The 72,089-nt window shown below is 34.4% G+C and overlaps 1 pseudogene; it reads right to left on the bottom strand.

Annotated features, from left to right (window-relative positions):
• Positions 1-34,157: 34,157 nt before the first annotated feature.
• LOC101129503 (peroxisome assembly protein 12-like) lies at positions 34,158-37,920 on the bottom strand (annotated as a pseudogene).
• Positions 37,921-72,089: the final 34,169 nt, after the last annotated feature.

Genomic DNA, 72,089 nt, shown 5'->3' with positions numbered 1-72,089 from the left:
CCAACAAGTTCCTCATCTCCATCTGAGACCACCTCAACCTAGACTTCATTGTCTATATTCCTATCAGCATTTTGATAAGAGCCATTCAACAAGTCTCTAGGAAGTTCCAAACTTTCCCATATTTTCCTGTCTTCTTCTGAGTCCTCCAAACTGTTCGAACCTCTGCCTGTTACTCAGTTCCAAAGTCACTTTCAAATTTTTGGTTATCTTTAGAGCAGCACCCGACTACCTGATACCAATTTATTGTATTAGTCAATCCTCAGGCTGCTATAAAGAACTGCCTGTGTCTGGGCAATTTATAAAGGAAAGTGGTTTAATTGACTCACAGTTCCACATGACTTGGGAGGCCTCAGGAAACTTACAATCATGGCAGAAGGAGAAGCAAACATGTCCTTCTTTACATGATGGCAGGAAAGAGAAGTGCCGAGCAAAGGGGGAAATGCCCATTATAAAACTATCAGATCTTGTGAGAACTCACTCACTATCATGAGAATAGCAGCATGGGAGTAACTGCCCCTGTGATTCGATTACCTCCCACTGGATCCTTCCCATGACAAGTAGGAATTATGGGAACTGCAATCAAGACATGATTTGGGTGGGGACACAGCCAATCCATATCGCTGCTGCTTCAGAGGACCCACATTACAGCAGACAGAAAGCCCGCAGGATCAAGAAAAGCTGAAATATACAAACTACTCATTAGGATTATAGAGCTATAGTAATGAAGATCTATAGTGTGGCACTGGCACTAAAGACTTCTTGATTTAAGCAAGAGTGTAAGGAACATAGAACTAAACCAAACCAATATAGACAAGTGATATTAGGCAATGGTACTAAAACAATTCAATAGAGAAAAAAAATCATTCAAATCCATGATGATAAACAAATTAACCCCAAATTTAAAATAATTTTTTATCCCTATTTAACAAGTTTATTGTGAGAGTTAACAAGGGGATGGATTTTTTTTTTTTTTTTACTTTTGATTTGAATTTTAGGTTTGGGGGTGCATGTGCAGGTTTGTTACAAGACTATATTGTATGATACTGAAACTAGAGGTACCTGAACCCATCTGCCAGGTAGTGAGCACAGTATTCAATAGGTAGGTTTTCAACACTTGCCCTATCAGTTCCCTCTCCTCTCTGTTAGTCCCCTGTGTCTATTGTTTCCATCCATATGTCCATGTATACCCAACGTTTTATTGCATCTCACCTATACAGAAATAAAAAATAGATGTCTTAAGTGTAAAATAAAAACAGTAAAACAGCACAACTTATAAAAGAAAAAAGTAAAATCTAGAATTATTAAAATCAAAAAATGTTTTTTGGTACACACAGACACAAAGATGGGCAAAATAAGGATTCCAGAAGGAGAGAGGAAAGATAGAGAACAAGTTTGAAAATTACCTTTCATGTACTATTTTTTACTACTTGGAAACAACATAGTTAAAAAACCATATCTGCATCATTCAATACACCCATGTAACAACCTGCACATGTAGTCGTTGAATCTAAAATAAAATAAAAGAAAAAATTGTGTTTGCTCTGTAAAGATATTATTTAAAAAACTCCCAGACTAACAAAAAATATTTATAAATCAAAATTTTAAAAAACTCTGAAAACTGAAAAATGTGAAAAAAAAGAAAAACATTGGTAAAAAGTCTGAACAGACACCTTACCAAAACAGAAATTCAGATGGAAAGAAAACATTTGAAATATGCTCAAAAATGCAAATATAAAACCAAATGAGCTAAGTTGTTACCACTGCCTATCTTAAATGCATACCAAAAAAATCTAGCAATAGGAAGTACTGATGAGGATGATAAGTAATTGAAACTCTCATACACTGCTGGTGGACATTATTTTGAAGAGCTAGAAATTTTTAACAAAATTACACATTCACTTACTGTATGACCCAGAAATCTCACTCCCATGTGTCTACTCAAGATAAATGAAAACTTATGGTGACACAAAAACCTCTAGGTGAATGTTTCTGGCAGCTTTATTCAGGATTACCAGAAATCATTAATAATATATACTTCATTGGTGAATGAATAAATTGTGGTATCCATACAGTGTGGTACTACTCAACAGTAAAAAGGGAAAAACTTGATTCACGCAACAACATGAATGAAGCTGAAATTCATTTTGCTAAGTGAAAATGCAAACCAAAAAGCTATTTATTATCCATTTTATTCACACAACACTCTGTAAAAGGCAAAATTTTATTGTGGAAAATAGATCAATGTTTACAAGAGTTCAGAGTGGGAGAGGAGTTGCCTCTAAAGATGTAGTACCGTGTAGCATAATACCTGTTTTCTATTGCTCCTATAACAAGTTATCACAAAATTAGTTTCTTAAGAAAGAATAAATTTATTATCTTATTATCTTACCATTTTGTATGTCAGAAGTAGAAGAAGTTTGTATGTTAGAAGTAGAAGATAATATTATCTTACTATCTTACCATTTTGTATGTTAGAAGTCTGAAACGGATGTCATTGTGCTACCTATCCACTGAGAGAAGCTGGATAGAGAGAAACCCAGTACCTATAAGCACACCTAATGCCTAGCCACTGGTTTCTAAAATCTTCTTCACTGAAAGAACACAAGGATTCTTGGAGAACCTGTTGATTCCAGTGTACTATAAGATGAGTCTAAAGCATCTGATGTTGCCAGAAATAAATGATAAATAAAATAATAAACTGTGGAAGCATATTAAAAAAGGCACAGGCAACAAACTGAAAGGAATTCCAATGGCCAAAGTTGGAATAATTTGGTCACACCATAAGTAAGTGTAGTATTGTGTTATAACCCCCCAAAATTAAATAAGTATTCACAATTTTATAGTGATATATGTGAATAACCAACTAAGTGAAGGAATATCTCTTTCTTACACAGAACAGAGCCCTCAGAAATAATACCACACATCTACAGCCATCTGATCTTTGACAAACCTGACAAAAACAAGAAATGGGGAAAGGATTCCCTATTTAATGAATGGTGCTGAGAAAACTGGCTAGCCATATGTAGAAAGCTGAAACTGGATCCCTTCCTTACACCTTATACAAAAATTAATTCAAGATGGATTAAAGACTTAAATGTTAGACCTAAAACCATAAAAACCCTAGAAGAAAACCTAGGCAATACCATTCAGGACATAGGCATGGGCAAGGACTTCATGTCTAAAACACCAAAAGCAATGGCAACAAAAGCCAAAATCGACAAATCGGATCTAATTAAATTAAAGAGCTTCTGCACAGCAAAAGAAACTACCATCAGAGTGAACAGGCAACCTACAAAACGGGAGTAAATTTTTGCAATGGGAGAAAATTTTTGCAATCTACTCATCTGACAAAGGGCTAATATACAGAATCTACAAAGAACTCAAACAAATTTACAAGAAAAAAAAAACAACCCCATCAAAAAGTGGGTGAAGGGTATGAACAGACACTTCTCAAAAGAAGACATTTATGCAGCCAATGGACACATGAAAAAAATGCTCATCATCACTGGCCATCAGAGAAATGCAAATCAAAGCCACGCTGAGATACCATCTCATACCAGTTAGAATGACGATCATTAAAAAGTCAGGAAACAACAGGTGCTGGAGAGGATGTGGAGAAATAGGAACATTTTTACACTGTTGGTGGGACTGTAAACTAGTTCAACCATTGTGGAAGTCTAGTTCAAGGATCTAGAACTAGAAATACCATTAGACCCAGCCATCCCATTACTGGGTATATACCCAAAGGATTATAAATCATGCTGCTATAAAGACACATGCACACGTATGTTTATTGTGGCACTATTCACAATAGCAAAGACTTGAAACCAACTCAAATGTCCATCAATGATAGACTGGATTAAGAAAATGTGGCACATATACACCATGGAATACTATGCAGCCATAACAAAGGATGACTTCATGTCCTTTGTAGGGACATGGATGAAGCTGGAAACCATCATTCTCAGAAAACTACTGCAGGGACGAAAAACCAGACACCACATGTTCTCACTCATAGGTGGGAATTGAACAATGAGAACACTTGTACACAGGGTGGGGAACATCACAGACCAGGGCCTGTCATGGGGTGGGGGGAGGGAGGAGGGAGAGCATTAAGAGATATACCTAATGTAAATGACGAGTTAATAGGTGCAGCACACCAACATGGCACATGTATACATATGTAACAAACCTGTATGTTGTGCACATGTACCCTAGAACTTAAAGTATAATAATAAAAAAAAAAAAGATTTTTAACTAACAAATGTAGGTGGAACGAGGGAAATAGAAAATCACCATTAGAAAACTACAGTAATAATTGCTGCCTGCAGGAAAGACTGATGGATGCTAAAATTAGCAGGAAAAAGTTGAACAAAATCCCAACATATGCATACACTCTAGATTTATTTTCCAAACATTTAGCAAATACAAAGAGAAAAATAGTGAGCCTACAGTGACAAATTCTGGCAAACATCACTTTACTGAGTGATCAATGTTAGTATCACCAGTTTTTATATTATGCACCCCATGATATGCAGCGATTGAAAAGGGCGTATCACCTTTGGGGCATTCTTCTCAATAATGTCACTTCAATATAACCGTAAGAAAATACCAGGCAAATTCAAATACAGCAACAATCTGTAAAATAACTGACTACTTCTCTTCAAAAGTGTTAATGCAATTTTAAAAAAACAGAGAAATGATAAATAACTATCACAGTTACAGAATTCTATGAAGAAGTGAACACTAAATGTAATGTAGCATCCCAAAGCAAAGAAATGACAGTCACAAAAAATCTGGTGAAACCTCCCAAAATTCTGTACTTTTATCAATAGTATTGATCCATGGTTAATCTAGTTTTGACAAATGTTCTACAATTCCATAAGATGATAGGAAATAGATAGTTTTGTGAAGGACATATACAAATTCATTATACTATTCTTGTGAAACTCTTTTGTCAGCCTAAAATTACCTTTTAAAAAAGGAACTACTAAATTAAAGCTGCTAATATTGAGGAATAAAACAAACAAATTCCAAACACTTTAGCTATATGTTTAAACTTTACTTTTTGAAGAGAGATTAATATTACATTTTACAAAATCTAATAGTAAAAATAAGACTAGAAATATATATACATATATATATATATATATATATTTTTTTTTTTTTTTTTTTTGAGACGGAATCTTGCTCTGTCACCCAGGCTGGAGTGGAGTGGCGTGATCTCAGCTCACTGCAAGCTCCGTCTCCCGGGTTCACGCCATTCTCCTGCCTCAGCCTCCCGAGCAGCTGGGACTACAGGCGCCCGCCACTGTGCCCGGCTAATTTTTTTTTTTTTTTTTTGTATTTTTAGTAGAGACGGGGTTTCACCGTGGTCTCGATCTCCTGACCTCGTGATCCACCTGCCTCGGCCTCCCAAAGTGCTGGGATTACAGGCGTGAGCCACCGTGCCCAGCTAAGAGTAGAAATATTTTAAATTTTTAGTAATTATATTGTATTTGTACAGTGTCTTAGGAGGGTAGCTGATCTCTTCAGAAACAGATAAAAAACTGATGAGTTAATGAAACTAATTCTTTTTCTTCTGATTGCTGTCTAGCTTTCTGAAACCTATAAATCTATAAGAGCTGATACAATCCTACAGGAAACAAAAAGATAGATACTAGTATTAATAACAAATGCTAAAATGAAAGGATAAGACCTATAGCCAACTGTATTAGTGATTTTTCTGTCACATCATTTATATAAAATAATGAATTTGCTGACCAACCTTATAATGTCTTTCAGCTCATCTTATAGCATGCGTGGTAGCCTTCATAAACACCAGCACTAGACAGCTCACATTAGATTCTCACAAACAATTAACAAAGGTTATTGGAAAAATAATATTTGGTGGGCATTTTTCCTGTGGTGCCATTAGTTTTCAACTTAATCGTAGTGTTTGTATCTAATCTAAGCGTGACACCCATGAAATAACACAGGTAGCATTAGGATGATGGGGGCCGTTAGGTCCTTTTAGTTAGAACAGTTTATTTCTTGCACTTCAGCTTCTTTTGTCACTCTGGCATTTTCAACTGCAGAAGATTTGTCTGTGAGAGAGGAAAGTTTGAATCTGATCTGGCTCTGCCTTTCTTAACAGTGTGCTTGAAAGTGACATAAAACTTTTCAAGTTCGAAGAAATACCCATTAAAAAAAAAAACAGCAAAATAGCTTTTCTCTCACAATGAATGCTTTAAACTTCCTCCCTGTGGGGAGAAAAGGCAGCTTTAAAGAAAAAAAACGTAATAATCTCTGCATTACTGAAAATGCATCAGTCTCCCTCGGCTTCATTGTCAGTTTCCACCATTGTGTGTTGAGAGACAGCTCTGTCAGATTTGAGTCTTGTGGTTATCTGGTGGAGTTGATATGACAATTGAAAATGTCATCCTGATGGGAACTAGACAGATATAATCTCATTTTATTTGAAGGAAATCAAGCTATGCCATAAAGGAGTTTATCAGTGAGTCTTAATTAAGGCTCAGATAAATTATTAGTGTTATAAATATAAAATTATTTTTTTCCAAAGAAAATGTATAGTTAATTGGGTCACTTTACAGTGAAATGCTTAACTGGAAATTAAATTTGTGGAATTGCTTTTCTTTTCTCTAGTGAAGAAGGTGTCAAAGTATATCATAAATGACAAGGCACTGGAATGGTAGAGATGTGTAGTAAACTATTGGAGAACTGTTCTCCATTTTCCTTAGCCTACCCCACTTTCATGTTGTTCCTTACCACATTGATACAGGGCTAGACCATATGACAGGTCTTGGTCAATAGGATAATAGCAACCATGATGCAAGGTGAAAAGTAAATAATGTTTGTACAATGCAACTTTGCTTCTCTTGCTGCTGTTGAAACCCCTTCAACTGCCACTACGTGAAGAAGACCAAACTGTACATATAGTAAGAGAAACACATGGTTCATTTTTTATCATTCTAGCTAATGGTCAGCCAAACTCAAAAAGCAAAGGTGCTCAGATGAATGGAGTAATACCAGTGATCCTAGACAAAACCAACAGAAGAGATGTTGCAACACAAGATGCCCAGGTGAGTCCTCTTAATTATGAGCTAAATAAATGCTTATTATTTTAAGTCAATAAATATTTTCATGTTGCTAAATCTACCACAGTACAAGATACTTTGGAATCACTTGCAAAGTCTTTCTTAGAGTAATGTAATACCCTGAAGCACGCAGAAAGAAAAATATAGAGTGAATAGCACATTGCATTGAGACAAGATTATATAATCAGGCAATTTGTGCCTGGCCAATTCAAAAGGAAAATTGTGAGAGCCCTAGGAATTATGTCCAAGAGAGCAAAAGGGCCATGTTTACTGCCCTATGTGTTAGTAGATGATCCATGAATTTCACAGATTGTGATGCCATCTCACATAATGACAGTTAGTTGTATAACTCTGCTAGACCATTTGTATTTTTAGTGGAGAGGGAGTTTCGCCATATTGGTCAGACTGGTCTCGAACTCCTGACCTCAGGTGATGAGGTGATCAGTCTCCAGTATTTTTATATGTAACAAAATAAACCATAAAGTTAATATGCAAATCTCATTTGCATCTTGATTAAAACAAACTAGTTGCAAAGAAACTTTTTTTAATCTGAAAAATATTGAAACTGAGCAGGCAATAGTGATATTAAATTAAATTTTCTTAAGTGTGATACCAGGATTGTGATATCATTAAAAAGTCATTATCTATTAAAGATGTGTAATAAGGCATTTATTTAGTGAAATGATTTGTTGTCTTGGATTTCCTTTAAAATACTCTAGACTCCCACCTCCTTTAAAAAAGGGGAAAGAGATGAAAAAACAATGGCTGTTACTGATTATCAATGCAGAATTAAGGATACTCATGCTCATTATGTTATTATCTACTTTTATATATGCTTTTTAAAAGTTTACATTTTAAAAATTAAGAATTATGATTCTATCGTTACATTTCATAAGTTATGGCATTATCAGCCTGATGAAATTTATTTTTTCTCCTCATTGGAGATGAAAAAGAGACAGTTCTCTGAACAAAGAAGTCCTAGCATTCTTCAGATACTTTGAAGACTCTAGCCCAAGAGGGAGATGCCATATTTCCTGTTAATGGGGTAGATAGAAGCCAAAACAATTAATTGGGAAATAAATGATACTACAATATTTTCCTTAATATGCCGAGCAGTTCAGACTGGTTATATTTCTTGCCATTTTTTTCTTATCTCTCTGAAAGATTTCTTCTAAGAATGCTTGATGTCATTTTATAATATAAAATTAGGGTTGATATTTTGCCTTACTGCATTTCTCTACATCACACAATTCTTCTAATATCTTACATGACAAGAATGCAATGTAGGGTAAAAGATAAACTAGTAAACTGAAAACAATTTTAAGGAGAAAATATGTAAATCACAAAATACTTAAATAAGGTAATGTCAAGTTAGCCATTTTTCAACTACTAGGACTAAGCACCTACTACATGGCAGGAATATTTTGGGTTCCAAAAGTTTGGGAATGTTTAAATCAGGTGAAGCCTCAACGATCGTGCTTGTTATGGTCTAGTATAGAACACAGATATTAAACCATAAATATGGCACGAAAAATGCAAATAATAGAGGAGCTGGGAGTTCTTAATGTAATGATATTTTATAAAATGACTGAAATAGCAGGGTTGTGAAAGTCCTTGTAAACCACGTTGTGCGAATTCAAAAACTGATAGTGAAAATTAGGAGGGAAATGATGTGGCTGTTTTTACATTTTAAAATTGTACTTTGGCTGCAGCTAATGTCTTGAGACAATATGACATGACATGTAATAGTAAGGTAATACTTTCAGTGAAAGGATATACTATGGTCAAAAAATATAAACTTGTAATTATATATTGTTTTTATATTGATGGTACATAATTAAATTAAACATGTAACAGAAACTTAAAATACCACAGTTATAAGAATCCTAAAGTGATATAAAAGATATGAGTATTTGATCCATTCAAATTAAAGAAACATATCCTAATTATGTGTTAAAAATCTTAAACTTTTGCAATTACATCAAGAGATTATAATACCTGGGCCGGGCTCGGTGGCTCACGCCTGTAAGCCCAGCACTTTGGGAGGCCAAGGCGGGCAGATCACGGGGTCAGGAGATCGAGACCATCCTGGCTAACATGGTGAAACCCCATCTCTACTAAAAAAAAAAAAAAAAAAAAAAAAATTAGCCGGGCGTAGTGGCGGGCGCCTGTAGTCCCAGCTACTCGGGAGGCTGAGGCAGGAGAATAGCGTGAACCCGGGAGGCATAGCTTGCAGTGAGCCGAGATCGCACCACAGCACTCCAGCCTGGGCGACTGAGCGAGACTCCTTCTCCAAAAACAAAAAAAAAAATTATAATATCTGAAATAATTTGTTAAAATTTTCAAATATACAGATATTTTGATATGCTTCTTCAAAAGTATATAGTATCTTTAACAAATTTAAAATATAAAAAAATTTGAATCTCATAATTAGTAATTAGTGCATAGTAAAATTTCATAACTGATGGTAGAGAGCATAGCAAATGTAATCAGCCTTTATCTGAAAAATTTATTGTTAGAAGGTGTGTGAGCAGTATGCTAGTTTTCAAATACTCAGAGTTGAGAAGAACGTTTGAAATATTTAAAATTCAGATTGAGGTTGGGTGTGGTGGCTCACACCTGTCATCTCAGCACTGTGGGAGGCTGAAGCGCATGGGTCACCTGAGATCAGGAGTTCGAGACTAGCCTGACCAACATGGCAAAACCCCGTCTCCACTAAAACACAAAAATTAGCTGGGCATGGTGGCGTGTGTTGTAGTCCCAGCTACTCGGGAGGCTGAGACAGGAGAATTGCTTGAACCCGGAAGGCAGATGTTGCAGTGAGCCGAGATTGTGCCATTGCACTCCAGCCTGGGCGACAGAGTGAGACTCTTGTCTCAAAAAAAAAAAAAAAAAAAAAAAATTCCAGATCGATTCAATTTTGTAATTTTCCAAATATTTTTTATAAACCTATTCAAAAATGACATTTTAAAAGCCACTACATTTCAAAGATATTAAGTAATAACAAATAATAATAATGAAAAACATTATTATCAGAAAATCTAATAGGAGGTTATTATGCAGCATTCTAAAATCACACAGACCCATATATGTTTGCATGGGCATTAGATTCTTCAGTGACTGTAGCTCACAGACTTTAGGCTTTATCAATAAAACAGGTGGGACATTTGCCAAATAACACAAAAAGAGGAATATTCGCAGTATTTGAGTAATATAATAGTAGTAGTAGTAGATAGGAGCTAAGAAAATTATTGTCATATCAGATATCAAATTTAGCTGACAGTCAGGACAAAGAAGAAATATGTTATTTAAAATTCATGGCAAGGGAAACATTTCCAGACTGGCAGGGTAAGGGCCTCTGTAAATATGCTCTTTCATAAAAGCCATATAGAACACTGGCAACATTTGAAAAAAACAGCAATATTTTCATAATTTGGGAAATTAGCTAAAAACTTTCAACATGCAACAAGCATTCACTCAGGAAAAATGGCTAATCTATTTAAGAACAGCAAGCTTTGTGACATTTTACCTTGCTCTATTCCTCTCGCCTATCATCCCAACTCCAACATAGCATTAATGCACACACATTCAAACCATGATACTGTGAAAACCAGCTACTGAAGGGGCAGACTGGGTGCAGAGTTTTCCAAAAGCCCCATACCTAGAGAATTTCATCTACTTGGCCAGTCTGAAAACTTTCTGGGAAACCCCCATTTACAGGGATTATTTTTATTTGACATGACTCAGAATTCTTTCAATGGGGAAAGTCCAATCCCCTCAATATGTGGCAAAATAATCAGAGGGAATTATTTAACCTTGCAGCTGCCTGAGGCTGTGATACCATTAGATCAGAAAAATAAACTGGCCAAAAAGTTAAAAGGAAGGTCTGGGAATTAGATGTCCATAGAGAGCTTTGAAAAGCTCCAATATATTCCTGCGTATTTAGAAGGTCACACATAGGTGCAGAGATATGAATATGGCAAATAAATAAATGAGTCGTTCTAATCTTCTACTTCTGGCTAATTAACTTTGTAAACAGGGAGTGTAGCACCAGACAGAGTTATAAACTACCAGATAATTAAGCCATGCCTCAAAATATATATGGAGCCACTCATAAAAAGGTGAGAGACAAATTGGTTCAAGGCATCTAAAGATACTTCTATGCAAGAAGCAGCTAACTAATAAGCTAACTCAGCACAATTTCAGTGTCCACACATAACAAATAATACAGACTTTACATATTTATTTCAGAAAAATTCATTAAGGAAAAAAACAACAACAACATTAGCAGCACCAGCAATAACAAGAGCAACAACACAACAAAATCAAACAGCAAATACAATAAACCTTAGAAAGGGCATTTTATTTCCAGAGTTGCCCATTCTGTTATTTGAAATGTCCAATTTCAAGAAAATGTTATGAAAAATGAAAAGAAACATGAAAGCATGATGCATAAACAGAGAGAAAGGAAGCAGTCAAACAACTGTACCTGAGAAAGCGCAGATGCTGGTCTTACTGAAGAAGCACTTTTAATTAAATATAATTAACATATTAAAAGTAAAAAAAAACATAAACCTTGTCTAATGAATTAAAGAAAAATATGACAATAATATATTACCAGATAAAGAATTTCATTAAAAAGAAAACATTTTAAAAATCTAATTGAAATTCTGGAGTTTTCAAACACAATAGTTGAAAATTAAAATTTACTACATAGGCTCAAAAGCATATCTGAGATAGCAGAAGAAAAAATTAACTCACTTGAAAATAAGTCAATGGAAATTCTCAAGGCTGAGAAATACAAAGAAATATATATAAAGAAAAATTAGTGGAGTCTCAGTGACCAAACAGGACACCATAACATGTAATATACATATATTTTGGGAGTCCCAGAGAAGCAGAGAGAAATAGTCAAAAATAATATTTGAAAAAATATTGGCTGAAATCTTTCCACATTAAAAAAAAATTTACACATATAAGAAGTTAATGAACTTTAAATAGCAAAAACTCAGAGACTGACACCAATGCACAGCATCCTCAAATTGTAGAAAGCCACATTAAGGGGAGGACTTTGAAAGAAACAAGAGATAAATGCTTCCTCATTTATCAGTAATTCTATATATATTAACAGTGAACTTCTCATCAAAAGCGATAGAGGCCAGAATACTATTTTGGATCCGTATGAAGAATTAAAGGCAACCGAGAAAGCCAACTACATAGGGAAATGTAAAAGAAAATATAAACTTATTTATGTTTGTGACTCTTTGTCCCTCTTTCAAAAGACAACTCTATAAACCAATAATTATATGACTCTGTTTATGGGTTTATAGTGTATAAAGATGCAATTTCTCTGCCAATAATAGCACCAAAAAGGGTGGGGGATGGTAAACAAGCTATACTGGAGCAAGAAGATGACTACTAGTATAGATTACTACAGAAAGCAAGTTGCTATTAATCCAGGCCAATTTTTAAAAGATGTTAATTATAATACCCAGACTGATCATTAAGAAAATATGTCAAACATATGTATATAAGAAACAAGATGTGTAAAATGGTACACTAGAATATAGATATTTAAGACAAGAAACAGAGTAATGGAGGACTAGAGGAACAAAACAGTCATAAAACTTATAGAAAACAAATAAAATGGCACATGTTAACTGACCTTGTCAATAATTACAATAAATGTAAATGATTTAAATTCTCCAATCAAGTGATGTAAAGTAGTAATTAAAATAATAATTTAATAAATTAAAATAATAAGGCTTTTTCCAGAAAAAAAGCATTTATATTCAGACATAATAGGTTGAAAGTAAAGTGTGAAAAAATATATATAATACTAACAAGTACGAAGCAAAAGCTGAAATGGCTATAGTGATATTAATTTAAATTGACTTTAAGAGAAAAAAATGTTAACTACAGTCAAGAAAGGACATTTTATATTAATCAAAGGGCCAATCCCTTAAAAATAGAAATTATAAACGTACTTGCACCCAACAAAACATCCCCAAATACATGAAGCAAAAACTGCCAGAATTGTAGGGAAAAAATTAAAAACAGTAATTAGAGGCTCAGTAATCCCCTCATAATAATGTATAGAACAATTAGGCACAGAACAAAATGGAAATAGGAGACTTGAAGAACACAGTAAACCTAAAATACTACAGAGCTAACTAACATCTATAGAATACTCCACCCTACAAGAACAGAATACACACAGTTTTTTCAAGAATCATATGGAACTTTTTTCAATTATCATACGGAACTTTTTTCAGAATGGAATATGTTAGGCCATAAAACCGGCCTCAATCAATGTAAATTTATTGAAGTCATATAAATAATATAAAATATTTAAAAGGATTAAATTGTGCAGTTATTTGTCAACCACAATTTGATTATATTAAAAATCAATACAATATGAGACATTAAATTATTTGTTTTGAGATGAATAAAAATCACAGTATAACTTACAAAACATATGGGATGCAGCTGAAAAATTAGTACTGAGAAAGAAGTTTAAATCAGGTCTAAAAATAGATGTCGAGGCAACAACTTTATTAAACAAACTATGACAACTCCCTAGTACTTTATACAACAGGATTTTTTGGTAGATAATGATAAATTCTACCAAATTTAGAGAAGGACTTGCTGGCTAACAGCAGGAAGTGTGGACATCAGAAAACTTACAGGTGTCAACTTCTTCAGGCTGCCCTCCCAAGGAATCTTGGATTTAGTTATTTTATAAGCCTTGGAAGCAAAGGCCCATCAATTCTTGGCACAAGCAAGACACATCAGACATACAATACAGTATTTACTCCAGAGCTTCCCATCAGGCTTTGTTGGGAAGGCTTTTAGGTTTCAGCTTTTTTCTCTGTCCAACTTGCTTCTTCTCCCTTCCTTTCATGGGTGTTATTCCCTAATAACAATAATTTTTAAAACCCTCAAACTCTGTTTCAGCACCTGCTTCCAGAAACATATCCTGCAACACTGCATGTCAAGAGAGGTACAGTGATTCAGGCAATAACCTGAAGCTTCATGCTGGATCACTCATTATCTGATTGACATTGAGTCACATTGGTAGTAGGCAGGGTACAGACAGTTCCTGGGACAAGTTGATAGTTTAATTGAGAAACATTTTACATAAGGTGAATTCGGATAATGTGAATGAATGCACAGCAGGCATCTAAGAAGTAATGGGAAAGTAGCAGTTATGTTATCTATCCACTGCCATTGGGATATAAAAGAGGAGAACTATTAAAACAGCAATGGATGACAGTGGGCCCTGGAATATATAATAATGAAGCTTGAATTGACTCTCTGATTCTATTTGTCCTCCACTCAGATGTAACAATTCTAGCTCATGAATTCTTTTTGATCCTGCCACACATGCCATCCTTTATATAAAAGGCAAGCCCAGTTTTTCAAAACCCGTATACTGCTGGGTTGCAGGTGTCATAGCTTTGTTCTAAAACCCGATGTCTTGTATTGTAGTTTTCTCATGAGGAAGTGCTACAGACTTTACATTTCTCCCTCTAATATCTCCAAAACCATAGCATCTGCCAGATCATGACTATTGTTTTTCACTTCCTTTCTTCATAAAATCTTGTGTAAAGATATGATGTGATGCCTGGAGCAACAATAGACACCATGTAAGCAAATAAAAAAGAATATTAAAGTTGTCTACAGCCAGTGCCCCACTATTATTGACTTTTTGAACGAAGTTTCTAGACTTTATTTTTGACAAATTTTAAATATCATTATTGTTTTAGCCATTGTATTTGTTTTTACATTTTTCATTTACTTCATTTGAAAGTTTTTCTGTGTCACTGGTTAGTTTAGAAAATGGGGAAATATTTTCATTTACAAGTTCCAAATGTAAGTTTGGAATCCTTAAAGTATATCTTGGAAATGAATATATCTCATAAAGGAACTCAGACACCGCAATGGAAGTACTATCATTTTTTTTTTCTTGTCATGTAAAGCCTATTATCCTTGACAGAGTCATGTTGCCTCAACTGGGCACTTTTCCTTCTTATTTTCGGTACTACAAATTACTTAAGATACCTCAGCCTGTATTGGACATCTCTGCTGATTCCTGCAATAAAACAGCATCTGCTAGACCTAACTTCAATTTATCTATCTTATTATTATTTTTCACTAAGAATGTATTATTTTTCAAGAATTGCCTCAATTACTTATAAAACTAAATCTTCTGTGGCCAGAAAACATAGTTGGTGAGATATATTGGGATGCATCTAAATAACATCTGTGGCCACAACTTATGCTTACAGCAGCAATCTGCTACACGTGATAGTCTAGGGTTTTGAACCTGACTTTGTAATAAGTGGATGGCACTAGCAGAAAATATTCAAGTGCCAGGAGTTAGATGATTTATTTTTTATAAGAATTGTGAATAGAAACATAAGATAACAAGTGTTGGTGAGGATATGGAGAAACTGGAACACTTACATACTGTTGATGGGAACATGAACTGTTGCAGTCATGGAAAACAATGTGGAAGTTCCCAGAAAAATTAAAAATAGAACTCTCGTATAATCCAGCAATCCCGCTCCTCAGTATATTTGAAAAGAATTGAAATCAGGCTCTTGAAGAGATATCTGAACTGCCATGTTTATTGCACCATTATTCGTAATATCAAAGATACAGAAATAACCACTCCTTACCATACTAAATATTTATTGGTTTACTTTTTTGTTCTTTCATCCAACAAAATATAAGCTATATGTGGCTGTTAAGTTTTTTAGTCATGATCATTGGTCATTTGAATAAATGCATAAATAAACTCCTTGACACTTCGAGTAATTTTTGTAAGTATAATTATTTTCCTTCTTATTTACTCTTCAAAAGAAGTGTGGATAAGAAAGGACAAGATTTAATTTATCTAAAGGGAAGTCTTCTTCAGGGCAAAAGTTTCTCTTAAATTAGTTTCTAAAAGTGATTCAAATGATCAATAGGCAGTGTAATCCTCCTCACCACCTTACCAAGGGATTCAACACACCTACCCAAATTCTCATGTCCTCTGCTAAATCTTCGTCTTTCCACAGCCATTTGTGCTTCCCTAGCTTCAGAGTCAGTGAAAAACCCTCCTGTACTCACCTTTAGAAAACGAATTGACAAGGTTAAATTTTATCTTACCTAAGATAGAAGTCTTAATTTATTTACTGAATCTTTTTATCAAGAAGTTAGAAAAAAGAGGCAGTTCCTATATTTTTCAGCCTCTCTTGTTGCTGCTTTATAGATCACTATATTTTATTAGACAATTCTTAAAAACATTTAAGAGTACTTTCTATACTCCCTATTCCGTTTGTTTATTCAAAGAAATATCACCAACAATCAATAGTTTACATTTTATTTTGATAAAATTGTGAATATTGCTCCAGGAAAGTTTTAAAAAGACATCCAATGCAATATTCTTATTATAATATATAGATGAAGAAACCAAGACTGGAAGAGGTTAAGGGACTATTGTTAGTGCAGGACAGCTATGAAATTATAGAACAGGATATATTATTCCCAGGCTTATACTCTATTCAATACACTGAGCTGAACAATAGCAAAACAATTTTAGTATAGATGAATAATGTGGAGGTATTTCTTCTCTTAGAATTTTATCTCAATATTTTAGAAGGTAAAATTTAATATATGAATAATTACATGAAAATGTATTTTTGATATTTTTGAGGCTTGAATGTCTTTTATATTAAAACTTTACCAAAGGAAATATAGCCATTATTTCAGAAACACTGTGTGTGTGTGTGTGTGTGTGTGTGTGTGTGTGTGTGTGTGTAAAATGACACTGCAAGCTCTTTGGCATTATATCGTCCATATTTTTCAAGATAGATAACTTAGCTCATCCTACTTTGTCATGGTTGAGCTAGAGTGTACATATTTCATTCTTTTAATCTCTCATTTTAACTTCTCAGCTCCTTCTGCATTTTCTTCAAAGGTCTTTCCATTCGTCAGCATCTTTATGACATTGAAGTGTTTCAAACTGGAAACAACATTACAGGTATTTGACCTTATCAGCTTTTCTTGTTTATTGCTTACTTTTCACCTGTCACAAAAAATAGAATGGAAACCTGAAATGACAAGACACTTTCAGTGTGTGATATAGCATTGCTTTATTTAAGTGGAGGAGCTCTATTTCTCAATAAAATATGTAATTATAGCACACACTTTTTTAAAGTTATCATCACATTTACCATTATATAAACCTATGATGTTTTATATATTATTTAGATGTCTTGTTTGAGTCCACAGAAGCTGGGTGCTTTCAGTTAAGAGTTTGTGCCTAAATGTAAATTTCAGTGCTGTAAGGTTACTCAAAAGGTTTCCAAAAGTAAAACTACAATTTACCCTTTGGGGTTTGAAAATAATTGATTCTTGAAAAGCTGGAGCTTTTGTACAAATAATAACTATTAACACCACAAAATAAGTCTTTAAATGGTAACTGGAACTAAATTATTAGCTGCTTTTAGACACTTTCGTGTTTAATAAAAGTAAAAAGCAAAATGAAATGGCTTTGGGTAAGTCCTCCCAGAGGATGAAATCTGAAAGTAAGCCGGTAGATAACTTCAGACATTTTGCTGAAAAAATAAAGGGAAAGAGAGAGAGAGAATGAATAAAGATGAGAATTAAGAAAAATTATGAAAGCCAGTTTTCCTCTCTGATCTAGAGATCTGAGAGATCTAGAGAACTGAAGGAAAAGGAACTTCCCCCATGAGGTAGAAGGTCGCTGAAGATACTGGTATGTTTCAGGAAGCAACTACTTTTTCTTTTCAACCGGATATGAAACAAGCAGAGAGTGGCATCTTTTGTTAAAAGGAATGTTCTTGGAAACTCCTGCTAAGCACATAAGAAGACTAAAGATATGCAAACGATGACAAATGCAGGAATAGAAAGTGTGTTGACAAGCAATCCTAGAAATAGCCTGCGTATGGTGGGGGATTTGCAAACAAAAAGGAGAGGGATGTCTATGATTGGTGGGGAAATAGGGGTCCCCTGGAGGACCGTCTATCACTTAGTAATAGATTAGAGTCCTGGGTTCCTTGTCAGGTGCTACTGCTCCAAACAGGCTACTAGGCTCCCTCCCACCAATCCATGCTCCTCTCCCATTTCCCCCTAACACCTGCTTCAGTGGGGCCTTAATGGGGTCACAGGCCAGCTTTCAGCGTCAGGCTTTTCCTTGCTAGCAGGCCTGTCTACCTCGAGGGTAGTCACACTAGTCAGTACCCTGTTTAGCATGGTAGCCTGGCAAATGTGCCTAACTTCCTAGGGCAACTCAAGATCAGTGGCACTTTACAGGAAAATTTACAAACATTTGGCATCAGCAAAAAATAAAGACTTATTTTAAAGCCACAGAGACTTGAAGGATGTCTACAGAATCTGACCTTGATTATCCAAAATGACATTAATTTTTTGTTTGTTTGCTTTAGTTTCCAACTTGAAAGCCATTACAGTTTATTAATGTTTTGCCTCATGAACTTTTGGTCAGTACTGTATTATTTCTATTGTTTGAAATATAGTGTCAGATATCTATATGGTCCAATAAAATACTTTTTACAAATGTTCTATCTTCACTTTAAGATAAAACATACATCATTTGATTTTCAGAAGATCTCTTTTTCTCTCACCCTCTCCTTTCACTGTTTCTCTTGCTTTTTTATCTACTTATCTATCAATTTATATATCTAATCTACCTATATATTAATAGTGATCATAGTATATAAATCTTATTTATTTGCATCCACTTGATTCATCTAGTTTTGAGAGCTGTGTTAAAATCTACTTTGCATGTGTCATTTTCTATGAAAGTCTCTGTTTTTCTTTTAAATTTCTGCTTAATGACAGTTGTTGCTTTATTATATGTTTTATAGGTATAAATAAATGTTACATCTTCATTGTGAATTATAGTTACAGCTCACAAATTTTCCCTCTTTAACTTTTTTAACAACTATTTTGGGGGCTAATTACTACTTTCTCTGGTATCAAAATCAGGTCACTTAATTTTTATTTTAGTCTCCCTATAATATTTTGGCTCTTTTTTCAATGTTTAGCCTTCAGGAATCATTATGTTTTAGATGTGTTTCTTGCATACAACATAAAGACAGATATGCTTTTCTGGTCAAGTTGGAACTATTTTAGTGAATGAGTTAAACTCACCCGGATTTATTTAAATGTAAATTTGTTCGGTCTTATTTCTAGGACACTTTTGTGATCCCTTCCTTCCTTCCATCCTTTGTTTGTTTGCTTTATTGTTTCCTTTTCTTTTTAGTATGCTTGTTTGCTTTCATTTGATATCCAGTAGCACATGTATTATTAAATGTATTTGTCCATCAGGTAAATTAAAATCTAGTAATAATAATCACATAATAAGAGGTTTCAAAAACAGGAGAAAATTTGCTTAGAGGACTGAAATTTTATAATATGCCACAGAAGGTGTTATATAAATCCCACATCATGATAATTATCTATCCATTTTCTAGTCACAGTTTAAAAGTATATTTCTAATATACCTCCCGTACTTTTTAGAAGTGTAATTAATATTTCAGATAATTTACCTTAAAATCAAATGTGATTTGACCTCCTTGTCCTCATTTTCTACCTCTCCAATACCTATGTGAAGATAAGCCCAGCAGCATTATGCCAGGTATACAGACAAGGATCTCATTATGTTTCCTAGTAAGTAGCATCATGGCTTCCAAGGAGAGTAATGCTTCAGTACAGTTTCTATCACATAATAAAAGTAAATCTTGGATCTAATTTTTCCCATTACATTATGTCTAGAAGAATAGCTTGAAGTATCTATGAAAAACAAAAGCCAGTATAATTTTATATAAATGAGGAAAATGTTTATCCTTTTAATTCCTCACCCCAATACCTTCAATGACGCAGCCAGGAAATTATTCTTCCAACTGTCAGAGACAGAACATTATTTACAATTTGACAGCTCTGTCTCCCTACATTTGGATCAGAAATAATAGTTTTGAACTGGAATTTTTAAAAATCCTTGTTTATTTTATACCAAGAAAAATTTTGTATACTATAACCATAAGATATAAAGTATTTTGTTTTATCGTCTTTAATGCCGTGGTTTATCTGTCAAAATTATATGCAATCCCTATACCATGAGGAAATTTGGTTGGGAATTGGAGTGGACATGGCAATTGTAAAGACTTGGTAGATCTTAGAGATTTTTCAGTTAGCAAAAGAGATGGAATCAATGAAATTTAGCCATCCCGATACGAAGTGATGTATTCCCAAAAGTTATTAACAAACAGAGGATTAATACTTTAAAAAAGTTCCTGTGCTGAAATGAGACTCCACAACTTTAAAGGAGATAACTGAATTATGAACAGTAATAATAAATATAGAACTAATCTAGATAGTGGTGAAAATTTTCATTGTGGTCATTAAAAGGGAAAAAGTATAACAAATTATGAAATAAAAAGGAAAAAGGAAAAAGTCATTATCAATTGATTCTTTTGGTTTCAAGCCATAATAACAACTCTGGTCACTTAAAGAATATACAACATTTCTTGTAAGCTATAGGGAATCAGCTTCAATAGTAAGGCAAGAAACAGGAAATAACCTATTCTATGATGAAGGCACAGCACTAAAATGAGTAAATCCCAAGATACTCACCTTGGGAAAATTCCCCCTCCCCGCAACACACACATATATTTTAAAGTCATCAGCAACATAAAAATTACTAGCAAAGGCTTATAAACTCAAGCTATTCACTTAAAAATCAATAATTCAGAGTTGATGTTAGTAATTTCTCTGGTATACCACCCATTCCAGATCTCAGATTGGTCAAGGAATCTTGCTTCTTCTAGGGATCGAAATTTCCCCCTAGAGACCGGAGCCCTTCATTAATGAGCCTCCATGAGACCCTGTCCAATAGCCTTCTGCTTACCTTTACTATTGGGAATGTATGACCAGGATATACTTCGCTATTATTTATAATTTGTTAATTTTTATTTTTTATTTTTTGAGGCAGAGTCTTGCTCTGTCGCCCAGGCTGGAGTACAGTGGTGCAATCATGGCTGACTGCAACCTCTGCCTCCCGGGTTCAAGTGATTCTCCTGCATCAGCCTCCCGAGAAGCTGGGATTGCAGGTGCATGCCACCACATCTGGCTAATATTTGTATTTTTAGTAGAGACTGGATTTCACCATGTTGGCCAGACTGGTCTTGAGCTCCTGACCTCAGGTGTTCCACCCTCCTCTGCCTCCCAAAGTGCTGGGATTACAGGCATGAGCAACTGCGCCTGGCCTATTTGTAAAATTTTAAGAAGTTCTGCCCAACTTAAATAAGAAACAGTGGATATAAAGAATGAAAAATATAGGAAAGGAGAAAACCAAGTTGTAATTATTTTCCAATAATCTGTTTGCAGTTTATGCTGCTATGTAATATTATATAGTGATTTTACTTTTGTTTTTTAAAGAAGACTTACTGTTTCAGGACAATCTATTCCAATAGCTATGATATAAAATCTTAATTATTCCTTTATAATGAACAGTTTGTAGTGTTTATAGGCTTTTTTTTACATAGTCCATTGATTTATCTCTGTTTTGTGGAAATCAACATTATATTGCTTACGTTACTGTAACTCCATAGGTCCTCACACTGTCTATTGGTGGGTTCAATTATTATTCTTTTTATTTCTAAAAATTGTGTTTAGTTTTTACATGTATAGTACTTCATTTGAAATTTTAAATCCTTTCATAAAATTCAAAATAAACATCCACAAACCTATCATTTAGATTTTGATCTGAGTTCAGTTACATCGAACTTCATATATAAGTTCTATTTTTTTAAGTACATTGCCATAATGACATAATTTGGAACTCTCATTCACATTCATATACAAATGAACATTTATTTGTTACATATTCCTTGAATTGGTCTTTGTAAACTTCAAAATTTTCTTCAAAAAGTCGATTTTGTCAAAGCTAATTTCATATTTTTTGTTTCATTGTTTCCTATTATATTGCCCACCCTGATCATTCTGATATGAATGAAATAGATAAGTATTCCTTATATCAATATTTATTACATGTTGTCACCGTATGGAACATTTTATTAATTAATAGCATACTTCAGTATTATAAGAAAGATTGTTAGTAATCTCTTTTCTAAGTTTAAAAATCAACCTAATTTTTCATTTTTTAAGGGACACATTTCTGAACCCTAATGGATTAACTAGCTGGCCTCTCAAGTTGCCTTTCAATGTTAATAATTAATTGTAGCTTGGAAAATGCTCATGTGTAATGTGAAATACAGACTACAAAAAGTAATTATTGGATAATGTGTATAAGCTGCATGAAAGCAACAGAATAAAAATTTTATACACAGGAGAGTTACACAGATGCACACACACACAAGCATGTGTGCTTCTGTGCATACCACACAGAATTCTGCAAAGGAAGGACAAGAAGAAAATAAAAAGAAATATGAAAAGTATTTTAACTTACATATCAAAGTAAATGTTTTCTTTTTTCTAATAACATCTATTCTCAAAATATTCTTAATGTGTGGATCTCGAAAATTTGAGACAGGTCTCAGTTACTTTACACAGTTTACTTTGTCAAGGTTGAGGATGCCTGCCTGTGACACAGTCTCAGGGGGTCCTGATGACATGTGCCCAAGGTGGTCAGAGCACAGTTTGGTTTTATATATTACAAGGAGACATGAGACATCAATCAACACATGTAAAATGAACATTAATTCGGCCTCAAAAGGCAGGAAAACTGGAAGCAAAAGCCAGACAAATGCAAGTAACTCGAAGTGGGGAGGTCCCAGATAGGTGAGAGACAAATGGCTGTACTCTTTTGAGTTTCTAATTAGCCTTTCCAAAGAAGGTAATCAGATATAAATTTATCTCAATGAAGAGAGGGATGACTTTAAATAAAATGGGAGACAGGTTTGTCCTAAACAATTTCCAGTTTGAATTTTCCCTTTAATTTAATGATTTTGAGGGCCCAAGATATTTTCTTTTCACAAATGTGTATCTCTTTACTTGTCAGTACCCCCAAATAAACTCCATGCCATTGTAGCTTGCTTTGGTGAATAAGCACAAAGAGGCTTACTTGGATTCGGAAGTCAGACGCACCTGTGTTCCAGCCTTGGCTGTACAACTTATTCGCTGTGTGTCCTTAGCTTCTCTGACACGTATGTGTAGTGCCTGGCTCCTGAGATTACCAAGAGCAGAAAGGGAAATTATGAGAGCTAATTGCTTAGCACAGAACCTGCCCAAGGTAGTAAATGGTTTTTGTGTCCATTATGCCTGGCAGCTTAATGAGTCTAGGATATTGATTGGTTATCTTCAGCTTCACTCTTGGTTTCATTTCCTCAAGCCCCAAAAGGGTGGCACAAAAGAGGCACATTCTGAACTCAGAGTACTGAAGAAGAAATTAATTGAAAGGACAGGAAAACATGGAAAAACATATGTTCTTGTAAACCAGAAATATAATTCTAAACTCCCAACTGACTGAACATGAAATCTCCTTTGCAAAAATTATAACTGAGGGAATTTTGACAGAGACATCTAACATGGCTGACTCTATCTTGTCTCTAGATTCACAGGCTGGCTGTCTTTGCTCATTCCTAAGCATGAGCTAAGCTAGCTTTGTGGGAAAAAAAATAGTTTATAGTTTAAATAATAGCCCTTCCCCAAACCTAAACTCTTCTTGTAAAACTAATGAAAGACCACCAAGTTAGGATGAGAGGGCCTGGAATTTTAGATAATTATCTGAATTATTCTTGAGGTCATAAGATTTTTAACTTCCCCAATTACTCTTGAAGATAACATCTATTATTGTATAGATAATACTATCGTAAAACCTAAGATTAGCCTTTTGAGATGTCTTTTCATGTTTTTGCATTTCTGACAACCAGATGGCTCCATGTGGCCTGTTGTGGCCCCCACCCAGGAAGTGACTCAGCACAAGAAAACAGCTTCCACATCCTATGATGGTCATTTCAAAACCAACTAATCAGTGCTCCCAACTCACTGGCCCCCTGCCCACCAAATTATCCTTAAAAACTCCAGGCCCCAAATTCTTAAGGAGACTGATTTGAATAATAATAAAACTTGTGTCTCCTGTGCAGCCAGCTCTGAGTGAATTAAACTTTATCTCTTGCAAATCAAAATGTATCTGACAAGTCTCAATCAATTTAGTAAGTTTATTTTTCCAAGTTTGAGGATGCGCTGTGACAAAGCCTCAGAAGCTGCTGATGACATATGCCCAAGGTCATCAGGGTACAGCTTGCTTTTATACATTTTAAGGACACATAATACAGCAATCAGTACATGCAAGATTTACAATGGCAGAACAACTTGAGGTGCTGGCTTCCAAGTCATAGGCAAATTTAAACATATTCTGATTGGCAATTGGTTGAAACAGTTATTATTTATAGAAAGAAATGTCTGGGTTATGATAAAGGGTTGTGGAGACCTATGTTTTATTATGTAGACGAAGTCTCTAAGTAGCAGGCTTTTTAGAGAGAATAGACTGTGTTTCTCATCAGACTTAAGGTCTGTGTTGATTTTAATGCTGAAGGGTTATAATAAGGCATATCCAAACCCTACTTCCTGTCATGGCCTGAACTAGTTTTTCAGCTTAAATTTTAGGGTGACCTGGCTGAGGAGGAATCCACCCAGATGGTTGTGAGGGGCCCTCAGAAATTTATTTTTGGTGTACACTCTATGGCAATTCCACTGTCTCGAGAAATTGGCTCTGTCTAGGCAGCAGACAAGGAGAACCCATTGGGCAGTTACAAACAGACCCCCACCCCGGGCCAAGGGAAACCTGAAAAATTGAATTCACAACCAAGATGGGAAGAGAGGTCAGGCATGCCTCATTATACCACCACCCTTTTGGAATTTAGGCACAACTGACCAACATTAACCTTAAAGCAGAGATAATAAGGCTGAAAAGACAGATACTTTATAGTAATAAGACACCAAAATCAAACCTGATTCTGCCATAGCATTATAAATAAGATAGATAGCAGACCCTGAAGGAAATCAAAACACATTTTGAAATGGCCCTTCAAAGCCATATTTTGTGGAAGAAACTTGCATCTGTAGAGAATCTCCTTACTTTTCTGGGTCTTTCCCAGATCTAGGAGAGATTAAATGAAAGTCTGATAACTTTAAGGTTAGAAAAGAGACATTTACCATATTATCTAGGGCTGCTACACAGAGGCTTCATCTACTTAACAAGAACCTTGGCTTTCACAACCTTCCTTATCTTAAGTATTCACTTCAAGTCTTTAGACAGAGCTTAACTCTTTCAACCAATTACCAATTACAGAATCTTCAGATCCACCTATGACCTCTAAACCCTGCATCGAGATGTCCTGCCTTTCCAGACTGAACTAATGTATACCTCTATTTAATGTGAATCCTGGTTCATTGTGCCTAACTCCAAAAGAGATGTATTGACTTATGTCTTTGCCTGTAACTTCTGACTCCCTAAAATGTATGAAACAAAACTATAACCCGGTGACCTTGGGCACACCTTCTCAGGACTTCCTAAGACTAGTTTTTGGGACATGGTAACTCATATTGGTTTATAATAAACCTCTCTAAATATTTCACAGAGCCTGACTTTTTCATCAACATTCCTCCAAGTCTCCCTAAATACACTGGTGTCTCTGTCCTTGGTAGTCCTCCCACCTGCTAATTCCCACATTGGTCATCACAGTAATGCTTAGGTTTATTAAAAGGTGTCAACTCAATGGAATATTTCTGACCAATGTCTACTTTTCTACTGTATATTAAATGTGTTTAGAGTTATGGTGGATTCTTAGGCAGAGCATGGGTGAGGTACACATGCAGGTATACAAAAAGATTACCTACAATAGTCTTGCTGGCCTTCCACTCTGACGAATGTTTCACCATTAAATTCAGCCCTTTGAGGCAACCCATATCTTCCTAAAATAGTTTCTGCACTGTGTTCTAGCCAATCACATGCCAGCATTGAAACCATCCCCACAGGGTTAACAAAAATTGCATGCTGGGTTCTGGACTGAGGTATAGTTATAATTAAGCATTAGTCAGGCTGAACTTTGGCCGATTTCCTCATTGCTAAAAGTCACATAGCAATAGATACTGACCATTGCCATCCCAATTGTTCCTATAAATAAATAAAATTTCTGACACTAAGGTCATAAGACTGTTAAAGAATTGATTTTCATGTTCATTGTTCCTAAAGACAGGATCTCTGACATTAGAATCAAAACAAAGGCTTTTGTGTAAGGATTGCTTAAGATGTTTCTCAGACCGTGAATTGCAGCAATCACTTTGAAGACCTCTATAGAGGGATGGGATTAGCATGAGAACACAGCTTCTGCATCTCCCTATCCCATGAACTCACCCTGCACTCTTCCTTCTACTAATCAATGATCTCTACACTTCAGCCTACTCCCAAACTCTTAGAAATTCTAACTCTGAATTCCTTGGGGAGGTGGATTGAGGTTTCCTCCCATCTCCTAGTTTGGAGATCCTACAATTACACCTCTTTCTCTTCTGTAACCCAGTGTCTCAGCTTATTAACTTGCTGCGTGCAACAGGAAATGAACGTATTATGGTTAAAATATTATCAGTTTATTATGGACCCACTCTAATCTCATACCTAGGAATGAGGTCTGGGGAAAATGGATTTAAAAATAGACAAATTCAAAACCAGGGCCACTGGTTGATAGTGAGAAGTCTGAGTAGATTCAAAAGTAGGAAGATGAAGAACTCAGACAGCCCACTCAGATCCCTGATAATTATGAACAGCTGCCCTGCCTTTTATTGCTTCCACTTTAAAGCAGCTCTGAGAATCAACTCTTCTTTACCTGATAACTCCATCATCTTAGTTTTAGAGGCAACAGGGAAAAAATGGTTCACTGAATGGGATCTGGGATTATCTTAAACAACAGTTCCAAGGTAGAATATTCATATTAATTGAACAGTGGGATCTGAAAGAAATTACCTGATGTGATGCTATCTTCTGTACCTACAATCATGTGAAGTGGTGATTAAGGGAGTTGCTGAAGTAGTGTAGAGGGAAAAAGACTAGCACATAAAAAGCTTTCAGCAAATGGGAGACATGTTTACTCTACCCTTTAATTGTAGTCCCATTTTCAAGAATTTCCTCAATTCCTTAGCCTTCTTCCAAAATCCTTTATTGGAAAAAATAAGGCATTCTCACTTTATGTATTTTCATGAAAAGATCACATGCAACATTCTCATTCATTCGTTCATTTATACTTGAAGATTTTGAATAGCAAATGGGAGAACTATTCCCCTAATTATCACAAAGTTTTCTTTAGTTCTTTCTCTGTAGTACCTACTTACCACTTGAGAGTGTTTATCTTTCAATGCCCCTTCGGTAATGTTATTTTCCCAATCCTTGGTCTCCGGTCTGTTGGGAAGAAACCTCCAATTGCTACTTAAGATTCTCTTGGGGAATTAGGATGGCAACATGAATTAGCACTAAGTATTCCCTCATCTTTGCAGGCTGATAACTCGGAAAACCTCCAGTGGCAGCAAGTCCCATCTCACTGTACCTTGAATTTATTTGGCCCTGGTCCCTTAATTGATAACGCTCCTCCATATTGAGTGAGGCTAACGGAATACACCATGTAATCAGCCAACTTCTCTCCACATCTTGAGGTGGGGAGGCAGTAGACATGAGCGTTACAAGTTACAGATGAATCATAACAAATACCCAACACCAGATTCACGACACAAGCTTGAGAAGGGTGTTTTGTAGCCACTTGCAGATGAGCTTGAATTAGATGGATTCAGCTTAAAAGCAAAACCCTAAATGTAACCTGATCTTGCTACCATCTGCCTCATTCCCTCACAAACTCACCACCACCCAGAACAGCATTTCTGAGAATTCCTAGCAGGAGTGACACTCATTATGGGGACACCTTTGTTTGTGGGCACAAGTAAGCAAGCTGGTAGAAATGGTTCATAGCCTAATGGGAGACATTCTCAAAGTAGACAAGAAAGAATAATGAATGAGCTATAAATGAAGTTTTATATGCTATTGGAGAGCAGAAGTGGTGTGAATGCTTTGTGCTGAAAAGCCCCTCAGGCAAGAAGTGCTGCCTCATATAACCCAAGAAATTTACGAAATCCTGGGGAAAGAACTATGCCCAACCACACAGCATTGCATATCTAAAGGCAGGACAGACTGCAACATACATTTTTTTTCCATTTTAAAGTTGAGATATAATTCACATACCATAAAATTAAGTATTTTTAATCATACATTTCAGTGAATGTAGTATGTTCACAAGATTGCATAACCATCACCAAATGCCAGAACATTTTTATCAACCCTAAAAGAAACTCCACACCCTTAAGTACTCACTGGCAAGTACTAATGTATTTTCTACTGCTAAGGATTTGCCTATCCTGGACATTAATATAATTGAATTCACATAATTTGTGACCTTTTGTTTCTGGTTGTTTTATTTAGCACAATATTTTTAAAGTTCATCCATATTATGTACTTCCAACTCTGTTATGGCTCAATAATATTCTACTTCATGGATATAGAATTTTGTTTATCCATTCATTAGTTGATAGATATCTGGGTTATTTCCATCTTTTGACTATTATCAATAATGCTGCTATAAATATTTGTGTACAAGCTTTTGTGTTAGCATATAATTTTTCAGTATTGCTTCACTCTCCTTTTCTGATGCCAGTCTTTGCATATACTGAAGGCATTTAATTTAGTTTAGTTGCTTCTGATTACTATTCCCCCACATTTTCTGATTATACAGTATTAAGAGACACATGACCCATGCCATGTCAAACTGAGTCTTCACTGGAATTTTCTGAAGGACTACTCATAAAGACTGGCCTTACTAAACCTGTAGAATATGAATCTGAAACTATGTAGTAACCACATTTTCAACTGAATGGAGAAATCTGATCCAACAAATCAAAATCAAAGTTAATTCAAATTTTATGATTGTTCAATTTGATTGCCTAAATTCAGTCACGTCTGACTAGACTTCCTAATTGTGTGTGTCAGTAATTTTCATCTCGGTTGGTATTACAAGGAAAAGAAGAAAGTCCATGAAACATTGCTATTGTATATACCTAAAAATGCCAGAATGTCTTGAATGAGCATGGTGTGCCAAAGACCACAAGGAGATCTTACATGGGACATTTTTCTGTATTATACCCATTGCAAATAACTGTGTTGGGCAAACGCAGGAAAGTTGGTAAGAATAATCATAAGGTGGTTCATATTTAAATAAGTGGCACAGAATTAGGTTTAGTCAGTCCCAAGAATCAATGTAAAGTAGGGTCAGGTGCAGTGGCCCATGCCTGTAATCCCAACATTTTGGGAGGCCTAGGCAGGTAGATTGCTTGAGCTCAGGAGTTTGAGATCAACTGAGGCAACATAGCAAAACCCTGTCTCTACTAAAAATATGAAACCTAGCCGGGTGTGGTGGTGTGAGCCTGTGGTACCACCTACTCAAGAGGCTGAGATGGGAGAACTGCTTAAATCTCAGAGGTAGAGGTTGCAGTGAGCTGTGACTATGCCACTGCACTCCAGCTTGGGTGACAGAGTGAGACCCTGTCTCGAAACAAAAACAAAAAACAAAGTAATAATTAAATGCAGAACTAAAACTTCATGACTGCCTTTCTTTTGAACACAGATATCTTCATTCTCATAAGCTCTTAGATATGCTGCCTAAAAAGCAAATCTGTATTAAACTCTTCTTTTATTTACAGAAAAATTAGACATAGACCTTAAATAACTCTAATATTTGTCATTTTAATACTCAATAATTGAGGAATACAGACTATATTCTTAGTGAATGCATTAAAAAGAAAAAAGAATCCATCATGGTAACACTTACGATAGTTCAAAAGAGAAGAAAGAATGAGAAAAATCACAGTAAAAGCAGACCATAGAACAGAGACTACAAGGTCAAACTTTCACACAATACCAACATATATCTTCAAAAATATTCAAGAGATTGAAATTTAAGGGATTGGATTGGAATTTTATAATTAGTTATGAAAAAGACATTTAGAATATTGAGAAAGATACTGTAAGGGGTGACAAATAACTAGTTTTATGATTCAAAGTGCTTATAAAGCATCAGGCAAAAACAGTGAAGATAAATCTACTCAGGAATTAACCCAGTAGAATTTGTAAATTTCAAGAATGAAAGAAAAATATTTCCAAGTGAAGTGATAAGGTTATCAGGAGGTTGGCAAGTAGCTTAGAATGTGTGTTACAACTGAGTTTATCAGGTTAAGAAGAATAAGTGTGCAAGAAGGAGAAAATATAGCACAGATGTCAGAGCTTGAGCAGATTAAGCATATCCCCATTAAGGGAGAGTCAGGATACTCTAATACCTCATTAAGCGAGGAGTCACTGTGCTCTAAAGACTAAGTATAGGATTTGTACAGGAAAGAGGGTAGGGGTGAACCAGTGCATAGGGTTAAGGTCCGAACAAGTTAATGTGGCTGCCTCCTCATAACTGGAGTGAACTCAAGAAGTAAAAATAGATGTAAATTCCTGTGAGTAACTATGAATGAACATTTGTTGTGATATATTTTCCATTTCTTGCCACCGAGAAAGTCCGGGAAGAGTAACATTCCCCAAACAATGAAACAGCTAGCTTCTAGATTTTGGTTTTCCAGTATCAACTTCCACTAAAATGAACCTCAACTCCTTGGAAAATTTTTAAATTCCAGACCTGGGGCAGGAGAAGTACAATATAATCCTGAATTTTAGAATGAAAAAATATAATTTGGTACCAAAACATAAGAAATAAGTTCAAAGAATGATTTAAATAATGATATGGGACTTGTCAAAAAGACACAAAATCCAGTTAAAGGAGGTTTTCACTGGCAAAATCTGGAATAATTTGAGCAGGAAAATAAATAACAATAATGATGGATTATAACACACTGAAAAAAATAAGAAACTATGAGTCTATACTGATAAGGATAAATCAATGCCTTGTAATTTTCATGTGGAAGATGTTTACACAGTTTCACAATGCCTTAACATTAAATTCTAATTACTTACAAAAGAAGAGAGAATGGTTTTATGGTGGAGATGTCTGGAAGGTACTAATAAATCAAATAACGGATACTAACATAATCAGTAATAGGGCAAAAATATTTGGTGCCACCTGAGGGTAGGCAATGAGAGCACAGTGGCACATCTCTAATGTTCCTGCCAAGTATTCCAAACCCAATTAAACCATGAGGAAACATCATACAAAGCCAACATAATGGGCACTGTATAATAAAATTGGTCTGTAGTTTTCAAAATTCATAAGTCCACGAAATTAAAGTCTGGGAAATTTTCAGATTGAAGAACACTACAAACATGACAACTAAATGCAACCGTTTATTCTAAACTGGGTAATTATGTTATAGCAGGTATTATTGATATATTTTTTGTTTGTTTGTTTGTGACAGGGTCACCCTGTCAACCCAGGCTTGATCAAGGTTCACCGTAGCTTTGACTTCCTGGGCTCAAGGGATCCTCCTGTCTCAGCCTACCAAGTAGCTGGGACTACAGATGTGCCATCACATCTAGCTAATTTATTTTTATTTTTTGTAGAGATTGGGTCTTGCTATGTTGCCCAGGCTGGTCCCAAACTCTTGGACTCAAGCAATCCTCCTGCCTCAGCCTCCCAAACTGCTGGGATTCCAGGTGTGAGCCACCATGCCCAGCCTGAATCCTGAAAGTGTTCTGAAGGTTAGATGAGAGTAATGTATCAATGTCAATTTCCTGAGTTTGATGGCTTAGTAGTGTTATGTAAGAAAATACCCCTGTTTTTGGAAAATATATCTAAGTGTTTGGGAGTGATTTTGTATCAGTCAGAGTTCTCCAGAGAAATAGAATCACTAGAATTAACTAGGAGATACATAGTAGAATTTGTTTCTCAGGGAAATCTGATTTTGCTCTAAGGCCTTCTGATTAGACGAGATCGAAGAAGATTAAACGGAATAAGTGCCTTTATGTAAAGGCAAGTGACTGCAGGTATGAGCCACATCTATAAACTACCTTTATCACAATACCCCTGCTAATTTGCATGCTTTCCCTACATTGTGAACTCTCCCATGAGTCAAATTGACAAATGTGCTCCTTTCATTCTTTTGTAATATCCCTGTATCACTGAATATTTCATATTATAGGATGACTGGCATTTATCTCTAATACATTCTGTGCTTCTTATGGGAGCTAATGTTTAATATTTCAAGTAGGTACCCCTAACACAGCATCAGACACATAGGAACTGTTTTGAATAATTATGTAATAAATGGATGTTTATAGATATGTGCAAAATAGTCTGTAAATGCCTGTACATGTCTTTGTCAGTAACTGAATTTTCATAATTTCATTTTAAACGTGCATAAAAAATATTAAATATTATCAAGACATGGTTGATGAACTAAGGGATCACAATCTCAGGACACTGAGTTGCATAACCATTTTGGGTTAGTAAGTTTTGCTTAAGTCAGAGATATGTAATTAAATGATAAATAATATAATATTGAACTAAGTTGTAAAATATTAGTTTAGAGATATAAATCAGCAGTAACTGGGTTACTTCAAATCATCATATAAAAACCCATATGAACAGTACACATTGTCATCATTTTACAATATTTCTATGAGACAAGATGATTAGAAATGCTGTTCTAGACATTTTCATGTGTTATGGATACTACACATTAATAATTTTATCAATATTATGCCTATAAGAGTTAAATAATTTGGTTGTAATATTGTTTTGTTGCCTTACAACTTGCATAGCCTTGGGGTTAAATCAACATAATCTTAACATCACTGCCAAATCACTATTGCAGTTTTTTTATTACACTCTCGCTATGTTTCAAGAATGATTTCAGTCTTTTATATCTAATTTTATAATATACTTGCAAGGTAGTTATTTCTGTTAATTATTTTTAGATGGAATGATTGATTGTCACAGAAGTTAATTAGTTGCCTTAACTTCTAGTTATTGATATTGCTGCAGCCAGGAATAGAATGCATGCCTGTAAAACCTCAATCAAGTCTATTTCCTGGACACTACGCTTGGATTTTGTCTTTGTTTTACCCATAAAATGGATTTACCTACATTAAAAAAATTATATAAAGTAGTTTACTGATAAAGATGTGAGAATTATAGAATCTTAGAAACACAAAGGATTATGACAGATTCTCATTTTAAAGAAATTGAGGCTTATAGAAGCTTTACAAGCTAAGTGGCATAAATTCCTGGACTAAAATATTTTTGCATTACTTGGAAATTCTAAGGGGCAAACAAATTCCATTTGAACATACTTAATGCCAAATATGTTAGCCCATAACCCACACCATTTTGTAATCATTAAATATGTGTTGTATTGATTATTTACCTATTGCCTCTCAGCAACAGTTCCACCCTGAATTCTCTGCTCTTTCATGGTAGGAACGGAGTTCGAGTACCCTATTCTCAGACTATTTTGCTGGTTAGTGTGCCGAGGTTCTGTCCTCACAAAGCATTGTTCAGATATTTGAAGGCAAGGAGAGGGAATAAAAGGCCTTATTTCTTCTTGGTTTTAGGTCTGTCAGCATTTCCCTAGCTTCCAGTTTTGTTTGGTGTTTCTTCACTGTGTTTTGCAATTCAATTATCAGATATGTTGAACTTCATCAGAGAGACCACAGTGTGAGCCAGCTCTGCCTCTTCAGTGGGCTGAATCCAGGACATAGGACAATGGGACCCTTTCTCCAAACACTAATATTTGGTGACCTCACTTTCTCATTTCTGTTGCTGCTCAGTGGATGGTAGCTGCTTACCGTTTCAATCATCTATCTTGCTTTCCGCTTTCAAACAAAAGTCTAACCAATTCCCTGTATTCCAGTCACTAAAAGGCAAACAACTGTGATTATCTTGTACTAATACAATAATTTGACCAGAAATATTTCATTTGAAATCTGAAATCCAGTAATTATTTTGTTCCTTCATAAAGTATTTTATGTAATTTTGTTTTTCAGTTCTCAGGGGAGTAGAATTTAATCAGATGTACTTCTGTTGGATAACCTGTAATGGGACAAGCTTGGTGACTCCTCATATAATGAAACACACAGCCGTAATGAAACACATAGCTAAAAGTGGCAAGAACAGTATCAATCACCTGGGTTTTACAACACAAGGGGCACACAGTCTGCATTTTGGGTAAGAGGGGACAATCAGAGTTATAGTCTAGGTGGACAGGTGGTGGTGGAGTAGGCGGGGCAGTCAATGACTTGATGGTTTCTTGGTTTTCAGATGAGCACCACCAGTCAAGGAACTGCAAGAAGAATACACTGACAGAAAGGCCAGTAGACAGGGAAAAGGCAACATCCCTCACAGCTTTCTTCAGAGCTGACTTTATCTTCTCACTAACACTTCTGGCTGGTTGCTGTATCATGCTGGCTTCAGCTGGTCTATGCTCCAGAGCTTGTATATCCTCAACTGTCAGTCGACCTAGCTGAACTCCAGCCAGCTTCAGCAGTGGTGAGTGATGCTGAGATTTTCCTAGGATGTATCGAAGTTGTACAAGAAACCATCCTTCCCAGGCCATGTTAACAAATGGGTAGGCTGCCAGGAAGGGTCTGTAAAATCATTTCCAGTTGGAAGAAGGGGGATGAATAGAATATTCATCCTCTTCTCTCAGCTAGAAACCAGCTTCTCCAGCTTCACTTTCAGATAGAAAAGAAGAACCAGGGACATAATTGATTTCCAAAGCTGCTCCTTTAGGAGACCAGCACTAGCCAATCTGTGAGAATTGTGAGTGTCCCCCATTACTATTCTCTTCAAGCCACAAAAGATTTCAGAAAATGGGGCACTGGTTCTAGACAGACAATACTGCTGGAGCAGGAGATGTAGCAGAGTAAAGATTTCATCAAACCACCTCCACAAGAAGCCATAGTGGGTGGGGTGTGATTTTGCAAGAACCTTGAACACATGCTGATGAGCAAGTCTCACTGCTGTCATTAAACTGTCTTGTGCTACCACCGCAAAGATGGATGGCTGGTCAACAGCCACAGAAGCAGTCGTGATGTGAGCCTGTGTTCAGCCATAGTTTCCTGTGGGTACTGGCTTTCACTTTTCCCACAAACTCGTGAGCATGAACATTTTGGGGAGGAAGGGTATGAAAATAGTGCTCAGTCTTAAAGGTAAACTTTCTGCATGGTATCCAAAACTCCAAACTCAATGAACTGGGAAAAAAAAGATCTGTTCTCGAGGCAGACGGAGTCTCAAGGAGGTTAAGAACAAAGTTGACTCGGACGTGGGTGGAAGTGGTATGTGGTAAGGGGGTAAGTTATCAAATGCTGCATCTCAGGGCAGAACATGGCTGTGTGGGACATGTATCAGGGAAGGAGCACGATCCTCTGGACCTGCAAACCAGGAATCCCACCCCCATCACCAAAAATGAGAGCTCAAAAGCCAGTGGATTGTGAGGATTCAGAAGTGCCAGTGTGAGTCCCAGACACAAGGACTGGCTCCAGCTGTCTGCTTTGAGTATCCCTGCCAGTGCCCACTCTTGCTCACTGACCCCAGATGAGGAACAAAGTGTATATATATATATATAAACATGTTTTATATATAAGTAAATATAACATATATAACATGTTATATATTTTAGTATATATATGCATGTTATATATAACATATGTAACATTATATTATTTATATATGCATGTTATATATAACATATGTAACATTATATATTATTTATATATGCATGTTATATATAACATAAATCATGCTATATATAACATAACATGTTATATATAACATGCTACATATAACATGCTATATACAACATATAACATGTTATATATCATGCTACATATAACATGTTATATATCATGCTACATATAACATGTTATATATAACATGCTACATATAACATATAACATGTTATTTAACATGCTACATATAACATAACATGTTATATATAACATGCTACATATAACATAACATGCTACATATAACATGCCACATATAACATGCTATATATAACATGCTATATATAACATATATAACATTATACATTTCTACATTATATATTATATTATTTATATACAACATGTTATACATATATTTTTTATATATATCAATATATAAAAAACATTTTTTGAGACAAAGTCTTGCTCTATCATTCAGGCTAGAGTCCAGTGGCACAAGCTTGGCTCACTGCAACCTCTGCCTCCTGGACTCAAACAATTCTCATGCCTCAGCCTCCCAAGCAGCTAGGACTACAGGTTTGCACAACTACACCTGGCTAATTTTTGTATTTTTAGTAGAGATGGCGCTTGGCCATGTTGCCCAGGCTGGTCTTGAACTCTTGACCTCAAGTGATCCGCCCACCTCAGCCTCCCAAAGTGCTGGGATTACAGGTGTGAGCCATCGTGCATGGCCAATATTTATATATTATATGGAGTGGGTTTTCTTCTTTCTCAAGCAAAAAGAGATATTTTGACTTTTTTGCATTTAAATGAGGCAAATAACAAAGTATCATAGAGCCACAGTAATATAAATCTCACCAAGCAAATAGTTATGATATTTTAAACATCTCTGGTCATATGTTCATCAGTGCTCACATCGCAGACACTAGCTAATCCTGACTGTTCCTTGTGTTACCGCTGCTGTTCATGCTTTCCTCTCCCAGTTGGAGTGCCCTTTCTTTTCATCCTCTTGTACACTTTGACCCTTCTCAAACTCAAAGGAAGTTAGCCTGAGGCCTGAACATGAAGCTCACCTTTCATATTATACTTTTCAGAAATGTAAAGATACTTTATTACATTTTCCTGAAGAGTGACTTTCTCCTTTAATTGTATATATTTCAGTATTTATCACAATTTTTATAAAGATGGGGTACAAATTATAAGTACAAAACCCATTTAGTCATATATTTTAATTCCTGAATTCATTTAGCTTCGCCTTTCATGTATTATTTTGAATAACACAAAGATAATATTGCAAAATATGGTAAAAAGCAATGTGGCCTTTTATATCATCAACAATGCTTGCATTCAAAATACAACAACAGTGTCTTCTACTAAATACAAGTATGAAAGCAATCAACCAATTAAAGCCAACTTATAAGTGAATAATAATTTAAGGTTTTTAGCTCATAGTTCAATTTATTTACCTCTTCTATAAATATAACAAAAAGTTGAGTTTGTCACAAAATACATTGCTAAATTAAAATTTGGGGATTTTCTTTTCAGCATTGAAAAATTTTAGTAGATTAGAAAACTAATCTAAACTACCTGAAGGTGTTCTATGTCTGCAAAAACTAAAAGAAAACCTTATGCAAACTATCACAAGAAAATAGTACTCAAATTTTAAGCAAAATAATACCCAATTTTTATTTTTTTACTAACATTGATTTTAATTTTCTGTTTACTATATATATATATATATATATATATATACTTTCAGCAAAACCTACAGCATATCTTTTTTGGACTAGTGTATTTTCTTTCCATCCAGATGAGTTGCTTTTAGCTCTACCCATCTCTAATGTGTTACCAAGATATTTTAATAGTTGTTAGATTATGTAATATTTAGAAAATATTTTTCTCCCAGATGAAGACTAAATTTCCCCATTAAGAATATGAACTTCAAAAATATATTTAACTTGTTACTTTTTCTCTTTTTCTCTATATGTAGTTTTTCCCATTTTTCACCCTCAGGAAATGTTTATTAAGCTTCCAGTATTATTACCTTTGTACATGAAACAGATATTGGTAGTTACGCATCATGTACAGTCTAGGCACTGACATTACAGTGATAAATGAAAGATACTACCTCCATGTTTGGCTTACAAAATTTGGGAAGCTAGATAGAAAACATGAATATACTGTTGATCATGTAATTTTAATTGTGATTACTTCAGAGAACACATGCAAAAAGTCCTGATGCGGCCGGGCGCGGTGGCTCACCCCTGTAATCCCAGCACTTTGGGAGACCGAGGTAGGTGGATCATCTGAGGTCAGGAGTTTGAGACCAGCCTGACCAATATGGTGAAACCCTATCTCTACTAAAAATACAAAAATTTGGGATGGGCGTGGTGGCTCACAACTGTAATCCCAGCCCTTTGGGAGGCCAAGGCGGGCGGATCACGAGGTCAGGAGATCGAGACCATCCTGGCTAACATGGTGAATCCCCATCTCTATTAAAAATACAAAAAATTAGCTGGGTGCCTGTAGTGCCAGCTACTTGGGAGGCTGAGGCAGGAGAATGGCGTAAACCCAAGAGGCGGAGCTTGTAGTGAGCTGAGATCACGCCACTGCACTCCAGCCTGGGCGACAGAGCAAGACTCTATCTCAAAAAAAAAAAAAAAAAAAAAAAAAAAGAAAGAAAATTAGCCAGGCATGGTGGTGTGTACCTCTAATCCCAGCTACTCGGGAGGCTGAGACAGGAGAATTGTTTGAACTCAAGAGGTGGAGGTTGCAGTGAGCCGAGATTGCGCCACTGCACTCCAGAGCGACAGAGTGAGAATCTGTCTCAAAAAAAAAAAGTCCTTTTCCTTGAGTCACATTTCAGGTACCCAAAACATAGTCCATAAATATTATAAGACAAATGATTTTAAAAGGCAAAGTGCTGTTTGATTCCAAAGACTACAGAACTGAATCTTTTCTATTCAGACAGAAAAGAAAACATCATCCCCCTATAGAAACAAGACAAATATACAAAATTAAAGAACAGTCCGGGGGATAAATTATATCAAAACAATAGCAAAATGTGAACAAAAGACATTTCCCAAGAATCAGTTCCACATGAATTAGTCTGAAAGTAATTCCTCTGGCATTTATAAGATGAAGAGCTCTATTCAAGTTCAAGGGCTGAGGAACTGCTTGTTCCAAAAATTGACGTATCTGAGTTGTAATTCAATGGCAGAGAAGAATTTGTATGGGTGGAAAGGACATTTCTGGGTGTATTTCAGGCCGGTGAAATACAAGAAGGGGAAATCAAAGATAAATTGACAAAATAAACTTAAACAATATTACTGAGAGGTAGCAAAGGGATAATTTTTCACTTTGCTGCTCCTGCTGAAAGTGGCATTTCTTAAGAAATAAGAAATTACCTGTAGAATAAAAAAAAAATAAGCAGTTCTATATAGCAGTCAATATGTTTCTTACAAAAGCATGGGAAGCAAATTTCTTCCATCAGAAAAGCTCTGAAATAAGCAGCAAATGTGAAGATAATTCAGTAAAGAAGAAACAGACCTCTTGCATTTGTATATATGAGGTAATAGAAATAACAAAATACATAGCAAAACTTACGAAAAAAAACATTTGTAAAGGTCCTGGCCTATAAACTCTCAATAGGGATAAAAGGAAAACTGTAACATTTAAAATAATTGACTTTGATGCAAGACTAGTGGAGAAACCAGGAGAGATACAAAACAGAGTAAACAAATAATGGGCAGCAAGGAATGCAGCAGAAATTTTCCATACTACACTTACTTTATAAAACATGTGAAGACTGTTTTTTATTACACTGTTATTATATCTGATTATGTAAGCTGTTAGTGTCAAGCTGTTTAACTGTATATGCTGTATTTCAAGTTTGTCATAATCCTCAGTGAAAAATAGTGGTTTTATAAAGTCTCAAATTTTAAAAATACTGACTTTTTAAAGGAGCTATACCTAAGCAGGTAGATTAAGTAACCATTGCTAAAATATTTCTAGTTAAATAATGTACACAGCAGCATTTTGAAGAAGAAAATTATACATAACAGAAGGCAGATATACACTGGGGTAGAAACACACATGTTTATCCTAAGTGTTCCATTTTGGAAACTTCTTTAATTTTTTTGAGCCTTAATATCTTCAGAGAAGAAGTATTTAAAATTGATAATGCATATGTAATAGTTTGAGGATCATATATAGTATTTTTTACCTTGAAACTAGCATATGTTGTTATTGAAGTATGATATTGAGTATACAGAAAAATCAAAAAGGTAATAATAGCAAATGTTATTAAGAAGCAACAGAACTCACATAAGTTTCTGACTTTTGAACTGACTTGCATAAGAGTTAATACTGCACAAAGCAGCATAAAAGAGAATTGTGACTTTTATTATTTCAAACCACTGCTTCTTAGGGACAAATTTGTATTTTGATTCAGTCTCTCAAACAAGTGTAGAAATATGTAATAAATACATAAATAAACAAAAAATAAATAAATAAAAGCAACAACAAGTTTAGGCTCATTTCTAAGCCCAGGGACAAACCTAAAAATTCTTCTAATATAATTTTTGCCAGGCCTTCTAACCTAGTCCTGCTCTTTCATGTGACCTAGGTTATGAACTCAGCATATGTCCAAATTTTTAACTTTTCTCTATTTTTGGAGTACAGTTTTGCTAATGAAGCTCAGGGGCAAAAAGAGCTTAAATATGCATTATTTGGGATATTAAGATTTTCAAAAATTTTTTACAATTATCATTAAAGGTTATTTTAAAAATATAGTGTCTACCTACTGTTAAAGTAGCCTCTCCAGGATTACCTATTGAACTATAAACCGAAAGAAGAAAAAAGTTTCAGTCTCCAATATTTAATTTTTATTCCTACAATTTTGCTCTTCCAAAATTTTGCTTGTGTTTATATACTTCTATATTTAAGTCATATATAATTCATATAGGCCTTAAGGGAAAACTGCTCTATTATAATAAAAGCAAAGTCCATAAAAACTAATTAGAAAATAATTACCAAGAAGACAAAGAAATGAGAAATGTTTCAAGCTTTGAAAAATGTCCCTTCTATATTAGTCTTCCACTTTGTCTTAGTAAGCTCAGGCTATTATAATAACATACTAGAATCTGGGTGGCTTAAACAACAAACTTTTTTTTTTCTCATATTTCTGGACATTGGAAGTTACAGTATCAGCAGTGTCAAGGTTCTTGGTGAGGACCTAGTTCTGGTTTATAAAACTTCTTCCTGTGTCCTCAAATGGCAGAAAGAGCCAGTTTACTCTCTGGTTTCCTTTCATAAGGGCATTAATTCCATTCACGAATACTCCACTCTCATGACTTGATCACTTCCTAAGAACCTCACCTCCAAATACTATCATACTGGGATTAGGGTTTCAACATATGAATTTGGGGAGACAGGGGTACATTCAGTCCATTGCAACTTGGTTATGTGTTGGGGAATTCAATATTTAGTGTTGATTTACTAAAAGATTAAAATTTTGGAGTCATTTCCTTCTTTATATGAAGTGCACTCTAATTTTATAAACTTGGGAATTTGTCTTCAGTCATATTCCATTGAAGAAACAGGTAAGCCCATCTTAAAAAAATCTTCCATCCTACTTTGTAAAGAATTATCCATTTTGATAATAAATTGAACAAGTGTTTTAATTTTAGAATGTTAAATTTATCTCTATTGCCAAAGAGAAGTTATTATAATTTAAACATAAGACGATAATATTATCAAAAAAGATTTGATAAAAATTTGGACAAACAGCATACATATAAAAATAAAAATATCATTTCTTAATTTATGTAACAGCCAAAGTAACTATATTTGTTTTGGCACATCAGCAAATTCAGAACCATGGCAATGCCAAATGTCTGAACATTTTATAAAGAATATCTCATATATTCCATATATTATCTATAATTGATATTATTATTAATACTATTAATGATAATATATTATTATATATTATATATTACATATCTTATATAGATACCAAATATAAAATATCTAAACATTTTATAAAGAATATCTTATATTCACCCTTAGGCCAAAAAGTGAAAAATAATTTTGCCAGGTTTAAGAGCTTTTTTGTTTCTAATTTTTGTTTCTTTGTTTTATAAATAACCAATTTTTACATTTATTTCAGGTTATCTTATCTATTCTGATTTACTGTTGAGACTACACATCCCTATTTGGTGTAATAATGTTTTAATTATTTTAGTTGCAACTGGTAAAAACCTTTTTTTCCAGAAATATGTTTCTTGATTACTATTTTTTACATGGTATATATGAGTTTAATATGCATGCGTTTAAGCTTCAAAAGCTACAACTGGGATTTAGCTTAAAATTTCTAACTATGGCTGGGCTCAGTGGTTCTCGCCTGTAATCCTAGCACTTTGGGAGGCCGAGGTGGGCGGATCACAAGCTCAGGAGATTGAGACCATCTTGGCCAACATGGTGAAACCCCGCCTCTACTAAAATACAAAAAATTAGCCGGGCGTGGTGGTGTGTGCCTGTAATCCCAGCTACTCGGGTGGCTGAGGCAGGGGAATAGCTTGAACCCGGGAGGCGTAGGTTGCAGTGAGCTGAGATGGTGCCACTGCACTCCAGCCTGGAGACAGAGCAAGTCTCCGTCTCAAAAAAAAAAAAAAAAAAAAAAAAAAAAAAAATTCTAACCATGACAATCTGTAAACATATTGTTTCTACCATTTTCAGAATTTCCTCTCAGAAATAATGTCTCTTATTCATTATTAAATTGATATATTATAATCCTTGGTAAGTTTTGGTATTATCAATCACCTCTATCAAATACATTTTTTCTTTGGCTGTTTCTGAAGTATTCTATTTTGGTTATTTAGTGATAAAAATACTTTTAAAAGAGTTCTCTTCATTTTAACTATGTCATAAAGCTCTGTATTTTGGCTTATTTTTGTCAAATCATGCAATTGGAAATGTATTACTTCTATGGGCATTCCAATGGATTTCTATATCATGTATATTTTATGATCATTATATATCTATGACCATTCTCTTTCATTTCATGTTTTAACATAATCACCTTAGCATTTCATATTTTAATTGAATTAATATTGATATATTTTAATGTTTATTTTTTCAATTTCCAAGGATTTTTAAAAATATATGTTGCATTTTATCAAATGCTTTTAATCCCATTTTTAAATTTTCTAATTTTTGTATTTTATGATAGACCACATTTATATAATCCTTAAATATAATTATTACTTGTATTTCTATGAAAAATTTATATGAGAAATATATTGGCTTTGTAAATCTTCTGCCAATACACTACTAAATTATTTTAAATATCTGATTAATTTTTATCTATATGGATAATAAATCTAGTATTTTTTAAAGTGACTACTATACAGCAAGTACTTTCTCAAAAATCAGACAAGGAGCTACACAAATAATTATTAACAAGACGAGCACTGGTTTACATTATGAATTAGAGTTGGCCAGGTGTGGTGGCTCACATCTGTAATTCTAGCACGTTTCCAGCATGCCTGTAATTCCCAGGCAGGTGGATTGGGGAAACTTGGTGAAACCCCATCTTCAAAAAAAGAAATAAAAAATTTACCCAGGCATGGTGGCATGCGCCTGTAGTCGCCGCCACCCTGGGAGCCTGAGGTGAAAGGATCACGTGAGCCCAGGAGGTCCCAGGAGGTCAAGGCTGTAGTTGGCTGTTATTGCACCACTGCACTTCAGCCTAGGTGACAGAGCAAGACAAGAAAAGAAAGAAAGAAAGAAAGAAAGGAAGGAAGGAAGGAAGGAAGGAAGGAAGGAAGGAAGGAAGGAAGGAAGAAAGAAAGAAAGAAAGAAAGAAAGAAAGAAAGAAAGAAAGAAAGAAAGAAAGAAAGAAGAGAGAGAGATAGGGAGAGAGAGAGAAAGAAAGAAAGGAAAGAAAGAAAGAAAGAAAGAAAGGAAGGAGGGAGGGAAAGAGAGAGAAAAGAAAGAGAGAAAGGAAAAAAAGAAAGAAAGAAAGAAAGAAGGAAGGAAGGAAAGAAAGAAAGAAAGAGAAAGAAAGAAAACAGGAAAAGCAGGAAAAGCAATTTAGAGTTCAGAAGAATGGTGTTAACCAGACTTCAAATGATTGGGGAAGAATCATTGATTCTTCCAATGACATGTCTTCCAGTGATTCTGCCAATGATATGTGGCAAGTGTTCCATATTCTAAACTGAGTCCCTAGGTTTTCTTTAGAGCATTAGGAAAGAAAAGGTAAATTTGTTTTTATTTATTTTTAAGGTAAAGAATAGAGAAGAAAATATATTTGGAAGGAAACGTGAGAAGTTTCCTATCATTTTTCTTCCCATTTTTTAGTGGAAGGAGTGGATAAAAATACCTCCTCACACTGACATATCCTCTTTGAATCTGGGTACAGTGGACACTGTCTATTTCACATACGATTAGCCTGAGGTTTTGCTATCTACCTGAGATGGCTAAACAGGAGAGAGAAAATACTTCACTGGGAGCTAGCTACACGTACATAAATTTGGATTGTACCAGATACGTGCTATGCAAAAAGGGAGCCAAGCTGAGACCATTTAAAATGCTCCTCAGAAATACTATCTGGAGGAATTACATAATGTCAACAACAGGGTGGACATCTGGAAGTCCAGGCACTGAGAAATTCATAAGCAGTCAGCCCAAGTGAATGCATTGCCTCAGTCTGGAAAACTAAATTTAGACATTCTTTGAGGTGGCATGTCTTAAAGTTAAGAAACTTAAAACGTACCTTACTATAGAGTAATCTTTGGCCAGATTCCAAGCCCCAAGAGATCCAAAATCAAATCATTATGCAACCAAGCAAGTGAAAATGTTTTTGCCCTTTAAACATATTTTCTAACTTCCTCCGGCTGTTTTCCCTGGGAGGTCAAACGCCATGATTAATAAGCAAAGGAGAAAAGTAGGAGAGCAATGTGGGCGATGAAAAAGTCTACCAAATGTCCATTTCCAAATTGGATCTCCAGCCTCATATAAGGCCAAGTCAGTGAAATGAGGAATCTTTAAATGAAACTTCGAGTTTCACTATTACACAGGATAATTTAATTTTTGATTACATAATCTTTTGTGAGACTGAAAGTAACTGCACAAACGGCTATGTTGTCATTTTGTTGAGTAACTACTAAAGTCACAAGAAATTCCTTTAATTTCATACAACAGAAGAAGAATTAGCCCCTCAGAATGGGTTTAATCAAGAAGAGGTTTGTTTATCTTGCATCATATGGAGTCCCACTCTAACTCTTGACTTAGAATACAGTGGAAAATATGGCATAGTATTTCTAATACACCAAGACCGATATATTGCATAATTATAATATGCTTCACCAATAAAAAGAGGTGTCTGGGACTCAGATACCTTATAATTTGAGTAAATTTTTTTTTTTTTTTTAGACGGAGTCTCACTCTGTTGCCAGGCTGGAGTACAGTGGCAAGACCTTGGCTCACTGCAACCTCTGCCTCCCGGGTTCAAGCGATTCTTCTGCCTCAGCCTCCTGAGTAGCTGGGACTATGGGCACCTGCCACCACGCTCAGCTAATTTTTTTTTTTTTTGTATTTTATTAGAGATGGGGCTTCACCATGTTGGCCAGGATGATCTCAATCTCCTGATCTCGTGGCGCGCCCGCCTCGGCCTCCCAAAGTGCTGAGATTACAGGTATGAGCCACTGTGCCCGGCCCATTTACCTTTACTTTAAAAAATATATATATAGTATTTTCTTGCTTAATTGCACCATAGTAAATATAGTCATTCTTTTTTTAATGGAAGTTTGGATGACGTCTTTTTTCTTTCTAATGTTACAAACAAGGCAGCCATGAATATTTATGTACACATCTCTTGTTGAAAATGTTGTTTTATTTAGAATGCCTGACATATGCTCATTCATTTTCTTTATTAAAATATTAACACATTTTGTTTTAAATTTATTTATTCTATAAAAAATGTGATTAGACCAGTTTTACACTACTATATATATTTTTTAAATGTATAAGTTTCAGAACACATGATTTTTTGTTCTCATAGTGGTCTTTTTTCCCGTGTCATTTATTTAGTTCTAAAAATAAATTTATTTTGTGTGCTTTTCATTGTTTAGACTATATTGTTCTGCTTTTATTTCCTCAGAAATTATCATTATATATAATGTTTTTAATTTTATCATTGCTACATGTGTAAAACACATTTAAGATTAACTTTCTTCTCAAACAAGAGGAGTATTTTTTTATTTTCTCCTCGATAGTATAAGGATATCTTTAGGTTTTTGGAATTTCCAAATACCTTTCAATACAATTTGAAGTGTTAGATAACTATCATGTTTACTAAATGTTAGACACTCGATATCTTCTTTCCTAAGACAAGTGATTTAAAGTGTACTTTATCATTATGTTTTCACTTTATCATTTGTTTGGATGTATTTATCTATTGGTTGCAAGTTACTTAACACTTTGTATGTGTGTGCAACAGGAAGAAGAAATGAAAGTGATCAAGAGCAGTACATTATCTGACTTTCTGTTATTTAGAAATGCCTTGTGTTTGATTTTCTACATAGGTGACTATTCCCCTGAGTATAACATTCTTACTTTAGAATTCTTTTAGTATTCAAAAGATGCTATCACATTGCTGTCTGACATTTAATGTGAGTGAGTCTAGCCTGATTTAATTTCTTGGCAAATAAAGGAAATATGGGTCAATGCTAATAAAATACTGTAGTTAATTTTAATGGTTTTTTTCTGAGATTTATTTAGATGTTATACATTATGTGTTAAACTAGATGAATTGGCTTTTCTTTCTTCCAAAAAATACATTAATATAATGCTCAAATATCATTACTTACTTTTTTCCTTTTTTATTGTTTGGCCTGAATACATATGCAAAGTTCAGTAAAATAGTATTTTATTGCCAAAGAAAAATAAAAAGCACTAGATGCAAACAACATTATTTTCTTCTTCATATATATAAAACCAAACTTTTATTAAGAAAAATTTTATTCAACTATATTTAGGTTATTTCTTCTAGTCTGAGAATTAAGTTTTTATGACATGTATTCTTCCAATCAATAAAAATTATACAGATTGTTTGATTTTTTACATGTATTATTATATAGGTATTATTTTCTTTTATTATTATTTCTGTTCTTATTAAACTATCTTGTGAAGATTTGCTTTTTAACACTATTTTACCCTTCTAAAATTTCACATTTATTTTCAACTTCCTTCAATGACTATTTTGACCTATTTAATTTTCAGTTCTACTTCTATTGTTCCTTTGATTGGACAATATATTATTTGTTTTTGCATTTATTATCATGCCTCTATAGAATAAATATCAAAATATTTATTATTCAGCTGTTTGTTTATAATTTACCTTCTTGTATTTTTAAAATAACAATTCTTGTTGATGTATTGATCCTGTTACAATAAGACATTTTGTCACCTCCCTATGAATATACCAAGAAATGTTTTTTAAATATTTTTATACAATTTTATGGTAAATTCTATGATTATAGCATGATCTCATTTTCATTATTGTGACAATCATCCCTTCCTGGAGCCTTAGTTCATCTCCCTTTGTCTGTTTTATCTCTTTTTTCTGTTTATTGATTGATATTAGTATTTGTAACAATCAAAGGCAATATTGACCAAGAGATAAAATCTTTGAATTGTTCTTGATAATGCTCACATTAATTTTATTCTAGTAAATTTATTTGCCAGAAGGGGAGCAAGGGGAGGAGTTTGCTGTGAAAACGTGTTAATCTTCATTATTCAACCTCACAGTTTAAATAGCTATACACTAATTTAGTGAATATTTTCAGAGGATTTATCCACTGATGACTTAGACACATTAAATTTTAAATGCTGGACCACTTTTTAAAATGAACTTCCTATGTTACAATGCTCAGCTGGTATCGAATGTATCTTGTTCCCAGTAATACTGATGCTAGGAAAGGTAATGTTTGAATGGTTATTAAGAAAAAGGATGTTTTTGTGGATTGGTGAGTATATGAGTAGATCACTAACAACTTTTCAACTGCCCTCTGGCTAATTTAGAAGCTCCTTGAATTAAAAATTGGATAAATGCCTACTTATTTGTTGAATAAAGATAACGTGATTCATGGTTTATTCTGTTCAGGCTGCTATAGCAAAATATTATGAACCAGGTGGATTACAAATAACAGAAATTTATTTCTCATAGCTGTGAAGGCTGGCAAGTCTAAGATCAAGGTCCTGACAGATTCAGTGTCTGGGAGTATGATGAGCGTTCTGGCTCACTGACAGCCATCATTTCGCTATTTCACCATTGGTAGTGTCAACAAAAAGAGGCAAACTCTGTAAAACATTTGAAGAGGTTTATTCTGAGCCAATCATGAGTGACTAATGGCTCATGAAACAGCCCCAGAAAATCCTGAGAACATGTACCCAAGGTGGTAGGGTTACGGCTTGGTTTTATACATTTTAGGGAGACATAAGACCTCAATCAATATATATAGGATGTACATTGGTTCTGTCAAGAAAGGTGGGATAATTGTAAGCAGGAGCTTCCAAATCATAGGTAGATTCAAAGATTTTCTGATTGGCAATTGACAATTGATTGAAAGAGATTTTATCTAAAGATCAAGAATTAATAGAAGGGAGTGTCTGGGATTAAGACAAAGGGTCATGGAGACCAGGGTTCTTATTATGCAGATAAAGCTTCTAGGTAGCAGGCTTCAGAGAGAATAGATCGTAAATGTAAATGTTTCTTATCAGACTTAAAATGGTGCTAGACTCTTAGGTAATTCTCTCCTGGGTTTGAACAAAGACCTGAAAAGGGCAGGTGATTTTCTACATAATGTAGATCTTCCCAACATACAGCTTTGTAGGGCCATTTCAAAGTATGTCAAAAAATATATATATATTGGGTTAAAATACTTCAGTTTCTTTCAGGGCCTGCTATTTGCCATGTTGGTGTCTTATTGCTACAAAGAATCTACCTTGTTAGTCCTAACGTCTCTGTTTTAATGTTAATGCTAGTCAACTGTGCCTGAAATCTAAAGAGAGGGAAGTATAATGAGGTGTGTCCAAATATTCATTCCCATTATGATCTGAACTAGTGTTTCAGGTTTACTTTAGAATGTCCTTCAAGAAAAAGTGTCCGTTCAGTTGACTGGGGGACTCAGAATTTTGTTTTTGGTTTATAGTAGAAGGTGTGAGGAAGCTCTCTGAATCCTCTTTGATAAGGGCTCTGCAATTATAACATAATCACCTCCCAAAGGCCCCACCTTCTAATATCATACCTTGAAGGTTACAACTTCAACATATGAATTTGGGGTTGGGCTTGGGGTTAAGGGGCACAAATATTCAGACTATGGCAGCTCAGGACAAAACAAAGGAGATGTAAATGTTTTCCAGGACTGTAACACAACAGTGCTACAGAGGACAAGTCATATGCTGGTTAACAGTTTTGCTAATTGTTTCATTTTCATGTCCATTATGGGTCTTCCAGCCAGATTTCATTAATAGTTTACAGCAGTTTTCTTTCTTTCTTTCTTTCTTTTTTTTGGAGACAGAATCTTGCTCTGTCGGCCAGGCTGGAGTGCAGTGGTGTGATCTCGACTCACTGCAACCTCTGTCTCCTGGGTTCAAGCAATTCTCCTGCCTCAGCCTACAGAGTAGCTGGGACTATAGGCACGTGCCACCATGCATGGCTATTTTTTTTTGTATTTTTAGTAGAGATGGGGTTTCACCGTGTTAGCCAGGATGGTCTCGATCTCCTGACCTCGTGATTCACCCACCCTGTCCTCCCAAAGTGCTGGGATTACAGGCATGAGCCACTGCGCCTGGCCTGGAGTTATTTTTTTAATATTGTGCATTGTATATTTTTTTTCTGTTTTCATAGATTTATTAAGGAGAGTGTATGACATGATGAAACAGTGAGACAGTACTTGGTAGAGCTTAGTAGAGGCCACCTTAAATAGCAATCTCATTCCTTCCAGTTTTTCAGTCAAAGAAGAAAAAGTACAAATGAAATATTTGCTTGCACTAATCAAAACACACAGCAAAAATTCTGAGCAAAAGTGTCTCTGAAAAATCAGAGAACATTTAAATTTATTTCCCAAGTGAAAGAATAAATTCGATAGTATAAGAATATTATTTGGTATTTGCTTACACAGACACACATGTCAGAAGCATGCGAACCAGAGCAACTCCATCTTAAATAGAAGCTGGGTAAAATGAGGCTGAAACCTACTGGGCCGAATTCCCAGATGGCTAAGGCATTCTAAGTCACAGGATGAGACAGGAGGTCAACACAAAATACAGGTCATAAAAACCTTGCTGATAAAGCAGGTTGCAGGAAGGAGCTGGCAAAAACCCACCAAAACCAAAATGGTGATGAAAGTGACCTCTGGTTGTCCTCACTGCTACACTCCCATCAGTACCATGACAGTTTACAAATGTCATGGCAACATCAGGAAGTTACTCTATATGGTCTAAAAAGGGGAGGCATAAATAATCCACCCCTTGTTTAGCATATCATCAAGAAATTACCATAAAAATGGGCAATCAACAGCCCTCCCGGCTGCTCTGACTATGGAGTAGCTATTCTTTGATTCCTTTACTTTCTTAAAAAACTAACTGTCACTTTGCAATGTGGACTCCCCCAGAATTCTTTCTTGAGCGATATCCAACAACCCTCTTTTGGGGTCTGGATCAGGATGCCTTTCCTGTAACACACAAACCACCACCATCAACAACAAAGCATTCCTTCTTTATAAAGATACACTTCCAGGCATATACCTCCCTTGGTGTGGATATTTTTATATTTGGGTGGTCTGCTGTAGTAAGGTAATAATAATTAAGAAGTTCCAAAACAAAGAAATGATAAAGACTCAAGGTGATGGATACCGGAAAAGCCTGACTTGGTCATAACATATTCTATGCATGTAGAGAGCTCTTACATGTACCCCAGAAATATGTAACACATTATGTATCAATAACAGAAAAGTATGTAAAATAAAATAATTTTTTAAAAAGCAGTTACATACAAAATAAGACCCTATTGATTTTTGTTGTTATTGTTTTACGAATTAGAAAAGCAAAGACCAACATTGGCTTATAGTCACATAACTAACTAGGAATAAATTAGAAAAAAAATATTTTTTTTTTGTCACAGATATCAAGTTATTTATTGAACAACTATAATGTAAGAAGACTGTAATTACTAAACATTCTTGGGTTTGTGGCAACCACACGGCCCTAATTTGACATGCAGACATTTTAGCAAACTCCTTTTTTTAAAATCCAGTAAATGTATTTAATGCTACAGTGTTATTAAATGAATATTATAGCTTACAATCAACTGGATCTTAGAATCACGGAAAATTTCATTTGCTCAATGAACTATCAATAGGAGCTAAAAACAGGTAAGTAATTATTCTTTAGTATAAGAAAGTTTTGGTCTACTTGAAAAAATATATGCATGTATTATATTTAGATTCTTTATAGATATGTTTGATATATGTGTATACTTATATGTATATTTATGTATTTGTGTATATATGCATATATAAAAACTAAGGAAAGAATAAAACCTAAAAAAATACAATATTAAAATGAATACTTCAAAATGCTATCTATATTTTAAAGTAAATCTTTTTTACTGAGAAAAATATCCTGGTAAAACATTAGTCTATATTCTAAAAATTCAAACTAAATCACTAAACATACATGTTGTCTTAAAATAAAATAAGTAGCCTCTTCTCTGAGTTTTATTAGACTGAATTGAGATTGGTAACAATTCACATAGACAAATTGAGAAAATGTTATTATTTCAAAAATTGATGATTATTCCTCCAATAAATAATGTGATATAAATTCATTTTATTACTCCTCAAAATTTCATAAGACTATGAAGTACTTCATGACTGTCTTTAGATATCATTTCTTCTGCTCCTTCAAAAGAATTTCCACCAAGATGCAATCAGTATTTGTCAAATTATCAATCATTTTATCATTCCAATGCTTGTAAACATTTAAGCATTATATCTAATCTCACTTAAATTATTCAGAAAATGCTTAACTGTGAAGAAACTATAGATATTACACTATATGTTTGTTGACAAATATTACATTGTTCACAACTTAATTTTTATTATCTAATGTTTGCTCTGTAAGCTCATTTTAACTTTATAAAAATTTATGTAGGAAATGTGATTGGCTATTTAAAGTTGTATTTACTTTCTCTTATTTTAAACTTGAAGTTAGTATTTTTCTCTAAAATATCATTTTTAACAAAATATCTATTAAGCATGGAATCAAAATATGTGTACACATGTACACTGATTTATCACCAAAATTTTTAGCACTTCCTCTCTCCACCATCCAGACAATATGGTAGTCAATAAGAAAAAAAATTGAAGAAACATAAAATATAGGCCATAATATTATTAAAATTAAGATGACTGGCAAATGTCAGTTAGTGTAATTAAAAGCCTAATTTACACTCAATATGAATAATATTTATCAGATTATTTATTCATTTAGCAAACTACATTATTGAATTTGACATGTATTATGTACCAGGACAATATTGTATATTATAAAACCTATTCATTAGTTGTCTCTTTAAGAACAGATTATTCTGTTTTCAGGATTGTTCTACTAATCAAAGTATTATGCTGGAGAGCAGAAAGAATGCATATGTCATTTGCAAATAAATGATTAGCAATTCTCAATTCCCCACAACAGAAAATTACTTAATATTATCACATAGTTACTATACTATGCAAGGAAAGAGTGACTCCATCTGGGACAGTCATCAGCATTTTTGCAACTATTTACACAAATTCAGTAAAGAAGGTAGAGGACTTCCAACACTTTCCTTTAGAGAGATATAATGACTGGCATTATCACCGACTGGGATATCTTTTTTCAAATGATTATTGATCTAGTTTGGATCTGTGTCCCTATCCAAATCTCATGTTGAATTGTAATCTCAGTGTAGGAGGTGGGGCATGGTAGGAGGTGACTGGATCATAGGGGCAGCTTTCCTCCTTTGGGGCTAATCTGGTGATAGAGTTCTTGTGAGATCTGGTTGTTTAAAGGTGTGTGACACCTTCCCTCTCACTCTTCCTCCTGCTTTGACCACATTAACGCTTGCCTGCTTTCCCTTTACCTTCTACCATGAGTAAACGCTCCCTGAGGCCTCCTCAGCCATGCTTCCTGTACAACCTTCAAAATCATAAGCCAGTTAAACTTTTTTTTTTTTTATAAATTACCCAGTCTCAGGCATTTCTTTATAGCAATGCAAAATCAAACTAATACAATAATAGTTTACTATGTAATCCATATTTACTGATGTTCCCATTGTTAACTATGGTTTCCAAGATGATGGAACTAGACAATAAAATATAAATTTTTAATTTTAAAATTATGAATTTCTCTGATGAAATATTTTCTTCTCTTCAGTATACAGTTATCAGAGAAATAATCACATAATTGGCATTATTTCAAAGATATACAATGGAACAAGTGTGACTGTAATATTTAATGAGGAAAAACAAGTCACCATCTAATTTTTGACTCTATAAGGAAAATCAATTTTTAAAAATGCAAATTCCAATATCCAAAACCATATTTATTTTTATTTTTGTGCTTATTTTTCCATTTTATATGCTTTAAAGATTTTGTTAACTTTCTAACTAGAGTATTACTTCTTTTAGAATAACTCTTTCCATGCAGTATTAAACCTAAATTAAAAAGAATAATTCTTGTTTGAACACGTTATATTATTTAAATATAGATACACTGGTTCTTGCACTTACTGGCTTTTGCTTCATTAATACATATCAAAGTAACATGTAAAATTCATATATTATTGTCTCAGCTTAATAAATTATAGAGCAGAACACTTTTAATGACACAAATCCATTAATCTATATCCACATCTGCAGTATTTTTTACCTAGTAACTTCTCTGTATTTTCTTACATTTTGAATATATAAAAATCCAGCGCATCCTTTTCACAAAGTAAACATTGCATCTATATTTTTGGATGCTGCGTTTCACTCTTAAGTGGTCAAAAATAGTGTTTTATTTTAATCAAGGAAAATAAAATCTAGATAGACAAGGTAAATATCTAGGTAAATTAAGACACAGTCATAAACATAAAACTTAAGGCCAAACTACTAAAAAAATTCCAGTTAGCAGGTCTTGGATGTAAAAAATACAATTTAGATATGTGATAAAATATGTTCATCAAATGAAATTAATAAATGATCATTTTGTTATGCTAATAATGGCTTATGAATTATATTTACCACATGGAAGAAGAAATAGAAAATGTGTTAATTCTAACTGTATTCAGAGCTGCACCACTGCACACATTCAATAAACATCTTTCACATCACATATGTAAGGCAGTGTCTGGAGTTGAAAGACATAAAGTTTGTAGCTGTGCACAGTGCCCTTCTATACCAAGGATTTTGGTGCAGGAGATCACACCTATGAGTGCAAATGTAATCTAAATTCCTCAATTTTGCAAACACCCATTCTTCCCCAAAGTATTGTTTTAAGATTTAGCAATACATTTAATCACCACAAATTAGTTCATTCATTTGCAAAATGGAAATGAAATTACTGTAGTATTACAAGTATTCTTGTAAAAGTTAAATTAAATAATACCTACCAAACTAATTGATTCAGCCTATATAAATAATTGAAAGCATAACTGTTGTTACCACTAAATTAAATTATTTTAATTTCATATAATTGTTATTCAATAACATAAGCCAAAAGTTTTCATTGCAAAATGAATCACTATGCTTTATAGGGTGATAACAATTTTAAAACGTATTTTAAAATATTACTAGGTATTCACAATAAAGAAAATATTACTTAAGAGACCAAAAACAAATGATTGATGTGTAAACTGAAGAAAAACACATTAAATCATAAACATTATTTTATTTCCTTAAATATTGAAGAGTGTGGCTCTTTTGGAAAACAGAATGTAAACAGATTTTTGAAGTGTTATCACTAAATCATATCTAAACAATGTAAAATCAGTCCAGAGTGTTTCAGAGCAAACCTCTAAAAGTAATGATGTGCAATTCCTGTATAGCATACACAGGTTACTCCAGTTAAATCTCATTTATCTTTATCACAAAAGAAAGAATTCAGAAAAATAATTGTCAGAGTCAGTAAGATAACCTGAAGCTATAACAGAAAAGTGGTTAACAGAGGAAAAACTTTTAAAAAAGAAGAAAAAAACACTGATAAGAATATATACAAAAGAATGCAAATGGCCCATTATTAAGAGGACATAAGGGTTTCTAAGTAAGCCTGATGTATTTTCATTGGCAAAATTGCATTTTATATGTCAAAATGCTGTGATCAATTATTTTTACCATACAACTAAATAGAGTTAAAGGTACACCAAGAGACATGGACACTCTTTCTTCAGAGTGAATTTCACTGGTTATGTCACACAATTTTATATTTAGAACCAACCAACTCAATTACATATCTCAATTTCAGATTTATCTGTCTTAGTAGTTAAATGTATTAGTTCATTTTCACTCTTCTATGAAGAAATACATAAGTATTCTTATGTATTTATGTATGGGTAATTTATAAAGGAAAGAGGTTTAATTGACTCACAGTTCCACATGGCAGCAGAGGCCTCAGGAAGCTTACAGTCACAGTGGAAGGGGAAGGAAACGTGTCCTTCTTCACATGGTGGCAGGAGATAAAATTGCCAAGTAAAGTGTGAGAAGCCCCTTACAAAACCATCAGATCTTGTGAGAATCCACTTACTATCACCAGAACAGCATGAGGGTAACTGCCCTTATGTTTACCTCCCACAAGGTCACTCCCGTGACACATGGGGATTATGGGAACTACAATTCAAGATGAGATTTGGGTAGGGACACAACCAAACCATATCATTAAACATATTTCTATTTCTATATCTATTTTATTCCTTTATACTTCAGCATTCAGGAAATTTAAAAGAAATTTGACTGATTCAGAAAACACTTATTCAATTTTTATTCATTTATTTTACAGACATTTATTGAGCCTTCATTGTGCTAGGCACAGCTTTAGACCCTAGGAATATGCTGATGAGGAAAACATACTCTTTCATGAAGTTTACTTTCTACTGAGGGAGTTTGAAAGTAATAAAGATAAATATATTAAATATGCAACATGTTGTATGGCCACAAAAACAAAAGAGAAAAGTAAAGCAGGAAAAGGAAAATAAGAAATGTTGAAAAGGTTTTGCAATGGCTTCAAATTTGGATCCTGAGCTACTGAAATATCATTGCCACCATTTACCAAAATGAGAAAGACTATGAAAAGACAAGGCATGTGGGGAATATCAGAAGCTCAGTTCTAGGTGCATTGTTTTTGATGTTTGTTTATTATTCCTTAAGATTCAAGATTCTGTGGTTCCTGAGACAGATCTAGGCTAGAAACGCAAACTTGTGAAATATTAGTATATGTATGTATTTAATATGGAAAAGCAGGAAGCTGTATGACATCACTGAAGGAGTAAATATGGATAGAAAGAGACTCAGTCCAAGGACTGAGCCCTAACACACTCCAGTATTAAGAGGTTAGAATATTTAGATGAAGAGAATCCAGCAAAGCATACTGAGGTACATTGTTTAAAATAGGAGGAAAACAGGATGAGTGTGGTGAACTAAAAACCAAGTGAAGAAAGTGTTCCAATGAAAGTTAAATGTGCTAAATGTTCTTGGTATTAAAGACAGATGAATATTGACAAATAATAATAGGATTCAGCAACATGGATATAATTAGAAAACATGACAGGAAAAGTCTTGTGGTTGGCTGGAATAGGTGGAGGGGGTTCAAAGATTTCAAAATGTTACATGAAATGAGTGAATGAGGCCAGCTTAATCGGTTGAGGTTAATCAAACCAGCTTTCACACAAGTCACAGACACAACCATCACTGTTTTTTCCAAAGAGGTTCTCAGGAGGTTTAGTATTTATACATTTTCCTAAAAAGAGGGGAGGATGCAGTGAGACAAATCATTACATATTTGTGAGATTTTAGTTAGTGCCCAGTAAATCTACATTTTACATAAGATAAAGTGAACATCTGAAGAAAAAGGAAATAGAATAAGAAAACAATTATGCAGATTTCTGGGTAGGGGGTGAAGGAACAATTGATCTCATCTTACCTTTGTTTTGCACTAGAAATATAAACTAATAATGGACATCTCTCAGTGTGGAAGCCAACAGACTTTGGTTTTAGGAGTTAGACATCTATTGCAGATCTAGAGTTTCAATTTACGTGACCTTGTTTTGTGGGAAGATACACATTTTGAAGGTTTTGAGGCTGGTAAAGAATTTACTTATGAGTATTTTTGTGGTGAGTAGTCATCAGGAAATGTCTGAGGTTTTTGCCTTACTGTGGGGTCTGTCTAATGTATAATGGGTTTTGTTTGTTTGTTTGTTTTTTGGAGACAGGATATCTACCAGAGTGCAGTGGCATGACCATGGCTCACTGCAGCTTCTGCCTCCTGAGCTCCAGCAATCCTCCCACCTCAGCTTCCCGAGTAGCTGGGACCACAGGCACATGCCACCACACCCAGCTAATTTTGGTATTATTTGCAGAGAAGGGGTTTTGCCATGTTGCCCAGGCTGGTCTCAAACTCCTGGGCTGAAGCCATCTAACCACTTTGGCCTCTCAAAGTGCTGGGATTACAGGCATGAGCCACCACTGCATAATGTTTTGACACCAGATTGTAAAGTAAAAGTTATTCATGTTATTCATCAGGGAAGAGGATGGCAGCATAGGGTGATTCAGTCTCCAAGCTTAACTTTCCCTTTGGCATAAGGAGTTTTGGTGTCCTGAGATTGTATTTTCCAAGAGAAATTGGAAGCAGTTTTAATAGACAAATCTTTATAGAGTCTTGTGCAAAGCGAAGGACTGTAATCATAAAAGGACGGAAAGACAATAGTGCATCATTGTTTATTTTTTTATTTTTTGGTTGAGACAGAAATTATGGCACATTTATATGTTTATGGAAACAATCCAGAATGGGAATATTTGATGCTAGAGAAGAAAAAAAAGGGATAGTATTGTAAGAGTAAATACATATCTGAAGAAAAATAATAATAATTTTCCTTTCTGTAAGAAGGAAAAGAAACTACTTCCCCTTTCTTTTTTCTTAGAGCAGTTTCTTTAGAGAGCTGGTCATTACAAATTCTTTTTCTGCTTCTTTGATATGTATGTAAATCATTGTAAATGCCAAATAAACATCTTGCTGATTTTATGGCCCAGGGATGTTTTTCTCAAGGACCTGGGAGGTATATCTTTGAAATGCAACCATCAAGGAATATAGAGCCTCTATCTCCAGTTTCTCTGGGCGTGTAGGAGCCTAACTTTAGTGGGTACCTCACTCCAAGTTGCAAAACTACTATCCATCATAAATGTATTGTTTACTTTTCCTTTAAATAAAGCCAATTAGTTGAGACAGTCACCACAAGTACCAGGTGAATTTAGGATGAACAATGTGTAACAAATGTCGCTGTCATGTCCTCTTGAAAACAAGTATATCTTGAGCACATGTATGTAAAGAGTTGTATCTGCTTGGCTTAACAAAGCATAAGAGTTCTTTCTGCCTTTGTATTCTCTTTAGCAGGCTGCCTATGATGTGCATCACATTCTGATTTAAGGTTTATTCAGTAATACAACTTTTCTTTCTATTCTTTTGTGGGGGTGTTTCTGGGTTGGCAGGAAATTTTGTTTTTAATGATATTTTCCTGACAACATTCATTGAGTCAGTACAGGGACTGGTTTCAGCTAGGAGCTCAGGTAGTTCATCTTTGGAACAGAACAGAAGGTACAGTACATGGTTACAGAAAAGAAAAGTGTGTAGGAATGGTGATGGAAACTCTTTTGATTGTTCCTCTTTTCTCAGTGAAAAAAGGAAGTGATATCAACAATAAGAGATAGGATGTGGTTCGTTGTTTGAAGTGCAAAAGGAATCTAAGATCACAAATTCTCACCTAGTAGAGTGATAAAGGTGATGGAATATAAAATTTTTTCTAGGCATTGCTAAAGGCCAGAGAAGAGTAGTGCTGATTAATTTAAACTTAAACCAGTCAGGATAAAGGTATTTTTCTCCATATATCTTGAAGCACACTAGTTCTTGCACTAACTTGGGGAAGAGTTATTGGGCTAAGTTTTAAGACAAGTAAGCCTGAAAAACAAGGAAAAAAAACAGGAAATAATTAAGACTTTTAAGTAAGTGAATAATTCTAGTGACTGATCATAGAATTTACCTGATACATACATTTCAGATAGTCAAAACATATTATTAATTGCCTACAAGAGACAAGAATAAAACATAAACAACAGAATAAAACATAAAGAACAGAATATCCCTTATGTTCCGTGAGAGAGAGAGCACTGTGAATTTACGTAAACACAATAGTAAATGAGCATTTATTAGAAGTATTAAGTGCAGGAAACAATATAAAATGGAAGGCTATCTTAGAGATAAAGCTGAAAATGGTCTTTGATCTTAATGGTCAGGGTAGGCCTGACTGCAGGGGGTGCATTTGAAGTGAGACCTGAACCCAGAAGGCTACACTTGAAAGATTCCAGGGAATCATATCTGCCCTCCCTGCCAGCCGAACTGGCAGTGAGAACAAAGGTAGAATGAGCTTGACATATTTAGGGAGATCAAGTGTTTATAGCATAATCAGTGAGGGTTAGCTGGTGTAGGACGAGGGGATTGGAGGGGTTGGGGGGAGCCAGACCAGGGAAGAGACTAGGTGGGATCTTATTCAGAATACAGTGGAAAGACTGGATAAATTTAATCACGAGACAGATGCCTTTAAAATCATGTACCCCTTAACAATATCACTGTGGCAGTTCTATGGTAAACGGATGTCAGAGGCTGGAGTAGAGGAAGAAAGACATGAACAGGATTCTTAGGCAGCACAGGTAGGAAATAATCCTGTCTCAGACTAGTGCTTTAGGAGTACAGGTGATAAAAGTAACCACATTCAGGAGGTTTCCTGGAGAGTGGGCCGTCAAGTATTTGTAACGAATAGGTAATATGGATAAAATAAATAAGGGGATGAATCTAAGGTGAAAAATAAGTCTTGCCTTCAGGAGCTGGGTGTGGGTTAGTGGTATTTCCCTGAGCTCAGCAACACTTGGGATGAAAGCCAATTAAACCCCCAAAATGATTTCATGTGACTTCTTTCAATTTTATACTTAGGCAAACATTTTTTTTTTTTCTGTGCTCCTTGTCAAACGCTCACCCCTGATTGCTACTCTTGAGTATTTTCTTAAAAGTTGTAGGAGCCTCTGTATAGCATCTAAGAAAATATTAAATGTACAAGAAAATTAAACACCTAGAAGAAGTCCTCACCTGATGGATAATGGTTGGAGTGGGCAAGTATCCCAACCTCTTGTCCTTCAGATGAACAGTCATAAGAGGCATTTTCTTTCAAAGGTTCTGGTAAAATTGAGCACCCAGTGACCCATGTGAGCAATCTCACTAATATACTCTGTATTGCCTTTCCCCCTCTCTGTCTCACACTCTGTTCCCTCACTCTTCCTTCATGGTGTCATCTTCCAAATAAACTAGCTGTAATTAAATCCTTGTCGTAGGTTCTGCTTTCAGGTTAAGCCAAACTAAATCCTATTGTTGCAGGACTTTTCCTTATGTCAGCTAAAGATGGGGTCCTTGTCCATTCCACGGCCACAAAGATTTAGGTTTGCAGACGGTTTGAAGGGTAAGGCAGAGTTTTATTGGGTGAAAAGGAAGAAAAGGGGGAAACAGGGACTCTCACAAAGCCAGAGTCCCTGCTAGAGCACTTCCCACCCGCCATTCAAATCTCAGGTTCCACACAGGAAGGGAAGGAGCCTGGCTCCTGCCAGCTGCAAAGGGTGTCAACTTCTGTGGCTCCGCCCCCGTGTGCAGGCTGCTTGGAGTTTCTCCAGGGACCCTTTCCCATCTTGGTGTCTCAACATACTTTTATTCAAGAAAAAAATTCCAATTCAAAAAAAAAAAAAAAAAGTCCAGGGATTCAAATGAGAGGAAGAAAGATAAAAGAAAATCAAATGAGCCTCAGAAAAGGAATTCGATATGGAAAATCTGGGACCTAGAACTATGTGTTTAGCCTGAGTATACAACTAATATGAAGGAAAAAATCCTTTTTTAGATATGCGGCACTTCAGGATATGCACTTTTTCATAATCTTTCTGAAATATGGATGCATTCAGCAAAACATCAACAAAAATTAATTAAAAACTATGATTAAAAAAGAGCATCAGTGTGCTCTGGTGATATTTAGGGTCTGGTTGCGATTGCTTACAACTGTAGAGTAATTGAGATATCTTAGTAGCAGTACAAGATACACATCTGAAGATCTACTTAGAGGAAATTCAAAGATCAAAGATGTCTGCCTATATTTAGTGAGGCTCAATCTGTGGTCAAGTGTCCATTTTTATTAAGACCTGAGATAAAAACATCATGGGAGAAAAAAAAAATAAGCTTTTGAGACTTTGCTTTTTAGTATCTTCTGGTAGTAACAAAAAATTAAGTATTTTTTTTCAGATACTATTCCAATATACAGCGCATATTGCCATATCAATTTGAAAGATACAATACAAATTACAAGATAAATGCTAAATAGAAATAATAAGCTGGGGGTGGTAACTCATGCCTGTAATCCCAGCCCTCTGGAAGGCTGAGCTCAGGAGTTCAAGGCTGAAGTGAGCTATGATTGCACCACTGCACTCCAGCCTGGGCAACATAAGGAAACTGTTTCAAAAAAAAAGAAAAAAGAAAAGAGGAAAGAAATAGTCATCCTTTTTATTATTAATTTCAAAATAGCAATGTACTATAATACGAACTCTGCTTTGGATAGTTCTGCTACCCAGTATTAAATTTAAAAACAAATTCCCAAAGTAGATTGAGTCACACCTAACTTTATAGTGCAAAAGAGTTTTTACATATGAAAATATATTTCTTCTTTGATATCTTCTTTATCCATAGGCAACCTACTGCCCAATAGGCTGAGAATGCAGCTCTGTGCTTCTTAACATTTAGGAAAATTTTTTTGACAAGTAAATTGCAGAAAAGTATCTTAAGATAATTTATATTCTGTTTTTGTTTGTTTGTTTGTTCCCCAATTATAAAATGTTAGAGGAGAATGGGGCTGAAAAAAGAGGGAATACAGTGATGGAGGCAGACAAGTGGAGAAGAGGGAAGCCAGGTGGAACATGAAGATCCAGAAGGAAAAGAAAAGGAAGGAAGAGAAAGGGAAGGGAGAGGAAGAGAAAGGAGAAAGACTGTTAGTTTAAGATGTCCTCAGATTGAAAGGAAATTTTCCAGAAACACCCAGAGATATTTAGAATTCTTCCCTAATTTTCAGCTTCTCTCTGAAGGCCTGGCAGGACTGCAAAGTGTTCATGTGGTACAAGGGAGGGTTCTCAAATGCTGGATTTTGCCAAACAACTTGGTAACCCGTGTGGAACAGCAGAAGACCTGAAGAAAATTCAAGGGCTTTAATAAAGGCGATAATATCTGTAACTCTTCAACTAACAACTGAAGGGACATTCAGACACTTAGGACCCAAGAAATCAAGTTCTATCCTCAAGGCTAAAGAAGACTAATGATAGTGAAGATAAAATGCCCCATCCCCCTGTTGGGAATAAATGTTTAAAATCAAGATCTACTTGTTTTATCAAAAATACATAGATGAGGCAACCTAGAAAGACCTCTTCTCTGGAAAAGAATTTTTAAAAACAATTAGGTGGGTATGGTGGCATCGACCTGTAATTCCAGTGTTTTGGGAGGCGGACGAAGGAGGATTGTTTGAGGCCAGGAGGTCGAGACCAGCTCAGGCAACAAAGCAAGACTCCAAGTCTACAAAAAATAAAAAATAAAACAAATTAGCCAGGCATGGTGGTATGTGCCAGCTCTTTGGGAGGCTGAGACAGGAGGATCGATTGAGCCCAGGAGTATAAGGCTGCACCAGCTAGGATCACTCCACTGCACTCCAGAATGCACCTTAAAAAAATAAACAAATAAATAGGTAGATGAAATATGTTTGTATGCAGTGTTTATAAGCTAAAATTCAGGCCAGTTTAATTAATTGCCTCTTTTCTGGGCATTTAGGCATAGGAATGAAAATAAAGTGAAATCCAGCATATATGAGCCTAAAAGTGATTTTAATATGAGTAGACATTAGGCCAATGTGCTTTAACCTCTTCTGTGACAACAGTTCCAAATGGAGTTAAAGGCTGCTAACTGAACCATGTGTGCAGGTAGTGACTAAAATGTTTTAGTAATGATACAAGAAATGCAGCAAAATGACAGTAGGTGTGCATTTTACCTTGTGCTTTATAGGTTTTTATTTATTTTAATTTAAACACATTTAGTAAGATATGTTGGTTCTCAGTTCTTCTAGAAGCATATGCCGAGGTGAATATTTGAATGGAAGTAGTTTATTTCAGTAGTGATCCAAGAAACACTGACGAGGAATAAGGAAGTGAGACAAGGAAGGACAAAAAACCAACATTATCACATTAGCAGACAAGCTACTGCAGTGGGTAACTGGAGCTTAATCTTTCAGGAGAACTGTGAGAGCAGATATACAACAAGCACTTCAGTTGTTCCTCCCACAGGACAAGGGAGCTGGGATGTCAGTGCTTGGCCCTCCATCAGTCATTGACTGAGGGCTGCTCCTGGGATACCTTAATGTGAGCACATCTGGTTGGCTCTGTGTGTGCTGAAAATTGAGCCCCAATAGCCAGAGAAAGCCCTCAGGCAAAAACAATGAACACTGACATTTGGAAGTCCAGCTCAAATACACTGAAGTGATAACTGTGAAGAATTAAGGAGAGCACAGGCTATATTTTGTGTCATAGATGCACCAATGTTTATTTTTCGATGCCTGCCTGCTTGATTTATTTATATATACACTACCTGCATGGCCTTAATACACCTTTAAATTCATAACTTTTGACGCCGCAACTCCTTGAGAGTTGTGATTACAAATTTCTCACTTGTAAAACAATGCTAAAATGATGTTTTGTAGGAATTTTGAAGGGAAAATCAAATTCAAATGAACTTGTGTTAAATTACCATTCTCTAAGCATTTGCAGGCAATCCAAACTTCATTTGTGTGGAGGAAGAAATGTCTCAGAAATTTTCAAAACGTGAATAAGTAATTGATGACTTAGAAAACATATAAAAAACTTTTTTTTTCATTTTTGACATTATGAGGTTATTTGTTTAATTAACAAATTGGAAAGTTTTTATATTCTATATTTCATCTTAAGGGTTTTATACAACTTGTGTAATTGAACTAAAACTATAGGTCATTCAGAAAGTTAATAGGAGAAAGAAGTAATTCAAATTTAGTAGTCCTTGCTTCTATGGTTAATTGATTTGGAACTTTGTAGAGCAATAGACTAGGGAATAGTTCTCAAGTCCTATGCTCATTCTAGTGCCATCTAATACAATTAATACTTAGAGAAGTGAAAGAAAATTGGGTCAAATCTTATATTTATTAAAATCTTAAAAACAAACCAAAAAATCAAATCAAACGAACAAAATGTACAATATGAATCAGTGCTAAATATATCGACTATTTATTACCTATTTTTAAAAGTCCATTATTTACCAAGCATGTACTTATTCAAAACCCACACATGCTTACAACATTATTGATCTTAAGAATGTTGTACATATTTGTGATATCAAGAGAGAGAGAGTCTAGTGCCTTCTTTGGCTAGGCCATCTAAATGCAAATTCCAGGCATGTATCTTAAAAATTCATGTGTGATGTAATCATTTCTTTCTACGGTTTTAAAAATATAACCCCAGTTATCTACATATTAATTTGTGCTGGTGTGTATGTAAGTCAATACTAGAAATTTCAACATTTGGATTACAAATAATGGCTACAATGACAGTATTTTAAGCCTCACTGCTTCCAAAAATAGCTTGATAAGAAATTAAGATGGTCATTTAAAGCTAAAAGGTTTGATTGTAATTTCTGATCTTAATCTTGATTAAGGAAGATAAAAGAATGCCACACACTTTCATTGTATGTTGTTCTACAACATTTATTGAAATATATTGCAAAGAAAACATAATTAGAAACAAGCAATTCATTTTGCAATATTAAACTAAAAAAGAAAAGTCACTGAATTTTAGAATTTGAGTAGATTTTAGAAATAATGCTTTTTGGAATTACTATTTTTGCAAGTGATAAAAGTGACCCTTCGTTTTATTGATATACCAAGCTAAAATAGTTAAAATCTGTAGCAGTGCTGACATTTGAGCACAGGAATGTGTCCTTTCTCCGGAGCTTATGCACAATATGTCATTACTTCATTAACAATGACAAGGAATCTACTCTTCTGCAAATACCTTTAATTATGTTTTTCACCTAGGAGTGTCAATATCTCTGTATACCCCTAACTATGCAGTGCTGGTGATCTAGCACCTACAGCCCTGATTACAGTCCTATTGTAAATGGAGCAGAATATGTTAAATGTTTATTGGGAACAAAGCAGGGATTTTAGCTGTTTGTGGATGTGTATGCTCTAGATTATAAATAAATCCCTGCATAGCACAGCACAGCAACATAACAACACTCAGCCCTCACAGTGACCTTAAATGAAAAGCCCCAGGCATCTCTACCCAGCCACTTACTCATTCCATTTGATAGCATTTTGGCTGATAGAATGAAAGAGGAAAAAGCTTTATCTGTATACTCCACGAAAACATTATAAATGAAAAGTAGAGAAAACATGACTGTACTGGGAGTGAAATAATAGTGAATGATCCTTCCACTGAAAATCATGAATGAACAATTCTCCTAGAGAATTATTCATTAGACTAAATGTCAAAGATGCTAATATATGCTAATAGATATTATATGGAGCCAGTTATATCCCAAATTCAAGTTTCTCTCTGAGTTTGTTAATCATCTCTTAAACATATATTAATCAGTTGAGGGTTTAATTTGTTATTCTTTTTGGTTTTAAATTTAGTTTATTTGAGTACTGGGCAGTGACTTTTGTACTACACAGTTATTGCATTCTATATGACTAAGTAAATACATTCTATACCCATAATAGTACCTTAAATGTATTAGTATAACAAGTGATAAAATATATGACTTAAAGATAGTTACTTTGAAACATGCACATATAACAAAGGTAATTAAATGTACTTGCATTTACAAAAAGATTCTCAATTGTGTGTACAAAGCTAACTTCATAATATCTCATTTGAATTTTAAAAATACATTATAAGTAGTCATAATCCTCAAACATTGTTATATCTCAACAAAAGAATCATATTGCAATGTTTGATTTGAGAGGAGCTTGCCAGTAGCTGCAAGACATACATTTTACCTAAACCTTGATCATTAAATACCAGTGAATATGTAAATATTTCACATACATTTTCTCTTAACATATCAAAGTCAGCACCTGCAAAATGAAGTTAAACCTTATGAAATGTAATTCAGAGTATTATAATAGAATGGCATTAGGTGAAATATGTGAGAGCATTTTGAAAATGAAAACTAGTCTATAAATATTACCTCTAGCTAAATGCTGAAGTCATAGATAGTTAAAAAATAATAATTCAAAGTGTGCAAAGCCCAGTAAGCAAACCCTCATTGAGAAAGATGCTTTTCAGGAAAGTAGATAAATTACTATTTTTGGTTAATCATTTATCTCCAATTCTAGTAGGATCATTGTGCTCCCGAGCTCTGGATATCTTATTTTGTGTCTCTAAGTCTAATCACTTCCAGTTCATTGATCTTGCTAGAATTTTAGGCCATAAATGAACGTAAGCAACTGTTATCATTCTTTTGGTATGCCCTTGATTTTAATATGGTTTTGCTAACACATGGAATAAAACAGAAATATTTTTAAAATCTGAGTCATTTTAATATTCTTCCAGAGTCTGAAGGGATTCTAAATGTCATAAGTCACAAGTTTTCCATTTCTATAGGTGCAGAAACTACAATTTTAAGTGATTTCCTCTATATTTGGTAAATAGGTAATAGCAGGAGCAGGTTAGAAAAAAAGAGAACCATCCAAGATATAAGATGGATGGTAGCATTAGAAAACAGGTTAAATTTCAGGATCTGCCATTTATTGGGTCTGTGATTTACAGTCTCAGTAATTTATTATCGCTCACCCTCAGATCTTAGATTTGAGAAACTATACAAATTAAAAATGCATCAAATTAAGAGAATTTTATTGCTCATCCGATGCTATGGAAACACCGTAATTTAAAATTCATTTAGAAGATTCTTTGGATGTTTACTTGGGAAATGTTATATATTCAACTTAAATAATTTATACAGCTGATGAGCATTTTATATTAGCTTATTTAAACTTAAAACAAAAATATTCCTAGAGATCTTTTTATTTTCCCTAGATATTCTACTTTCAGAAATAACAATTTTTGTTGAGGCCAAAGCAGTCCCATAAGTCTAAAATGTAGACTTTCATGTGAATAATAAAGAAACCTAATCATTTCACCCCAGAAAACCCTAGAGACTTCAGTTGTCAATTGACCAAATAACCAGAGATTTCTCAAAAAATTACACAAAATATAGCAAGTCTATTAATTTTGTTATATAAATAAACAATACAAGATGTGAACACATATTTTATACTTGTTTTTAATTAAAATTAATGTTGAAAGAATTCTTGGATTAAAAGTATTTGTCATTATTTTATTTTTTTTCAATTCTCAGATTATATTGCTGTTTTACAATAGTCCAAAGTAGATAACTTAACATTTTAATCCTTCTAATATCTATGTGGTAGATATTGTACTTCTATCAATAAAATTGTTCATTCGTTCTACAGCTTGTATTTTCTCAAGTAAGGGGGGAAATGGATTGCAATAATTATTGAAAAATAGTGTTTCATCAACTCTCATGCAAAATTCTCAGCTTCCTCAAATTTCTCTCCATATAATTGTCAGTTTCCAGAACATTATTTTTAATGTGATGTCCTCTGAGCTATCTCTTGAAGTTGGCAATTTGAATATCCTGCATTTGTAGCCCAGAGGGGATGTCTATCTGCAGAGCACCTGTAACTATGAAGTTTCTTTTAGGTTACTGATAGTGAAGTAAAGCTTTGAATACCTTTTTTCATTTCAGTTGAAATCACTGTGATGTAAGCACTGACAAATCTGCTCATGGAACTGCTAAAAATGTTGTTGAAAGTCCTTTTAGTGTTTGTTTGTGTTTTTGTTCAAGAATTATTTCTTCCAGATGTGAACATGAGCCCCGAGGGACATGTGATACCCTGAGTGACAGACATTCTACCCAAAAATGGCCCCTATTTCCAAGAACATTTACTGAATACAGAGAGCCCGTGTTAAATATGAGAACATACTAAATTCCTCACATTGAAAACCTTTTGATTATTCATTTGCCTAATATTCATCATGCACCCACTACAGAATTTAAAGATTACAGCTGGACAATATACTCACAAAATAACTAGAGCATAACATGATAAGGAGGGAGGGATGGCTAACATTATGCACGTAGAGTCAAGTGCCTGAGCTGTATAACTATGGACAAGTTATTTAGATTCACTAAATATCATTATCCACACCTGTACTGATGAGATGTGTCATGACAATTAGTTCATATAGTTGAGATTGGGATTTAATGAAATTTTGCATATGAAACCCTTGGTGAAAGTGAAGGTGGTACATATAATATGTTCGCTATTATTTTATTATTCTCATTAATGTTTAAATCAAGAAAGTGATATTTCATTTGAATTCAAAAAAACAGATAATTTTCATATATAGAGTAATTGAAAGCAAAAGGAACAGCATTGATTAAACAATGTATGACAGAAAAATAAAATACAAACTTAAAAAGGAATTCAACTCCCTGTTCCAGTTTTTGCTAATCATTCCAAAGGTCCTTCAAAATGAATACACGGAAAGGAGAAGAATCATAATTTCAGAGGAATACATATATATATAATAAAAATATATGTCATATATAATATATATAATATATAAGATATGTCATATATAAATATATATAAAAGTATAAATAGATATTATATAATATATATTTATTATCTCTCACCTCATATCTTACATGTGAAAAACTATATAAATAAAATTGCATCAAATTAAAAGAATTTTATTGCTCATCCCATACTATGGAAGCACCATAATTTAAGATTCATTTAGAAGATTCTTTGGATGTTTACTTGTAAAAGGAAATGTTATATATTCAACTTATATATATATATATTTATTATATATGATATCTCTATATAAATATATATCATATATTTATAATATATCATATAATATATAATTATAATATATAAAACTAAATCTCTTGATTTATTTAACCTTATAATTCAGGTATAAAATATCATCTCCAAATCATAATGAGCTAGAAAACAATAAGGCACAGATTTCAAATTTATCCAAACCACTCGGAAATTGTGGATTTTAAATGAGATCACAGCAATTATGCATAGAAAGATTGTTCACTGAAAAGGCACATTGCTTCTGCTGGCTCTATTCCAGCAGACACGCCTAATGGGAGTAATGTGGCTTTCACAGATTTGGAAAATCAAGATTTTCTTAGTTTGTATAAACATTGAAACTTTTCCAGGACAATACAAAATAAATGTGCATATGACATGATACGAAATACAACATTACAGTCCAAATTGCTTTTAGAACACCATTAAAAATAACTGTTTTTAGGCCTAACATATTGGCTTACATCTGTAATTCCAGCATTTTCAGAAGTTGAGGCAGGAGGATCGTTTGAGCCCAAGAGTTCATGACCAGCCTGGGCAACATAGTGAGACCTTGTCTTTCCAAAAAAAAAAAAAAAAAAAAGAAAAAAATTTTAAATTAACCAGAGCCAGGTGCAGTGGCTCACACCTATAATCTCAGCACTCTGGGAGGCCAAGGCAAGGCAATTGCTTGAGCTCAGGATGAGTACTTCATGGCACATGCCTGTGGTTCCAGCTACTCGGGAGATTGAAGTGGGAGAATTGTTTGAACCTGGGAGTTCGAGGCTAAGTAGCTATGATCATGCCACTGCACTGCAACCTGGGCAACAGAGCAAGACACCATCTCAATAAATAAATAAACAAACAAACAAACAGACAAAAAAATAAATAACTACCCAGATGCAGTAGCACACATATGTATTCCTAGCTCCTCAAGAGGCTGAGATGGAAGGACTGCTTGAGCCTGGGCGTTCAAGGCTGCAGTGAGCTGTGATCATGCTACTGCGCTGCAGCCTGGGGAATACAGTGAGATCCCATGTCAAAAATAGTCGAAAACAAAAACAGAAAATAATTCTGCTATTACAAGCAAATAAATAGTTTTATGTAGGATCTTTTCTATGCAAAACTTTTTGGTGCAATATTGCTGTGATTTGGTGCAATATGCTATGATTCTGAACTCGAAATAAATTATGGCATATTTCCATTTGGGGAATTACACACTTAAACAATATTATATAGCTATCAATTTAGCTTACAAAGAGCTGCCAGATAGAATTTACATAATATTTCCAGAGACAACCTTGTCAGTTAATTCTGGCAAGAAAACCAATTAGGTAACAAAGATGGACAGTTCAGCCAAAGAAGAGAAAAATGATTTTTCCCATGGCAGAATACTCATCTTAGCAAAGAAAGTATATAGAAAACTTGATGTCAGAAATATTACAAAGTTAATGATTTCTCCTTTTTTAACTCACATTCAAATGTTCTAGAAAGTCATCTTTAATATTACTTAAATTAGGAAACCAATTAAGTTTTTAAATGTATATCAAATGTACTTTTAAATAATATTTAAAAACTAAAATAATTTGCATTCCTTAGTAAATACATAGAAATGAATAAAACTGGAAAAGCTAGAGAGAAGCAGAGCCCAAGATAACAAAGCTTTAATTTTTCTATAGTTTATTTAATTGATAAAATGTATACATAGTTTTATACATATTAATGTATGGCTGGTCAATAAAACATAGAAAATCAATACTTTCCAGAAAGATATATATTCTGGTGGAGAATGAAAAATATGTCAATCAATACAAACATGCACACACACACACACATGTGCAGATCCATACCAAAATATATACCACATATTCCACATATTTTATGCAAATATATCTGGCAAATATGTGGTATATACTTTTGACAAGTATATCTTATCAGCCAAAAGTATACACCACATATTCTAGGCAAATATATCTGATAAGATTGGCTAATTTTAGGCAAATCTACTCAATAAAACTGTAGTTTTGATAGAATTTCCAAAATAAAAATAGAACAATTTTGTTGTTAATTTAAAATTTTTCTGAAAACAAAATGAGAATATGCCTTACACCTAACACAACACACAATAATACTTTCAAAATGTCATTAGTTCTTCTTGGCATTCAGGCTCCCAACTAAGCATGTTGAGCAATGCAAATAAATAAGGACAATTATCCTTCATTACACATGTTCTTGAAAGTTCTAATCTAGTGGAATAAAAGCCTTGTACTTAAAATATATATCTGCGTGCCTTCATTCATAATTACAGGGAGATACATGTTACTTCTATTCTGAGTTCAATGTTTCACTGCACAAATAGAAACATCAATGCATATGAAAGCTATCATAATAGAAACTCATTTACATAAAGATGGTTCCAGAAAGTTAAAAATGTCATGAGGAGAAAGATGAGGAAAAGATCAAGCTTAAATTCCTTTTCACTGAATTTGAGTAAGCTCATATTATTCCTCTGATTGTAATTATATATTATTGTCTATAATGTATCACAATTTCCAGTAGGATTACTTTTTTTCCATGTTACATTTGTGTGAATTATACTGTTTCTGAACTTTGATTTTTACCTTCCTTAAATTATAATCAGAAAGAGTGGACTTACATCATGAAATATTCATATTTACATTGGGCAGCATCATTGGATGAGCAGATGAGCTCATATTTACTGGTCTCCTTCAAACCCAGTTTTGTTTTGTAAACAAAATCTAAAAGTAACTGGAAAGTAGCATATCATTCTGGTTAAAGGTCTGGTAATTGGAGTCAGACAAACTTACTTTCCAAAGTTTGCTGTGATCCTTAATGGCTATATAGAATTTTTCAATGTAATTGAATTTGCCAAGATTTATCACTT

The sequence above is a fragment of the Gorilla gorilla genome, chromosome 14 (assembly GCF_029281585.2).
Source record: "Gorilla gorilla gorilla isolate KB3781 chromosome 14, NHGRI_mGorGor1-v2.1_pri, whole genome shotgun sequence".
Lineage (NCBI taxonomy): Eukaryota > Metazoa > Chordata > Mammalia > Primates > Hominidae > Gorilla > Gorilla gorilla.
This window is presented reverse-complemented; position numbering and strand designations above follow the sequence as displayed.